The following is a 56958-nucleotide window of genomic DNA, read 5'->3' as shown; positions in this document are numbered from 1 at the left end:
ACATGACCATGGAAACACCTAGCTTTATTCATTTGTTATTTTTGTTTGCAAACATATATATAAATTCACATGTGGCACTATAGTAATCTGTGTTGTTTCTGTGTGAGAAACAATGACTAAAGTATTCGAGGCTCCTGCTACAGTAATCAATGGAACAACAACAACAACAGCATCAAACCCACACCAAACCCCGTAGAGAAAATCACTGATTTTAGCTCACAGGGACACAGGAGCTGCTGGTCTACTGCTGCCTCGTGTGGTCACTTTGCGTCACAGATTTACATCGTAATGAAGGATTTTCAATGCCGAATTTTACAAAATAAGACATTTGAAGTTAGTGATGGAGGCGGCAGTGGATCAACAACTCCTGCGTGCTGTCACTGCTGCGATATTAAAATCACTGGTTTTCTCTATGGGGTTTGGTGTGGGAGAGTGAGTGTTGATTACAAACTTCAGTTTCCTGCTCAGATAAAGACGTGTTCTTAAAGATATCGTAGACTTAAGCTGATGTAGATTTTGTGATGTGAGTCTTTTGTTGAGTGGGTAGAATCGCTTGTTTTTTCGCTGAACTCTCTGAACTTTTGAACTCGGAGGTTTTCGTTTTCTCTTTTCCTTCTTCTTTTACACCAGAACAAAAGCAGCTGTGTTGACAATAACGTGCGATTAAATCTGAGCTCAGCAAACGCACGCACACACACACACACGCGCGCACACACAGAATGTGTAAACACGCGTGTGCTGAATCCAGAAACTTCACCGTCTCGTCCTCTGCCGTGTTTACTGGTGTTTACTGGTGTTTACTCGTATGTAACGTCATGTTTTCTGAGCTGCAGGCTCCTCGTCACAGCACAGTGATGCTGACATGTGACTTGTTGTGCACCTGCACCGCCCGTCCTGCCTTTGTCCGAGGTTCGCAGGGAAGCCGACCTGCAGGGCAGGGTCTTGACTTCCTGTCCTGGCTGGATGTCTGTAGATGAGCAGCAGGAGGAGGAGGGAGGTGTTTGGTTGTATGTAGCCCTATGAAGAGACGGCTTTTCCTCCCTGTTTCCATGGCGACCGCTCTCCTACAGTATTCAGCCGTGGGACGGCCTCTGCATGTGAAAACAGTTCCCAGTGGTGTTTTCACAGGCTCTGGCTCTTTTTTTTCTCCCTCTCTCTTCTTCCCCTTCAGCTCCTCTCGTCTTCACTGACCGTCTCTGTGTGTTGTTTTTAAAGCAGAAGCTCTTCATCTTCATCTTCACTCACATGTCACCGATGCTCTTTAAAAACAACAACAACAACAACGTTCAACATCATTTGCATTTGAATCAGAGCTGAGTGTGTGCTGTGATCACCAAACCTCATAGAGAAAATCAGTGATTTTATCTGCTGGTCTACTGCTGCCTCGTGTGGTCACTTTGTGACACTGAGTTAAGTCTAAATGAAATATTTCAAATGCCGAATTCACAAAATAAGACTATAAATAAGATTTGAAGTTAGTGATGGAGGCAGCAGTGGATCAACAACTCCTGTGTGATGTTTAAAATCACTGATTTTCTCTATGGGGTTTGGTGCAGGGAGAGTGAGTGGTTTACAAACCAGTTTCCACAAGGAAAAGTCTGTCTAACAGTGAGATAAAGACGTCAATATGTGACCTAGATATCTTAGACTTATACTGAGGAATTTTTAGTAGGCAAGTCTTATTATTTTTATTATAATATAATATTTAAACCAGGGTTCTGTGATTTCTCAGCTTCTTAAATGTGAATATTTTCTTGTTTCTTTGCTCCATAAAACAAAGAAATCCTTCAAACTGAATCATTTAGCATTGAGAACATCATCATATCCAGGTTTGACAAACACTGATCCATATTTTCTGACATTTTATGGAATAAACAACAAATCGATGAATCCAGAAAAGAATCAACAGATGAATCAATCAGGAAATGAGCCGTTATTTGCAGCCCTAGTGTTGTTTAAACGTCTAAAAACGTCTATGGTGTCTTAGCCTGGTTCTCAGGACAGGGGGCGCTCACGGCTCAGTGTCTCACACAGTCTCACTCCAGCAGCAGCAGCAGCAGCTTGTGGTGAAGCGGTGAAATGTTAATATTAGATTGACATGTGGTTTCTTCGGAGTCTGCCTGTTGCTGCACGGAAAACGACACGGCGTCGAGTCTAGAGGAACAGAAACGCACTTTCATCGCGTCTGCACGTGTTCTTCAGCAGCAGCAGCAGCAGATTCAGACATCAGACAGAGGAGCAGCTTCATCCTGCTTCATCTTTAATGGGCTCACGCACAGCAGCGTCTCCTCCTCTCTCCTGATTAAATCTCTGCAGCGGAAAGCAGAGTCAGACGGGGACAGCGTGGACGCCGTGGATCTGCTGCTGCTGCTTCTGTGGCTCAGACCCTGCACTGGTGCTGCTGCTGCTGCTGCTGCTGGAACAGCTGAGGAACTCCTCAGTGAGGGAGGAAGAGGAGGAGGAAGAGGAGGAGGAGGAGGAGGGGAGTGGATGCAGGGTTGTTGTTGGGAAGAGGAGGAGGAAGAAGGAGGAGGTTCCTGGGGTTTTTTTTTGGTCTTGGAGAGCGAGCAGCTCGGGGAGTTCCTGCCTCCTTCAGGATATTTTTTCCTCTTTTATTTGTCTGTGTGTGTGTGTGTGTGTGTGTGTGTGTGTGTGTGTGGTAAAGCAGCAGCAGCAGCAGCAGCAGCAGCAGCATTGTGGTGCGTTGACCGTGCAGCATGGAAACCAAGTCTGTGTTCAGTCTGCACAGAGCTCTCGCTCAACCCGTCAAGATGTGCATGTTCGATTTCCCCGTCACAATCCTGGACGACCTGGTGAGACACACTCTGTGAGCGTGTGTGTGTGTGTGTGTGTGTGTGTGTGAGGACTTTAAAGAGCATTTTTGGTTGATTAAGACCTGGTTTTAGGGTCAGAATTGAGTTTCGGCAGTTAGTTGTGATGGTTAAGGGAATGCATGATTGTCTGTGAGTGTCCTCAGTAAGAAGGCTGTGTGAGGATGTGTGTGTGTGTGTGTGTTTGCATTTGTTGCCTCATTAGGACCAGTCGTCCTTATGGAGACCAAAACCTGGTCCTTATGAGGTATTAGGACCATGTTAACGACTCAGATTTGAATTCTGGTTAAGGTTAGTGATGAGACTTTGTTTAGTCTGTTTAAATCAACCTGTGTGTGTATTATATTTGTGCTTGAGCTATAAATTGGAATGAATTGGAATGAAATCATCTGTATTTGATCCATCGCTCAGTTATTACAAGTTCTTTATTGCCGCTCTGTGTCATGGACTTTAATATTTAAACAAGTGAACTGCAGTGCAGACACACACTGCAGAGTGAAGAACATGGAGGGGAAAAAAAAATATCAGTCCAAAAATATAAAGTCTACAATATAAGTTCTACTAAACTATTCGTCAACTATTTTGATTTTTCAGCTTCTTTCATGTGAATATTTTGTAGTTTCTTTGCTCCATAAAACAAATAAATCATTCAAACTGATATTATTTAACAGACCACATGATTACTCTATGAATTAGTAAAAAGTAAAGTAATAAAGTGTTACTGTTTGCACTCATTCTTCTCTGATGCAGAGACTTTGTTGTCGTTTACGTTCACACATTCCAACCAATCCTTTAACAGCCAGTTATTATTGGGTGTAAACAAAGGTCACATGACTCAGTGGAGTCTGTGAGCGTCGTCTTCTCTCAGGTGTTTTGTTTACGCGTTGTTGTGATGCTGCCTCTCAACATGGCCGACGTGATCGCCGTCTCCTCTCAGGCTCGAGTCCCTGCAGACGTTTTTTTACTCCGCAGACGATTTTACCCTGTGATGTTTCGGCGTGTTTGGTCGTGTTTGGTCGTGTTTGGTCGTGTTTGGTCGTGTTTGGTCGTGTTTGGTCGTGGTCCCTCGACGCCTGATGAGTGTTTCCTCGTGTTGATGTGTTAATGAATCCAAAACAGATTGATGATTAAACCTCACACTAACACTTTCTGTCTATACTTTTAATTCATTATTGTGCTTTTGACGTATAGTTTAGTGCCGCAACTAATGATTATTTTCATTAGTAATTTGTCGTTTGGCCCATGAAAATGTCAGAAAATGTCAGAAAATGTTGATCAGTGTTTCTCAAACCTTAATAGTTTTGTCCACAAACTGAAATTATTACATTATACTTATGTTTTTATTATATGGAAGCGAAGAAACCAGAAAATACTCACATTTATGTACATCCACATGTACATTTACAAACAGACTGACTGCTAAATAATGAGCTATTCTATATAATCACCAAGAGACTGCCAAATAATGAGCTATTCTATACATTCACTAAGAGATTGACTGCCAAATAATGAGCTATTCTACATAATCGAAGACTGACTGCCAAATAACATGCTATTCTATATATTTACCAACAGACTGACTGCTAAATAATGAGCTATTCTATATAGTCACCAACAGATTGACTGCGAAATAATGAGCTATTGTATATAATCACCAAGAGACTGACTGCCAAATAATGAGCTATTCTATACATCCACCAACAGAGTGACCGCCAAATAATGAGCTATTTTATACATCCACCAACAGAGAGACTGCCAAATAATGAGCTGCTGTATATAATCTGAAACATTAATACATAAACTTAATCACTTTCTACATATTATCACTTATTTTACATGTTATACAACTATTTATTGATTATTTTCACCATGTTTTTAATAAAGCATTACAGTGAAATGACATTTGTTGTGTAGAGACAGAGCTGTGACACAGGAAGTGAGGAGACGTGTGCAGCTTCAGTGATAACGCGCCACTGTCAGCGCTCACTAAGAGCTGACGCAGCGTTTACACGCAATACACACGAGTGAAAAACTATCCTGATCAAAACACACACATTCTGAGTAAAGGGACAGGTTCACATTTCAGTGTTAGCACCTGTGTGTGTGTGCAGCTGTCGTGAGAATCAGAATTCTGATTTTCGTCTCAGTCAGTAAACGCACCATCACAGTGCCTGCTTTAAAAACTCTCAGAAGAACGACACAAAAACCACAGATTAGACCAGATTATTTTCATATTCAATGAGCCTGTCTGATTATATAATTAATTTGGATTAATTGGGTTAGGGAATCTTAACTGTATATCTTACTTCAATTATTATTGATTAATGGAGTAAAAGAGAGACTAAAGAGTCTAATAACACACAGAGGATGAGAGGGCGATGAGCAGTGGCTGATGGGTAAATTAGTATTCAGATTAGAGAGCAGGTGACAGGACTGGACAGATCAGGCTGTTTGTTTCTTTATGTTCATATATGTGTGTGTGTGTGTGTGGACCGTCATTTACACTGCATGTGTCTGTAAACAGGGAAAAACAAGCGGTTACCATGGTAACAGCGGCCTCTGTCGCACTGTAATGGTAACGCACCGGGGACAAACACTGCATGAGGAGAGTAAGACGGAAAAAACATGATCAAGAAGATCAGAAAAGTTAGAAAAACGAACTTCACACAGAGACACAGAGTCCATTAAAGGGACAGTGCAGTTATATGAGGTCAGAGCATGGTCTGTAGCCATCTTACATACAGATGACGCTCAGTATTTGGCAGTCAGTCTGGTGGTGGATGTATAGAATAGCTCATAATTTGGCAGTCAGTATCTTGGTGACTTTATAGAATAGCTCATTATTTGGCAGTCAGTCTTGGTGACTTAATAGAATAGCTCATTATTTGGCAGTCAAGTCAGTCTTGTGGTGACTATAGAATAGCTCATTATTTGTCAGTCAAGTCATTCTCTTGGTTAATTTTTAGAATAGCTCATTATTTGGCAGTCAGTCTTGGTGACTTTATGGAATAGCTCATTATTTGGCAGTCAAGTCAGTCTCTTAATGACTTTACAGAATAGCTCATTATTTGGCAGTCAAGTCCATTGGCTTTTGTAAATATAAATATTAAATAAATGTTATTATGTAATATGTAGATTATATTGATTAACAATGTGTGTAATTAATAAATTATATTAAAAATCACTTAATAACACTTCTTTCATTTTAAAAGATAAGATCACAGATACTTTATCATGATATGACGATATCCAACATCTAAGACCACGTTCTGTCTCATGTCATTATATATAGATAGAATATCTATATACTGACCAGCTGTAGATGGAACCTGATTAAAGGTCAGTTTGTTTGTTTCTACTTTTTCACCTTTGACAGAAATCCTCAAACCTGCAGCGATAGTTAATTTTTTTCCAGCGTTGTTGTTGACACAGCTGGTAAAGTAAACACGTACGTCGCAGAACAACGACGGGGGGGGGGGGTGTTCTGACCAATCTGTGTCGAGGGGAGTGAGAGCCTGCTGGGTTTCTCTGGAGGTCTCTGGGTCTGGGTCTGGGTCTGGATCTGGTGGTCTGAGTAGGAGAACTGTGATGTGGCTCCGGACGCGGTGGAGCTGTGGACTGCTGCTCAGCACCAGAGTCTGCTGGGATGACGAGGATCGTTACCACAGAGTGAGGAGATCAGGCCAGAGCGGACAGGTTGGACACATCGTGTCAGATTATGAACTCTGAGACTCTGTTATTCTGTTATTTGATCACTTTAGAGCAATTTATTGTTTTTAAATTGAAATCGCAATTTCAGCAAAGGCTGCAGCTATATATATTTACATATATATATATATATATATATATATATATATATATATATATATATATATATATACAATAAGTACTAAATAAAAATTCAAAAAAGATTAAAATACTAGACAAAAAGGCAGGGGGTGCTAAGACAAAAACAATATCGGTTAAGAGAAATAAGTCAAAACAAAAAATAAAAAAGATTAATCAGAACAGCTCATTATTTTGCAGGTGGTTTCTTGGTGGATATAAAGAGCATCTCATTATTTGGCACTCAGTGTGTTATGGAACAGCTCGCTATTTGACAGGCAGTCTTTTTGGCAGATAATATGGAACAGTTCATTATTTGGCAGTCAGTCCGTTATTCCATGTATAGAATGGCTCATTATTTGGCAGTCGGTCTCTTGGTGACAATTCCCAGGTTTGGTAAACGCTGATCGACATTTCCTGATATTTGTCAAATTAACAGATTATGAAAATAATCGTTAGTTGTATCCGATTTTGTGCTTTTGCTCTTTCCGATATCCGATCTATCCGACATCTGATTTTGCTCAGTGTCACATAGATATTGATAGTGAGTTCAGTGTGGACTGGTCTTTAGTTAACATCAGTCTGCTGTTGTTCTTCTCTTGTGTAACTCTGCTCTCTGTCCACGTCTCTCTCTCTCTCCCCTCGGCCTTTATTTGTTCCAGATTTATTGTTTGTGTCTGGAGAACATTGTGCGTTTGGCAGCGGCTCAGGAACTACGTCCTCGCTGTCCTGACGTTTGACACATGGGACTCTGTCTTCCTGACGCTGCTGCACTTTCTTATTGTTTGGACATGTTAGTGTGGGCGTGGTCGACGGTCGACGCTGTTTCGCTGCCGTGTTTGTGTGTTTGTTGGTCATTTGTGAGAGAGTAGGAGAGTAAAAGGTGACAGTCGGAGCAGTAAAACATGGCGGAACGTCCTCCGTCCTTCAGAGACCACGTGTTTGTTGGACACAGATGACCAAACGCACTGTAGCTTACGGCCAGAATACAGATGTCGATATCTTTAAGGACATGTTCACGTCTTTATCTGCACCGTTAGACAGACTTTTCCAGCAGGAAACTGAAGTTTGGAAACCACTCACATAGAGAAAGTGACACAAAGTCACTGAGATAAATCTGTCTTTTCTTTTGTCTCCGGTTTTTATTTGAAGTTTTTCCCGTTTCTCCTGCAGCTGCAGACTCATCGCAGCTCAGTGGAGAGAAAATACCTACGAGGTCAAACGTATTAGATTCGCTCTCGGCCTCTGATGTTTGTTTTAATTTAATTTAATTTACTGAATCACTTTCACAAACTGTTCCTTCCTGCTTGTTCGGATCATTATTTCCTCCTTTCGGTGACGTTTAAGTGTTTTGAAGGTTTTTGAAGGAATTAAATTGTGCGTCTGAGGGAAAAAAAATGATTGATGATTGTGATTTGACGCGAGTGTTCCTGGTGTTTGGCCAGCAGGGGGCAGCATGAGCCTCCTGTCGGGGGTTTTGAGCAGTTCAGTTAGTGAAATAAAGAGTTTGTAAGTGTGTGTGTGTGAGAATGTGTGTTTAGAAATATGTGTGTGTCTGTATAAATGTGTGTATTACATGGACAGTAAGGACAGTGAAGTGTGTGTGTGTGTGCATGTGTGTAAGAATGTGTGTGTGTATAAATGTGTGCTTGTGTGTAAGAATGTGTGTGTATAAATGTGTGTATTAAGTGTGCAGTAAGGACAGTGAAGTGTGTTTTCTTGTCTCGCAGCAGCTGTCCGTCATAGTGAGAGCAGAAACACATCAGCCATCATTTCCCAAAAGGCATGACGTCATGTCAGGGGGATTTTAATGCTGCCTTCAGGGGCATCCCGTAAACGTCTCGTCTCATAAACACCAGCTCGCCACACAGTAACAGCAGTTTCTTTGACTTCGAGATAAATATATTTGTTTTTGAAATATCACATCAAAGAACATTAATGTTGATGAATCAGCCCCATGTCTCTGCTTTTTAACCTTTCATTTTTATTGAAAGATGCAATTAACAAAAAAATAACAGCACATATTATTATATTATGGTATTATATATACACATAAAATATGTATTTCTGCACATGTGTGTTGCTTCTGTTGTTTAATTAATAATATTTTTTTCACAAAACTCCGTTTCATCCTCGGAAGCTGATATTTCCGATATCCATGAAAGCAGCGTGGTTCTGGGGGCGGGGTTTAGAAAATCCTCGGTGTGTGTGTGTGTGTTTGAGTCATGACGCGTTCAGGAGCCTGAACAGCCTCAGCCGCAGCCGCAGCAGCAGCAGCGACGTCCTTCTTCAGCGGCCGGCGTCACTTCGCTCCGAGCTCGCACAGATAACAAACGCGTGGAAATGTCGGTACCGTGACTCAGCGACCGGGTTCCGCGGGCTCCATGGTCTTTTACCCGGGGACACGAACCGAGGCGCGCGGCGTCAAAGCGGGGCGGCCGGTCGAGATGTTCGACTCGTCGTGGAAGGTGCGGAGCATTTGGGACGGGGTGAGGCTGGAGGTGGTGGAGGACCGAAGCCCGGTGGTCCTGCACAGCTTCACCCACCTGGACCCGGACCTACCGCTGATGGAGGTGAGGAGGAGGAAGGGGTGCCGGGGGAAGGTGGCAGGGTAGGGCCGGGCCGGGGTGGGAGTCCGCTGAAGGTCCGTTAGCTCCGCGGTTTGTTGTGATGCTTTCAAGAGAATCTGAGGGTCAAGTCTTAACGACTTTTATAGTAAACTAAATTCGTTTTAATGTTATTTAAAATTATAAACCTTGTAATTATACATATATTGTTTGATGCCACAGCTTTAGACTGAAGAGTTTATTACAGTTAACACCTTAAGCAGCTTTATGTCTCCGCAATAATATTGACATTAAAGGTCAAGTGTGTGACATTTACAAGGGTATGTTTATATTTAAAAAAAAAAAAAAATGAATATACCACAAATAAGTATGTTTGTTTAAGTATAAACACATAAAAATGTAACGTAATTTGTTTTTCGTAGTCTTAAAATTTGAATTTTCCATGACCTTCATAAGGCCTCTTCATCGTGGGCGGAGTCATCGCAGCACATCTGCGTGGAAACTGCTGCCGTGACGCGGTTTTTCCTACGCAACGCAAACACACAAACTAGTGACTTGTAAAGCAGTTGTTTTGGGTGTAACTGGATCATTAGAATCAGTTGATTTAAAAGGATTTGTTCACAGAATCGTTCAGTACTTCCTGCGATGACCGGAACATGTCGTTTTTTAAAAAACTGATCTACAGTTGGACATCGTTGGCTTTGATTATTTTTGTCGGACGTCGCGCTCATGACTCTTCAGTGACGACACTCTCTGACCAATCAGGGGCCGGCAGTCTCTTGACGTCACATTTTAGTATTTATAGTTGCATTGTTTTGATAGTTGCATCTTTTCTGGTACGTTAAAACAAATGTAGTAGCCGTATCGCGTTGTACCGCCACCTAGTGTGGTGGAGGCAGACGCACTTCAGTCAATAAATGGATTCCACACGAGCGCTTGCTCACTGGGACGAGGAGTTCAGTTATTATTGGGTGTCACCGTGAATGAAAATGGACCAAATGAAAACATGGGACACAAGAAAAAAAAATCAATATAGTTTACTGTCACAGAGGAGAAAATAAACCATATTATGTTCACATTAAGAAGATGAAATCACAAAAAGACTCAAGGGCGGAGCCAGATTTTATCTAATTGACCTAAATCATTCAGAAAATATCTCCTGTGACCCATTTGTGCTAAACTATGATATTAATATTTCCCACTCAATGTTAAACTGTGTTTTTAGAAACAAAGATTTGAAAAAACGAATAATTCCAATAGATTTATCTCTAATTTAAACAGTCCTGAGTTGCTACATGATACGAGCTGTTCTTATAATAATCTAATAATCAATAAGAAATAACCTTTGGAGGAAAAAGCAAGTCATTCTGTAACAGAGGCAGCTGGTGTCCTGTGGGGAGTGTCACAACAGTCACTTTATGTTTCACTCTCACTTTAAAACCACTGTATAAATATGATTATATATAATCTCTGTGTATGACTCAGTCTGTCTGTGCCCGTTTCTGTGCTTTTTATCTGTTACGGCGTCTCCATGACGACAGCGTTACACGGAAAACTCCTCGTACTTTGTTACTCAGCACTTTTTTTTTTTTTGGAAAGATTATCTGTCCAAACGGCAGCTTTACGTTTAAGCACATACTTTTAAAAAAGCATTTTGGAGACATTTTCTTGCGTTTTATGGACCGATTTATGGACAGATTTATCAGTGCTGTGAAAAATAATCGTCATTTGCAGCCTTAGCTGCTTTAATAACAAGAAGTGTCGTTGGAACTGAAGATTAAAATCATTCTTTGTGTCATTTGTTTGTCCCGGTCACTAAATGTCCACGACGTCACTGCTGAACATTTAAAACAACATTTAAAGCATGTGTTCATGTGTGAAATGATCCACGTGTGTCGGTGTTCTGTGCATCGATCAGTTCAGGTGATCGTGCTCGTGTGAACATGATCGCTCTTATGTAAGACTCGGGATTGGACAACGTCTTAACTGTTACCACATGGGAGACGACCAGGTGTCCTCTGTCTGTCCCCCAACGAGACAAGACGACCCGGCGTCCTCCTCTTGACCATTTTCTGCTGCTCCTTTTCATCAATCAGTTCAGTCTCAGTTTAAATCATTAAAACCTTTACATTTGTCTCCTGGCACTCGTCTCCTGCCAGTGTGTGTGTGTGTGTGTGTGTGTGTGTGTGTGTGTGTGTGTGTGCGCACTCTGATGTAATCCTCCTCACTAACACAGTTACCTAACGCTTAATCCTCCTCCTGCAGACGTCGAGAGCTTTTCTTCCCGTCAGAGTCTGAGGCTCCGTCCACGCCGAGACGGAACAAAACCACACACCAATGATACGATATATCACGATATTTAAACCGCTGTACGATATTATCACGATATGTGATTCACTTGTAAGTGAAGTTAAGATAGTATAACAAAAAGTCAGGATACCACGACAGTTAAGGCGCGATACGATATATCACAGTGTTTAAGTCGCGATAGGATGCATCGCAATGTTTAAGGCACGATACACTATATCACGATATTTAAGTCATGAAGCGATATTATCACGCTATTTAAGTCACGATACCAAGATATTTAAGTCACAATACGATATATCACAATCGATACCAAGATATTTAAGTCACAATACGATATATCACAATATTAAGTCACAATACGATATATCACGATATTGAAGTCACAATACGATATATTGCGATATTGAAGTCACATTACGATATATCACGATATTAGTTCATAATACGATATATCACGATATTAAGTCATAATACGATATATCACAATATTAAGTCACAATACGATATATCACGATATTGAAGTCACAATACGTTATATCACGATATTAAGTCATAATACGATATATCACGATATTAAGTCACAATACAATATATCACGATATTGAAGTCACATTACGATAAATCACGATATTAGGTCATAATACGATATATCACGATATTAAGTCGCAATACGATATATCACGATATCAAGTCACAATACGATATATCGCGATATTGAAGTCACATTACGATATATCACGATAATAGGTCATAATACGATATATCACGATATTAAGTCATAATACGATATATCACAATATTAAGTCACAATACGACATATCACGATATTGAAGTCGTAATACGATATATCACGATATTTAAGTCATAATACGATATATCACGATATTTAAGTCATAATACGATATATCACAATATTTAAGTCATAATACGATATATCACAATATTTAAGTCACAATACGATATATCGCAATATTTAAGTCACAATACATATATCACAATATTTAAATCACAATACGCTATTTAAGTCACGATACGATACAATATATATTATCGTTTAAAGACCAACAACAAAACCCTTCAATTCAATGCTAAGACCAACAGCACAGATGTGATGATGTCACTGTGAGGTTCTGTTACAGTTTGTTTACATGACAACAGGAAAACTCGAACTGGACTTTTAAATCCAGTCCAGCTGTGTTTATATAACTTTTATATTTTAAACGTCAGTTTAACAAAAGTCCTGTACACAGAATTACAATACTTAAAATGAATAATATTACAAATTAACAAACAATATTAAAATAATCCATGTTAACATGTTACTGGCAATTAAACTAGACAGTTCTGGAAATGTACTGAGTGTGTGTGTGTGTGTACTGTAACTCAGAGGATCACATGACTTTGTCACTAGGTCATGTTTCTTCTTCTTTGACTTGGTGATAGTAAAGTGACACCGTGCTGCTCCACTTTACACTGACATTACTTTCATTACACATTCTTTTTTTTCTTTTTTTTTTCATGTTTGAAGTGAGCGCAGCCTCTGGGAAACTTTTTTGTGGCTGTGAATTGTGCAGAAATCTTCAGCTCTGGTGTCTCACAGTGTCGTGCAAAGGTTTGAAGATGTTCGTGTTCACGTTCATTCGTTGAAAGATAAAGCGAGGAACAGCGAGTTCTTCAACATTCTAAAACCATGTGTCCGTCAGTGAACACACTGACACACTGACAGTCTGCTGCTGTGACTCAGCCAGGATTACAGCCTGAATGACACCAGAACACAGCAACACGTCCACTTCCACCACATAATCTCACAGTCACAACTAAGCAAGAGTATTAGGGCCACATTTTTTTTGAAAGAAAGTAAAAAAAAAAAAAAAAAGTCTGAGATTAAATTTATAATTCTGAGATTAAAGTCAGAATTATTAGATTAAAGAAAAAGTCAGGGTTCTTAGATTAAAGTAAGAATTTGAGATTAAAGAAAAAGTCAGGGTTCTTAGATTAAAGTAAGTATTTGAGATTAAAGAAAAAGTCAGTATTCTGAGATTAATGTCAGAATACTTAGATTAAAGAAAAAGTCAGAGTTCTTAGATTAAAGTAAGAATTCTGAGATTAAAGAAAAAGTAAATTCTGAGATTAAAGTAGATTAAAGAAAAAGTCAGGGTTCTTAGATTAAAGTAAGAATTTGAGATTAAAGAAAAAGTCAGAAATCCTAGATTAAAGTCAGAATTCTTAGATTAAAGTCAGTATTCTGAGATTAATATCGGAGTTCTTAGATTAAAGTAAGAATTCTGAGATTAAAGAAAAAGTCAGAGTTCTTAGATTAAATTAAGAATTCTGAGATTAAAGAAAAAGTCAGAATTCTGAGATTAAAGTCAGAATTGTTAGATTAAAGAAAAAGTCAGAGTTCTTAGATTAAATTAAGAATTCTGAGATTAAAGAAAAAGTCAGAATTCTGAGATTAAAGTCAGAATTCTGAGATGAAAGGGTTAGGGTTCATGTTAATATTCCAGGTTTTCTTCTGGACAAATGTGAGTCCACTCCAGTGTCTCTTGTTCGACACCGAGGTCTGAGGCTGACGAGGGGGAGGAGTCATGTGAGGGCACGCTGACAGGAGCCTGATGAAGTGATGATGTTTGTTGAACTTTGACCTTTTACAGAGCGAGCGAGCAGCTTTGTCTCCACGGTTTTCCCTCAGAGGAAGAAAGTGGAGCAGCAGATGTGAGCGACAGAAACAGCAGCAGCAGCAGGAATGTGAACGCCCTGGAAAATACTGGAAAAAGACTTAACATACTCTTAGATCTTAATCTGGTTCCACTCTGCTCTGCTGTCTGTTTCTGCTGCAGGAAACTTTAACATCACAATTATAACAATAAGAAGTTTACTGCTGATATTTCTCTATCGGGACATGAGACAAGACATGGGCCTAGATTTTGGATGTGGTTGTATGTTACAATAGAAAGATCTTTACAGTTTCTAGACCTCTTTTTGCTGTCTTTTCACTGTCTCTGGACTCTTGCATGTGTCTCTGGACCCATGTATCTGTCTCTGGACTCTTGCATGTGTCTCTGGACCCATGTATCTGTCTCTGGACCCTTGTTTCTGTCTCTAGACTCTTGTATCCGTCTCTAGACCCTTGTATCTGTCTCTGGACTCTTGTATCTGTCTCTGGACTCTTGTGTCTGTCTCTGGACTCTTGAATCTGTCTCTGGATGCTTGTATCTGTCTCTGGACGCTTGTATCTGTCTCTGGACCCTTGTATCTATCTCTAGACCCTTGTATCTGGACGCTTGTATCTGTCTCTAGACACTTGTATCTGTCTCTAGACGCTTGTATCTGTCTCTGGACCCTTGCATCTGTCTCTGGACCCTTGTATCTATCTCTAGACCCTTGTATCTGTCTCTTGACCATTGTATCTGTCTCTAGACCCTTGTATCTATCTCTAGACCCTTGTATCTGGACGCTTGTATCTGTCTCTAGACACTTGTATCTGTCTCTAGACGCTTGTATCTATCTCTAGACTCTTGCATCTGTCTCTGGACCCTTGTATCTATCTCTAGACCCTTGTATCTGTCTCTGGACCCTTGTATCTATCTCTAGACCCTTGTATCTATCTCTAGACCCTTGTATCTGTCTCTAGACCCCTGTATCTATCTCAAGACCCTTGTATCTGTCTCTGGACCCTTGTATCTATCTCTGGACCCTTGTATCTGTCTCTGGACCCTTGTATCTATCTCTAGACCCTTGTATCTGTCTCTGGACGCTTGTATCTATCTCTAGACCCTTGTGTCTGGACGATTGTATCTGTCTCTGGACCCTTGCATCTGTCTCTGGACCCTTGTATCTATCTCTTGACCCTTGTATCTGTCTCTTGACCATTGTATCTGTCTCTAGACCCTTGTATCTGTCTCTAGAACCTTGTATTGGTCTCTAGACCCTAACATCTGTCTCTGGATGCTTGTGTCTGTGGTTTTTATGGGATTGTCTCTGCAGATAATAGCAGTGACGATCAATTTTCATTGATCAGATAAAAACCTTTAAATCCAGTTTGTGGAGACAAATGTTTGAGGACAGTGACGTCGACTCACTGAGGTCAGTGATGTCACTGTGTTTCATTGTCAGAGCTGTAACTGATGCCGTCTATTGTTGTCTTTGTTTAGCTGTTTTTGTTGTTGTGTGGGCTGTTTTCTGTCTTCACTGGGAGTTTCCCTGCTGCTCCACATTTAGACGTGAGCTCTGAGGGGTTTTTCTGCTCTGGATGCAGGTGTGTGTGTGTGTGTGTGTCTCTTTTAATCCCCATGTGTGTTTGTTCAAATAAAACCTAAAACAGTATCAGTCAGCACTTAAATCTTGGCTGTGAACGGTTTTTTTTTCTGATATTAATTTGCTTTCAGTTGACGACGTGTTCCAGAATCGACAGCTGTAGTCTTAAGATAAGGTGTTTTACAGTTCACTCCTGCTTTCTCTGGTACTGTCAGGTTTTTGGATGGACTTGGGAGAAGAATATTAGTTTGATAATTATGTGAATGTGTTGTTAACAGATTGACACAGTTTTAAAGATGTAAAGTGACTGATATCAGGCTGATATCAGTAGATCCTTGAGGTCGTGTTATCAGTGTGTGAATCAGTGATATGATTCCATCCCTGGAATATGTGATTGTGAGCAGATGCAGAGAGTTTCAGTCCAGCAGCTCCTTTTTAAACAATCAAAGATGTTTTCGCTTTATTGTGAAATCCAGGCTCTTTTTTTTTGTTGTTACTTTAACCACGAACATCTGATAATCACACGTACGACACGTAACATCACAGGAAATCAAAGGCAAACACTGACAGCAGGGTAAAGAAACTGGTGTTTGTAAACCACTCACTCTCCCGCACCAAACCCCACAGAGAAAATCAGTGATTTTAATATCACAGCACACAGGAGTTGTTGATCCACTGCTGAAAATATTTAATTTAGACTTAACTCAGTGACACAAAGTGACCACACGAGGCAGCAGTAGACCAGCAGCTCCTGTGTCCCCGCAAGCTAAATCACTGATTTTCTCTATGGACTTTGGTGTGGGAGAGTGAGTGGTTTACAAACTTCAGTTTCCTCTTAGAAAAGTCTCTTTAACAGCAATGTAAAGCAGCTTAAGCCCCTTTTCCACTTATGGTCCCAGCTAAATAAATACTTTGTGACCCAGTTTTTACAGATTTGGACTTTTTGTTATTTTCCCCCTGTTGAAGAAGTGAAATCAGACACTGTGGTGAAGCAGCTGTGATACACTTTTACTTCCACAGATAACGAGTTTGAAGTTGAAAGTTGACACGTGCCTCCTCCTCCTCCTCCTCCTCCTCCTCCTCCTCCTCCTCCTCCTCCTCCGCGCTGTCTCTTTTTATAGCTCGTCATATTAGACGCTGCCGAGTTACAGATCACTCACTTCCTCTCCGTTTGTAAGCAGCGTGCTGCGTTGATGTGGTCGCTGAGTCACGGTGAAGGAATGTGTGCTTCGAACCTAAATTGGAAAAGAAAAATACAAAAAAGAAACGGTGGACTTCGGCTTCGTCCACATGACGGAGGAATCCTCTCACGCTTCCACTGTACTTAGTCTTGAATTATTATTGAGCTTACAATGCAATTTAGTCTGCTAATAAAATGTGGAGCTGCAGCAGGTGACCCTTTACATCATCCTAATTTATGCAGCTAATTTAAGAAATGTCATTAAAAAAAAATCTGTGACATTAATGGAACATAATAAAGGTCACGTTTTTACCGCACTGTGGAGACGGCGCACGTTTAAAAACTAACTTTATCCACCTAATAAAAGACACACTTCATAAAAATGTATGTCAGTTTAAGTCTACGATATCTACGTCACATGTCTTTATCTCACTGTTAGACAGACTTTTCCAACAGGAAACTGAAGTTTGTAAACCACTCACTCTCCCACACCAAAGTCCATAGAGAAAATCAGTGATTTTAACATCACAGCACACAGGAGTTGTATCCACTGCTGCCTTCATCACTAAGTTCAAATCTTTTTCATAGTCTTATTTTGTGAATTCGGCATTTGAAGTATTTAGTTCAGACTTAACTTAGTGACACAAAGTGACCACACGAGGCAGCGGTACACCAGCAGCTCCTGTTTCCCCCGTGAGCTAAAATCACTGATTTTCTCTATGGGGTTTGGTGTGGGAGAGTGAGTGGTTTACAATCTTCAGTTTCCTGTTGGAAAAGAATGAATAACAGTGAGATGAAGACGTGAAATGAGCTTTTCCCTTGTTTTCCTTCTGACAGTCATGTTTTCACTGAGTCTCAGTCTGGTTGTCAGTGCAGGTGGCGCTCTCAGCACAGTCTGAACACAGTCACATGACCTCTCCATCTCCCGTCTCTTCAAAGCTTGTGCGTCTCTTGTCAGACGTGAGATCGTCTTTGTGTCCTCGCGTCTCTTTGTGTTTGTCGGGCTTTCTGACTTTGACTGGTTGTCATTTATTTGTTTGGCTGAGTCGTCGTTGTCGTTGTTGTTGTTGTTGTTGTTTTTTTAAACCTGACACTGATCCCTGTCGCTCTTTCTGTGTGTTTTTGTTCAAGTGGTAAGAGAGGAGCGTGGTTGTCATGGAGACGCTCGTCCTCACTGGACTGGGGGATGAATAGAGCCATTATATGGTGGGAAAAAAAGCAGTGACTCTGCTGAAGCGGATGAATGGAGTTCGCTGCTGTCCTTGAGCTTGTATTTTTTGTTTCGTAAAGTTTGAAGTGATGTCAGTCTGTGTGCTTTTACTGATAAGAAATATACTGTACACGATTTACACTTATCTGTGACTCACTCACATTCTTGTACAGCATTATTACTAAGGACACTCTACCTTATAAGCTATTTATCAAGCTTTTTTTATTTATCTAGCTAGCTTCAAGCTATCTGCCTTGCTATTTTGTTGTCTATCTATCTATCTATCTATCTATCTATCTATCTATCTATCTATCTATCTATCTATCTATCTATCTATCTATCTATCTATCTATCTATCTATCTATCTATCTATCTATCTATCTATCTAGCTTATTATTAAGATAAGCTTAATAATAGCTATCTTAGAAGCTATTATCAAGCTTATCTATCCAGCTATTTTGTAAGCTAACTAAATATCACATACGTCATCCGTTTATCTAGCTATTTTCCAGCTATCTTATATGCTATCTATCAAGCATTTTAGCTAGCTAGCCAGCTATCTACCTATCTTATAAGGTAACTCTCCCTCTATGTTTCTAGCTAGCTCACCAAGCTATCTATCTATCTTTGATATCTAGTTCACCTACATCTAGCTATCTAGCGATCTAATCTAGCTATTTTGTTTGTTTGCTGCTATCTTATATGCTATCTATCAAGCTTTTTAGCTAGCTAGCCAGCTATCTACCTATCTTATGAGGTATCTCTCCCTCTATGTTTCTAGCTAGCTCATCTATCTATCTATCTTTCTTAGATATCTAGTTCACCTACATAGTGTTTTCCTTTTGAAAGGTTTTATTTGAGACACAATGCTTCTTTATCACCTTTTTGAATCTTGCAACCTGGCAAATATTCCATATTACAAAAAAACTAGTAAAAGTAGCAAACCTGCTCTAAAAACTTACTAAAACGGACTCAGTGAGAGAATGTGCTGTAGGTTTTTCATCTGTTTTTGTTTCACAGTGGAACATTTTGACTCGACTTGTAGGAATGTGAGAGTGTGATGTTCACTGATGTTTTAAAAATGTTCCAGTTACGTCTAAATAGTTCTTAAATACATCTTCAGTGATGTAACCCGGTGAGTGTGACACTCTATCATGTTCGAGGCTGCAGCTCGACGTGTTTTGTCCTGTCGAGACCTTTTTTGAAACAACAGCCTATTGTTTTGGTCCTGACTCACAGACGCGAGAGACAGAAGAGAACTGGCTCATAATTAAAGGACTTTCGGCGTCTTCAGCTCCAAAAACACATATTTACAGAAAAATCTCTCCTCTCTCTCTTCTCTCTGCCACAGAGCTCGACGCAGGAGATCGGCGAGGAGGCCGAGGACGACGCCATCTTCACCATCACGCTCAGGAAGGTGCAGCTCCACCAGTCGGCCAGCAAAGGGCAGCGGTGGCTCGGCGTGGAGACGGACTCGGCCCTCAGCCTCTACGAGACCTGCAAGGTGCGGACGATCAAGGCGGGCACGCTGGAGCGGCTGGTGGAGTACATGGTGTCGGCGTTCAGGGGCAAGGACTCCACCTACGTCACCATCTTCCTCTGCACGTACCGCTCCTTCGCCTCCACCAGGCAGGTGCTGGATCTCCTGCTCAACAGGTACGCTGTGTGTGTGTGTGTGTGTGTGTCACTTTGTAAACCTCTCACTCGCCCACACCAAACCCCATAGAGAAAATCAGTGATTTTAGCTCACGGGGACACAGGAGCTGCTGGTCTACTGCTGCCTCGTGTGGTCACTTTGTGTCACTAAGTTAAGTCTAAATGAAATATTTCAAATGCCGAATTCACGCTGCAGTGACAAAATAAGACATTTCAACTTTGCGATGGACGCAGCAGTGGATCAACAACTCCTGTGTGCTGTGATGCTAAAATCACTGATTTTCTCTATGGGGTTTGGTGTGGGAGAGTGAGCGGTTTACAAACTTCAGTTTCCTGATGGAAAAACACAGGAAAACATGACAGTTCACGATATCTGAAGCTTTTTGTTGAGTGGCTCAGGGCTCGTTCACATGCAGCGTCCTTTGTGCAAACATTTTCACGTCTTTTCAGTGAAAGATATCGACGATTGCGCCAGACAGCTTCGCACAAAAACGCGAGCGATCCTGTTGCGATGCCTCGAGATGAAAATAGATACTCGGGGCCGAATAAGTGGGTCAAACTTTGTCTTTGTTGACTCAGAACCTCCGTGTTTCAGACAAAGCTCCTGAAGCGGTTGGGGAAGGAGAGGATTAACACACATTTACAGTATGGAACTGGGTTATTTCATTCTCAGCAGCTCCCAGGTTTGGTTGCTTGGTAACGACGGACATGACACCTTGGTTTAAAGACACGCTGCATGTAAACGGGCTCTGAAATCAGTGTTTTTTCCTGTCCCTGCTGGCAGCCACACTTCAAAAACGCCGAAATACTCCCTTTAAAGTGACGCTTTTAGCTTCATTTTTGCTCAAACATGATTGAAGTTTTTGTCTTTTTTTTTCCGCCTCCCTCAGGTATGCGAGGCTCCAGAATGTGCCTGCAGCCTCAGCACACAGACTTTCCCAGGACGACTGCACAGAGCTGAGGAAGTAAGTCCACCATGACCTTCACATGACCTGTGAGAGTTACAGGGAGTTTCAGCAGAGGTTAAAAGCTGCAGCGGGGTTGTTTTTCTCTCTCTCTCTCAGAGAAACACCTGTCAGGCTTGTTTGACAAAACACAGTTCATGAACTGATAAAAAAACACAGAGAAAAACATGCTCTCATTGATCTGTGTGGCTTCACTTTTACTGGAAAAGTAGGGTTCAAAGGTTAAAAAGGTTCAGGACAAAGTGTTGTGTTGAAAATTAAACACTTTTATTTTGAAAGTATATGAAATATCATGATGCCTCAGTTCTGCGATTCACTTTAATGTCTGTTTTTGATATGTATAGGTTTATTTTGCGTCATAAAGTTGGTTTTAATTGTCAACTATATGTAAACAAACACTTTTATTTTGAAATTTTGTGAAATATCGTTACAAATGTCATTATCCGTGATATAATTCTAACCCAATATCGGCCACTGCTTACAGGAAGGTTTATTCTCATGCAGTCGGATATTTTACACTTTAGCGCCCCCTACTGACCAGACTTGTGTCTGTGTGTGTTGCAGCACCGTGTCGTCCATCCTGGGCGCGTGGCTGGACCAGTACTCCGAGGACTTCTGGACTCCTCCCACCTACGACTGCCTGCACCAGCTGCTGTCCTACCTGCACATCCACTTCCCCGGCTCGGACCTGGAGCGCCGCGCCCGCAACCTGCTCGCCCACTTCCACCGCCGACAGCAGTGTGAGCCTGACCCTGACGGTACGAAGGCAGGACAGGAGAGGGACAGCGAACACAGAGACTAAAGTGTTTATTGTGAATGATTTAATTATCGTGTTGTGAGTTTTATCAATGATTAAGAGCAAAGAACGCCTGATAAGAACTTGTTGACGGTCGACAAACATGAGAAAACAGAGCGAGGTCACACACAGAGAGAGAGAGAGAGCGGATGATAATGACTGTGATGATGAAGCTCAGGATGTGTGGTTTCAGTGTTGTGACCTATGTTTTACAATCTCTTCAGGCGAAAACATCGGCTGTCCGTTCGCCACGCAGGAAGAGAGCGGCTTCGAGGACGAGCTTCCTGCTTTCAGTTTCCTGTGCTTTGACCCCATCATGGTCGCGGAGCAGTTCACGCTCATGGACGCGGTGAGGACGTTTTCTGTTTCCTGAGAGTAACACCAAGTGATGGTTGTTTCCATGAATTGTAATTGTAGTTAAATGGTATGGTATGTGTGTCACCTGACAGGACCTGTTTAAGAAGGTGGTGCCGTACCACTGTCTGGGCGGCATCTGGTCCCAGCGAGATAAGAAGGGGAAGGAGCACCTGGCTCCCACCATCAGAGCCACCGTGGCCCAGTTCAACTCCGTCACCAACTGCGTCATCACCACCTGCCTGAGTAACCCGGTGCTGAAGCCCAACCAGCGAGCGCGGCTGCTGGAGAGGTGGATCGACGTGGCGAGGGTGAGCAGCCGCGGACGACTGTTTACACATTTAATTTAACTTTTAAAAAGGATTTTTGTGCATTTATGACCTCGGTCCTGATATAAAAAACTGAATGTGACTGAATCTTCGCTGTCGGTTTGTTCAGGAATGTCGGATCCTGAAGAACTTCTCGTCGTTACGTGCCATCCTCTCCGCACTGCAGTGCAACGCCATCCACCGCCTGAAGAGGACGTGGGAGGAAGTGTCACGGTAAGAAGACAACAGTGTTTGTCCTGGTGCTGCTGTGTTTCACTCATGTTCCTTTCGTTTGTTCCTTCCTTCCTTCCTTCCTTCCTTCCTTCCTTCCTTCCTTCCTTCCTTCCTTCCTTCCTTCCTTCCTTCCTTTCTTCCTTCCTTCCTTCCTTCCTTCCTTCCTTCCTTCCTTCCTTCCGACCTTCCTACCTTCCTTCCTTCCTACCTACCTACCCAACCAACCATCCACCTACCTACAGACCTACTGGCTTGAAAGCCTACTAGATTGAAAGCTATCTTATAAGCTATTTATCAAGCTTTTTCTTTTAGCTAGCTAGCTATCTTTTAAGCTATCTGCCTAGCTATTATGTTAGCTATTTATTTATCTTATAAACACTCTCTCTTTCTTTCTAGCTATCTATCTCTTGCAATTTATTAAGGCTTTTAGCTATCGATCCATTTATTTGTTAGCTAACGAGTTATCTCATACGTTGTCTATTTATCTAGCTATTTTGTTTGTTTACTATCAAGCTTTTTAGCTCTGCTAGCCAGTTATCTATCTATCTTATAAGGTATCTCTCTCGCTATGTTCCTAGCTAGCTCACTAAGCTATCTCTCTATCTTTCTTAGATATCTGTTCACCAACATAGTGTTTTCCTGTCGTTGTAGCGTCCGTGTTTCTCCACATACAGCTGCTAAAATAGTTTCCAAAACACAATAATTATGTTTTTCATGTATTCAGATTCAGCCTAGACCCAAACCCTGCAGTGACAGGTGTCAGTTTTATATAATGTTGCTGATAAAAAAAGTCAATATCATTATTAATACGTCCTTTTCGACCCACCCTTTGTCCACTTTGACCAGCAGAAGGTCAGGTCTGTCGCGTTTATTCATGCTCCGATCTCCGTGTTTCTCCACAGCGAGAGCTTCCGCACATTCCGCGAACTTTCCGAGATCTTCTCCGACGACAACAACTACTCTCTGAGCCGGGAGCTGCTGGTGAAGGTGAGTCACGGACGAGCGTCTTCACACCTTCACAGAGGACAAATTGATTGACTGATTGTGATTTAGCTCAGGAAAAAAAACCAATCAATCAGTCAGTTTTCCAGGATCAGTGACCCGTCCTTGTGAGTTTGACTTCCTCACAGAAAAAAAACATCCTGCAGCTGCTCGGTTGTCTTTTTCTCTCGCAGCGTCCATAAATCGCTCACCACGTCCTTGGTGGACGCTGATTTATACATGAGTTTAACACAAAGAGGTGTTGACGCCGACGAGCTCGGTGCTGACGCGCAGAAAATCTGTCAGATGTTAATCTGTTCAGTTTTCACTGCGACGTAAATCCTGCCCGATCACATTTACATTCATTGAGTCATAACTCAAACAAACATTATTCTTGTATTTTTAGGTTCAGTGCGACTCCCACTGAATAATTAATAAAATCTCATGTAAATCCCTGAACCTCCAAATTGAAACATATTCTCAGTGTTTCCAGATGAAATTTGGCTCGTGTTGAAGATTTAATCACCTGCTGATGCAACGAACACAAGGTGGTTCCCCTCAAAGGGGGGAATCCCTGCTCACGTCACCCAGGGAGGGAACCTTTCTGTCAGGTGTAGATAACCAACACGTCGGGGCGTCGCCTCTCTCTCTCCGTGGCCGTATCTTCTCAGGCCAGGCCAGCGTTTACGTCAGATTAAGTTTCACTGCTCGACATTCGCCGGGGTTACATCACTCAGAGGAATGTGTCTGGAAACACTCAGAAGTGGTTTTCCTCACTCCCTCACAGAGCGTAAACACGCGTTCTCTGAGAGAATTCTGGCCGTGTTCATGTTTGTAATCACAAGAAAACACCTTTTTTTTTTTTTTTTACGCATCTAACGTTTGTTAGGAGCAATTTGGGTTGGGTAACTGTCTCAGAGGCAGCCTATCGGGAATTTACAATTCGTATTCCCTTTTTTAGCCAATAAACGTGTAATAAAGTCAGGTTTCTTTGAAATGTAACCAACACTTTTAACAGTTTTAACAGGGGAAAAAAGTGGTATAATTGTTATGTTTGTGTGTTTTTGGTGTTTGCAGGAACCTTTGAGCATGAATCAAGGAGCGTTGATGAAGTTTCTGTTTTTCTGTTTTTTCAGGAGGGAACGTCCAAGTTTGCCACTCTGGAAATTAACCCCAAACGAGCTCAGAGGAGACACCAGCAACAGAGAGACCTGGTGAGTCCACAAACGCCAAAATAAAACACTTTTTTGAATCAATCAACTTGCTGCTCAAACACAGCATTAAGGCCACATTATACTTCTCCGACTGCGTATGCGTTATCCGTCTGCGTCACCACGTAGACGCCTCGAGCATTTATACTTCTGCGTCGTGGTGACGGACACTCGCTGCAATTTCCCGCCCGATCAGTAGGGGTCGCTGCGCAAGGTTGTTGTGCTTCTGGCTACAGTGAGCAATGGCGTCCGAGAAAGAAAGAGAGCGAAAGACTGTTGTTGTTGAAACAGTGGACGTTTCTCACTTTTCTGTGTGACGGAACGCAGTTTTAAGATAATTTGAGGCGAGAAATTGGCCATTTAGAGTCTAAACATGTGCTGTGTGTGTTAAGATATGACGTATTTATAGTTCGGCAGCGGCGTTATCGGCGGGGATCAGCTCCGCCTCTGTCAGGACGCCCGGAGCGCAATGAGAGCCGGCACAGAGCAGCTTAGCTCGGTCTGTCCTGAGGACCAATCGCAGCTCTTGCCGTCTCCGTTGTCCCCTGACGGAGTGACAGACACTTAAAAAATATTTCGTGCAGACGGAGACTACGCAGAGGCTCTTCGACAGTCTCTGCGTCGACGCAGAGTCTCTACGTAGCCTACGCAGAGAACTTTACGCAGAAGTATAAATTGGGCTTTAGACTGTGGTGACAGCTCCATCTGCTGGTGGAGGAGGTCACTACAGTAACTACTAATAAACTAAATATAGTTAGTACGGGATTAGTTAGTACATTAGTTTTAGTCTCTCTACCTTGGTGTCTGGTGGCTCTGCCTCCATGTTGACCTCCTCTCACTCTGATCAGGGGGTGATGCAGGGCACCATTCCATATTTGGGGACTTTCCTGACGGACCTGGTGATGATGGACACGGCCATGAAGGACTACACTGAGGTCAGACTCCTGACACACAACGTCACACTTTAACCTTTTGCCACACTCTGACCTTTCTTATTCTTTCTTTCTTTTCTTTCATTCAGGGAGGACTCATCAACTTTGAGAAGAGAAGGAAGGTAAAGTAAACAAAGAGTCAAACAGACAAACAAACATCTTTTTGTGTTTTGTAAGAAGTTAAAAGTCATAACTATCTGTTGTCTCTCTGTGTGTGTCAGGAGTTTGAGGTGATTGCTCAGATCAAACTTCTTCAGTTGGCCTCCAACAACTACAGCTTCACTCAGGACAGTCACTTCAGAGAGTGGTTCGCCGGCGTGGAGAAGCTCAGCGAGGCAGAAAGGTCAGTCAGTCACATGACTTCATTCATGGATCAGGTGACAGGGTTAATGACTCAAAAACATCATTCATTCATTTTTTACTGTCTTTTTTTTTCCTTTTTGTGGGATGTTGAGAGGGAAAGTCTCAGCTGATATGTCACAGAATTTCAAAATAAACGTGTTTGTTTTGTACACAGTTTACAAAAGTGTAGTATTTAGTATAGTTTAGTATTATTTTGAAACCCCTGCATTCAGGGCTTATCCACACAGAAACAGAAGTTTCCCTACATCACATATCGAAATGTTCTTCTTCTTTTTTTGTTCTTAAAAAGAAATGACCAAACACGTCACAGCAATAAAGAGATAAACACAACAAAGCATAAAAAATATATAGTATTTCCATTTGGTTTTGAATGAAATAAAAAAAAAGTAAGAAAAAGTAGAAACTATCTACTATAACCAAAGATAACACGTATTTTATTTTTGAAAAATCTAAAACGAAACGAAAGCTAAAACATATATATCTCTGTACTAAAGAAAATAAAAATGTGAATTTATTTCAATAGTTTCTCACTTCCTGTCCCCGCAGTTACAACCTGTCGTGTGAGATCGAGCCTCTGTCGGAGTCTGCGAGCAACACGCTGCGAGCCAAGAAGAACGGCGGCATCATGAAACGCTGGAGCGAGTGAGTGACGCCGGGGGAAAACGCCGTCGCAGCGTTTAAATCGACGAAACTGACTCTAAACTCTTAACTCTTTGTTTTCCCCAGTCGTCAGCTGACGGAGGGCGGAGCCGGCGCAGGCTCTCACTCCAAGTCCTTCGACCACTCGCACTACAGATGCCAAGGAGGAGGAGGAGGAGGCGGGGGGGACAGCGGCGACGCTCTCAGCGTCACCTCGGTCAGCTCCAGTGGTTCAGACCTGGAGGACGTGAACGCCAGCTTCCTGTCCGACTCTCCTGAAGGACACGAGCGGAAGGTGAGGAGAGTTTGTGACGCCTTTTGGTAACGTGACCAGATTATCGCGTTTCAGATTGTCTTGTCGGAAGATGTAAAAGATGTCGGGTTAAAAAAATCGTTCAAAAACAGTTCAAAACAAACACTTTACGTGATCATTCTGCCTTAAATTTACGTCGGAACTTCCTGAATTTACCGAGTTCCAGTTAAGAATTCATGATAACGTATGAAAATGATGTTTTTACGACATCGGTGATAGAAACAGTAAAAGTATCAGTGTTTGTACGACGGCAGCCATTCCAGCTTCCAACTTCCGACCACAAATGGAACGCACCATTGATCGTCGAAGATCCATGTTTTTGTTTTCTTTGTCGTTTCTTCTGCAGACGTCGACTCCGTCAGTGAAACTCACCGTCTCTGCGTTAGGGAGAGAAGCTCCAGCTGCCGATTCAACCTCAACGGTAACGGTAAACACCTTTTTTTTTACTTTATATCAAAGTGTGACACAGATAATTATCAACAGAAGGTCAAAGGTCACGTGTACACTGCCCAGTACATTAATGAGGATTGAATTAAACCATTATTTTAACCAAGCACTTAGAATCTAGATTATTTTCGTAGTCCATGAAGTTAATGTAAAATGTTCTTCTCCCGTCCTTATACTGTCCCCCTTTGTCCTCTGCTGCCCTCTACTGTTCAGTTCTGGGAGTGCACGTCCTTGTCGTCCCTGGACACCTCGGGCACGGGCTCCAGCTCGGGCTCGGCCTCCGGCTCCAGCAGCGCCTCCTCGTCCTCCGTGTCCTCGTCCACGCCGCTGTCCGCGTCCCGCTCGCACAAGCGCTCGGTGTCGGCCGTGTCCAACTACTCCACGCTGTCGCTGCCGCTGTACAACCAGCAGGTGGACGACTGCTGCATCATCAGGGTCAGCCTGGACGTGGAGAACGGCAACCTGTACAAGAGCATCCTGGTGAGAAAATAAAAGTTTAAATGTGGGAAAGCTGCAAAAATAAATGTGGATCTTTAGTGACCCAGAATAAATAAATAAAAATAAATATTTGAACTAAACCTAATCTAAATCTAAATTTAGAGCGGCACCAATGCTTTTATGTGACGGTCTGAGGTGAAAGGGGACATGTGTACCTAACTAACCCTAACCCTTATAATGGGGCTTATGTCTATGTGGCTCCGTATATAAGAAATTACAGGTAAAAAACATGAAGACACAAATTCTGCTTTAATTTAAAACGGCGGTTAACGGCGCTAACATCGTCAACCTTAACGGACGCTAACACATGACAAGTTTCCATGATGACTGACCGGAAAAAGATACACCAGAGTCCAGGCACCGTTTACCAGTTAGCTCCATTAGCTCCTTTAGCGCCGTTAGCATGCCTTCAGTCGCTACAAATAACCATTGTACCTGTGTACTGAGTATGTGTGCCTCTTTTTTTTTTTTTAAGTTTAGCGTTACTTTAGAGACTCATTTTAACAATCATGTAGTCACGTAAAGATGACGTCACACGGGTCTTTTTGGAAATGCGCCATACGCTAACGTTGGCACCGTTAACCGCCGTTAACGTGCCCGGCACTCATTTTTTTTACTTAAATTTCCCAAATGAGATTTTATTTTCAGGCTCTTTTATTCTGAAAGTATTTTTAAAAACATGTTTCTGTGATTCGTCTCCAGGTGACGAGTCAGGACAAGACTCCGGCCGTCATCAGGAAGGCGATGATCAAACACAATCTGGAGCGAGAGAAGACGGAGGATTACGAGCTGATGCAGAAGATCTCTGAGGACAAAGGTAAACGAAACCTAAATGAACATGAAAGTCACGGGATATTTGAGCTCTCGTCTTTCATCCTCTTGACTCTTTTCTGTCTCGTCTCGTCTCGTCTCGCAGAGCTTCGAATCCCCGACAACGCCAACGTCTTCTACGCCATGAACTCCACTGCCAACTACGACTTTGTGCTGAAGAAGCGCGGCCTGGCGCGGCCGATGCGAGCCAAGAACGTGGCGAGCTCCACGCTGCCTCGCATGAAACAGAAGGGTCTGAAAATCGCCAAAGGGATTTTCTGAGTCGCACAGACGCACACACACACACACACGGCCGGGCCTCCTGCCTCACCCCCCCCCCCCCCACGCCTCACCCTTCACCCTCTCCGGTCTCCGCGCCTCAGAGGAAACGTTTCCTGTCGGACGGAAACAAAGGTTTCCGAGTTTTTTTCTGAGTTTTTGGTTTGGCCCGAAACGAGCCGCCGTCGCTCGTCGTGTCTTCAGGAACTCCCTGCGAGGATTTGAAGAGGCGGGGTCACTCGCGAGACACGCCTCCTCCCCCCCCCCCCCCCCCCCTCACAGAGAAGCTGTTTTGTGTAAGCAGAGCGACACGCCGCCGCCACCGCCCTGTGGCCGGACTCGTCAAACTCTCCGCCCACGTGTTGCCGTGGTTACGTGCTGGTTTTTTACGTCGCCGTGTCGGGAAACACTTTCACTTTTGTTAAACGTTTGTTTACATCGTCACGTGATCACCTTTTTTTTCTTCAAACGCACACGCGAGGATTTAAAGCACCTTCAGCGAAAAAACACTTTTTTTAATCCCTCCATCGTCTCCTCTGTCGTCCTCATGCTCGCCCCCCGCTGGCCTGGAGTGTACATACACGAACAACGCGACGCCCTACACTCAGTGTTCGGACGTGTTTCTAAATTTTTTCAGGGAACTTTTTGTCGTGAGCGTACTGCCGCCTTTACCGCCTCGCCACCGCGTTCCTGGACGTTTTTTTCTCTGTGATGCTAGGACGTGGGAAAAAAAAAAAAAAAAAAAAGTCAAGATGGCTGACAGGAAGACACGGAGTGGAAATCCAGTCCAGTCGTCGCAGCCATGGATTAAACGCCACTATTTCTTCTTTTTTTGTCTAACCACTACATTGTGTGTGATCACATGGGAGTTTGTGATCACATGGGAGTTTGTGAGCGGAGAACAAACAAACCAGTGTAAATATCATTAACTGTGCAGTAACTTTGTTTTTTAGATTCATTCACACGATATCAACACTTTCTTTTTTTACTCGTGTACGTGTTTTGTTTATTTTTCACTGCTCTGCTCTGATTGACTGCTGCCGTTTATCACGTTTTTTGAAAAGGTCGTAGGTCGTACGAGCAGCACTTCACTGCTATCTCTCTCTCTTCACTGACTCTGACTCCCGGCGGCCATGTTGGAAAACACGAGAAACGCAGCTGAAAACAAACAAACAAACAAACAAACAAATGTATGTCAGAAAAGAGGAAAAATAAATATTAAATACGTTTTGAAAGATATGAGAAATACATGGAAAAGTATTCACAAAAATGAATTTCCATTAAGGTCATATTTTAACATTTATTATATGTTACAGTAGAAAGGAAAAAAACTAAAATCTTTTATAACAGAATAAGTAAGTAAATAAAAAGATGATATTTGATCAGATTTTCACCTCAGCTTTTTCCAACATGGCCGCTCGTCCTTCACTTTCATCACTAAACACTTTTCTACATGTGCCATGTTGGGCCTGTGTGTGTGTGAGTGTGTGTGTGTGTTTTTCTGTTTTAAAATGTGACTGAAGTTTGTCAGAGGAACGATGATGATGATGATGATGATGATGATGATGCACAAAACTGAGAGAAACAACCACTCACTTGTTTTCTCATTGTTTCACGGCTGCAACAGTTCATCGGTGACTAATCGAATACTAAATTAATCGTCAACTTAAATGTGAATTTTTTTCACTTGATTTCACAATTTTTTTCAAAGGTGGAGCATCTGTGGATAGAGCAGGGTTAGGGGCAAAGAAACCAGGAAATATTCACTTTTAAGAAGCTGAAAAATCCCACTCACTTTGTTCGGTGATAAAAAAAAACAGTTGACGATTCATTTACTCATTGATTAATAACGGATTCACTGTCGCAGCCCTGGTTTGTTTTAAAGGAAAAATCCAACCTAACCCGTACAAGGCACTTATTGAACTCCAAATCACAAAACTGTTTCCATTGGTGGACTGAAAAAAAAGATTTAATTTAAAAGATAAAAGGTGAAAAATGTTTGATTGTCTCTGTGAGGACTATTAGCAGCTCTGCGCTAATAATGATGCTATAACCCACAGCTGAAGCCGCCTCAGGTTACCGTGGCAACAACACTTCCCGCTGTCGCACAGCATTCTGGGAAATGTGCGATTAAAGGGGCGGTTGGATTTTTCCCTGATTTTTGTTCCACATCGCAGAATCAAAACACAACGTCAGCCTGGAACTCAGTGGCGCCCCCTGCTGCCTTTGTCCATGTTCTTTTTTGTTTGTTATATTTTGCCTGCATGAAGAGTTCATAATCCTGTCAACGATCAAACGAATGAGAAAAAAAAAAAACAAATGTGCCCTGAAAAGCAATATGGCGGTGGATGTTGTCGTCGTTGCTGCTGTTGTTGTTGTCGTCGTCGTCGTTGTGGCGTGAAATCCTTCGCTGTTGAACACTGTGACCTTGTCATGTCGAGCACTGTGAACTCAAACAAACAAACAAACAAACAAACAAAAAAAATCATTCCCCACTAATCATGATGTCGCACTGAAGGAAACACGTGCCAAAAACCAGAGAAGAGGATTTTAACGTCCTCGGCCTTTTACAGCGAACGAAAAACTCAAATTTTGTTTGTTTACTGGAAAACAACAAAGGGGTAAGAACACTAAATATATATACATATATATGTATGTATGTATATATAAAAGATCTGGTCCTGTTTCCCTGTGGAGAATAATTTTGTCTGAGAAACTTGAAGACGTTCGTCACGCGGAAAAGACGCTCTCAAAGCTGTTCCATTTGTATTCGGAAGTCGCATTTTTTTCCCGAGGTCTGGACTTGGATTTCCAAATTCTAAAATGGCCGCCAACGTACTATCACTGCTACTTTTACCGTTAGTTTCACTTCTGTGTGGGGGGTCCGATGGGTCCTTGAAATCCTTGAAATTTTGGGGAATAGTTTGAAAAAAAAAAGTCAAGGCCCTGGAAAGTTTGTTTTTTGTTTGGAACAAAAACCCTCAGACGAGAGAACAACGTGATGTCGTGTGATCGCATAGACGTGACGTTTCTGTCGCACAGTTTGAGAACTTTCCGTTTGCGAACTTTCAACTTTTGATATACAGTTTATGAACATTCAGTTTGCGAATTTTTCGGTTTAGGGACGTACAGTTTAGGAACTTTCAGTTTATGTACGCACAGTTTGCGAACTTTCAGTTTTACGAATGTACAGATTGCGAACTTTCAGTTTATGATCGTACAGATCGTTGTGCGTGTGATTGGACCGTGAGTTGAACTTCGTGACCTTACGATCGTTTCTGTCCTGATGAGGTCACTGATGATGATGATGATGGTGGTGGTGGTGGTGATGATGATGTGGGCGCGGTCTGCGTGTCGTTGTGACGTACGTTTTGTGATTTGATCGGGTTCTTTGCGAGTTTGAACGTGAAAGAAAAAGACGAAGAAAAGAAGATCGGAAACAGTTGTCGTCGTGTGTCTGTTTTTGTTTCGTTGTTTTTGCTCGGGTGCCATTTTCCATTTGAACAAAGGGTTTGTGGACTTTTTTCTAACTGCAGTCTCTACTTTACTTTTCCAACACAAAACTGTCCTTGTTTATTTATTGATTTGTATATAGAGATTTTGTTTTTGCCTTGTACATTCTCTCCTTTCTTGTTTATAGATTAATATATTCATGTATATACGAATAAACATCAAGTTTCTAAAAGTTCAAATGTGTTTCTGCTGCGTCTCCATGTGAATCAAAGGAACTTTTTGATTGAAAGAAGCTCAGAATTACAAGAATAAAAGTCATAAAAAATAGGGAGCACAGCAACGTATTGTTATATTTTATTTTAGTGCAATATATTGTCACATAGCCTAATTATATATGTTTTATGAGTTAAGTTATTACATTTGTGTTAATAAACCCTCATTTATGGACATAAATTAACATCTATATCATTATTTAATCCTGCATGTACTCATTCCTGCATATAATATTTCAAATTTAAATAAATTATAGTTTTGTGGAGATTGAGGGTCTACAAACAGAAAGTTCTAGATTAATTACAGGCAAAAAAAAAAGTACTATACAATTTTTTCAAATTAGTTATTTGTCTTATAATATGTTGCGTGGGTAAATATTTATATATATATTTATATGTATTTTTTTAAATAACCAATAACCTAAAAATAAATGAATACATTATTTTTAGTATAATTCACATAATCCTGTGGGCGCTTTGCTGTGACGTCATATCTCTTCGACGAGACGTCCCTGCCTGTCAGTCGCGCATGCGCAGTGGCACACAGCTTTGTTATTTGATGTCATGATGGCGCTGAGCAAAACGTTTGGACAAAAACCGGTGAAATTCCAGCTGGAGGAGGATGGAGACTTTTACATGATCGGATCGGAGGTCAGTGTTCGATCCGTTTAACGCGTTTGTTCTGCACCGAGCGCACATTTTGTCCCTTTTCCGCGTCGTTTGTATCCCGGGAGACCGGGTTGTTAGCAGTTAGCAGGGGATGCTAACAGAGATGATGCACGAACACTCACTCATTCATTCATTCATGGTTTTTTCGAATGTGTCAGATTAACGCAGATTAAGCCTCGGTAATGAACACATTAAACCAGACTTGTTTGTTACGACGTGAGGTTTTATGTGAAAACGTTTGACCTTCTTCATGTTTTTAACCCGGGGTTCCCCCCGTCCTAGCTAAGCTAGCAGTTAGCTTAGCAGCTAGCGACGTTTTGACAGCGCTAATCATCACAACAGTATAATGTATTATTGTATCCATTATTAGAATGAATATATTATAGTATGTATTATATAATTTATATTGGTAACTTGTGAAATAATTGACCTTGGTGTACTCTCGTACGTTCCTATGTTTTTGCTCTTTAATTAGCTTCAGGCTAAAACCTGACATTTAGTCCCTTTTGTAAAATAAATAAATAATATACTACAACAATACGTACAAATGCTAATAATAATAACAATACATGTTGTCCTGGAAAAGTCAAACGGAATCAGTTTTAGTTTATCTTACATGGAACTCACTGTTGTATGTTTGTGCACAACAAACCAGAAAACACATTATTACACAAGAATTAGACAAATGAGACTCTACAATAAGATTAAAGCTGAAATGCTAACGTAAGGCAACGAAGAAAACGAGCTTTATTTTTAAAATAACATAAAAAAACTGCCATTAATTAGCTTTTCACAAGTTCAATGTGCACATTCATGTATCTTCACCTACTTTCACATGTATCTATCTGTCATTGGATGATTTTGTTTGTGTTCAGGTGGGAAACTACCTGCGTATGTTCAGAGGTTCTCTGTATAAAAGATACCCGTCATTATGGAGGAAGCTGGCCTCAGTAGAAGAACGAAAGAAAATCGTGGAGTCGTCACACGGTCGGTGGAGTTTCGTCCACAAACATTTTAACTTTTCTATAATTGAAGGAAGCTTTTGCGTTTTTCAAACATTTTAAACTGCTGAGGAGAGAACGGACTCCTGCTGATGTGATAACAGCGTCATGTTTTGTCGTTCAGATCACGGCTACACTCAGCTCGCCACGAGCGTGACTCTGCTGAAGGCGTCAGAGGTCGAGGAGATCCTCGAAGGAAACGATGAGAAATACAAAGCTGTTTCCATCAGCACTGAACCTCCAGCTTACCTCAGGTACGTCACTAACTTCTGTCTTTTTAAAGTCTAAATGATGATGATTTCCTAATTTTTATGACACTGGTGTGATGAAACAAAATGACGACGTGATGTCTGGGAAATGAAAATTCCAAGATCTTTCGCACCAAAGACAAAGACTGACTTTGTGTGTGTGTGTGTGTGTTCAGGGAACAGAAGGCAAAGAGGAACAGTCAGTGGGTTCCCACGCTGCCCAACAGTTCTCACCACCTGGACGCCGTTCCCTGCTCCACCACCATCAACCGCAGCCGACTGGGTCGAGACAAGAAGAGGACTTTCCCTCTGTGGTGAGCAGCTTCGACATCAAGATTCCATGAACCAATTCGAATCATCATATACAGAGTTTCTTCTCTTTACACATTATATATGCTAGAAAATATTATAAAGTATGTGAGAATTATGTAGTAAAGAGTGAAAACATGTCTTGATGACTCACTGCAGTCATATGGAGCTTTTTTTTTAACCTTTCCAACAGTGATGGTACCTGTTCTTTCTAGTACCTGCTTTGAAAAGACTTAAAAATCCACAAAAACATATTAGGCTAATGTGAGCCCAATCACAACCACGTTCAGTGACTGTGTCATACGGAGTCTGTGCTCCGATCATCGCAGGAAGTACTGAACGATTCTGTGAACAAATCTTTTTAATCCAGTGATTCTAACGATTCAGTTTCACCCAAAACAACTACTGTAGATAGTTGGTGGATGAGCCATATTTTGTTTATTTGTGTAATGGCTTGTCTATTCCACTAGGTGGCAGTATTGGTTTGTGTAAAAGGGGAGTAGCAGAGTTGGATTTGTTGTCCTGAAGCTAAAAACTAAACTGAAGAGTTAAGACTCTGCTGCTCAGAAACCACCTCAGGTGTTATGTTATGGTATTTAATTTTCCTGTGTATGTGTGCCTGCTTCAGCTTTGACGACCACGATCCGGCTGTGATCCACGAGAACGCCACGCAGTCCGAAGTCCTGGTTCCGATCCGCCTGGACATGGAGATCGAAGGGCAGAAGCTCAGAGACGCTTTCACCTGGAACATGAACGGTAACTTCTCACTGAGCTCTGAAAAACAACATTTTGAAGAAAAAAATTCACAGAGAACGAGATGTTCATTTCCCTTCCCCGTCACCTTTTGATTCTCCAGAGAAGCTCATGACGCCCGAGATGTTCGCCGAGATCCTCTGCGACGACCTGGACCTCAACCCTCTGACCTTCGTCCCCGCCATCGCCTCGGCCATCAGACAGCAGATCGAGTCTTATCCCACAGACAGTATCCTGGAGGAGCAGACGGACCAGAGGGTCATCATCAAGGTGACCGTCCTCGCCGTCCAACAGAGAGTGTCCATCCCTCTCCTCTCTGATGTCCTCTGAACGGTTTTCTCTGAACGTTGCAGCTCAACATCCACGTGGGGAACATCTCTCTGGTGGACCAGTTTGAGTGGGACATGTCGGAGAGGGAGAACTCTCCGGAGAAGTTTGCCCTGAAGCTCTGCTCCGAGCTCGGCCTGGGCGGAGAGTTCGTCACCACCATCGCCTACAGCATCCGCGGTCAGCTGAGCTGGCACCAGAGGACCTACGCCTTCAGGTACCAGTCACATGACGACACACGAAGTCACATGACCGTACACGACAACACATGACACAACACACACATGTTCCTGTTCTCCTGGAACAAAGTTAGTTTCCAACTATTTTGATTATCAAATAATCTGAGAGTTTTCTCTAATAATCCAATGTTTATTTTTTTTCATTTCCTCATTCTTCTTTTCTCCCACAATGCCTTGCATGAATTATGGGCGTGGCCATAACTGGTTGATAATCAAAGAGAGCGACGGTGAAATTTAACACGTGGGGAAAATTAAACTGTCACACCTCAAAAGAGACGATGTGATCGTTCTACGTTACACAGGATTCCCACGGGTCCTTGAAAGTTTTTGAATTAAAAAAAAACCACAGAAACAACCTCAAAGCCCTTGAAAGTTTTTGAAAACTGTCGTAAATAGACGTGGGTCATTGAAAGTGCTTGATTTTTGTGCAAGGAATACGTTCAGATGATATTTAGGTCAAATGTCTCCCACTGCTGTTCCCATGGGTCCTTGAAATCCTTGAAAGTTTGTGAATATGCAGAAAAAAACAACCTCAACTCCCTTGAAAGTTTTTAAAATATTCCTACATACACATGGGTCATTGAAAGTGCTTGAATTTGGTGTTTCAGGGTTCCCATGGGTCCTTGAAATCCTTACAAGTTTGTGAATTTCATGGAAAACCAAACTCTTGGCCCTTGAAGGTTCATGAAAATCGTCCTAAATAGACATGGGTCATTAAAAGTGCTTGAATTTCATTCCTCAGATTTCCCATGGGTCATTGAAACCCTTGAACGTTTTTGAAAATTGTCCTAAATAGACATGGGTCATTGAAAGTGCTTGAATTTGGTGCCTCAGGGTTCCCACGGGTCCTTGAAATCCTTGAAAGTTTGTGAATTTACTGTAAAAAACAACCTCATGGTCAAGGCATTTTATTTTCATCACATCAGAGACAAAAGTGTGCACTTTATTAAACTTTAAATGTTTAAATTGATTTAATGTGTGGAGCGTTGAAGGAAACTTTTCCACAACAATAAAGAAATAAATATGTTGTTATTATAAACAATGTGAACAAAACGTCACATTCATCACAGCTGAGCTTTTGTTTTCCTCTGTTTTTCTCTGTTCTCGTGTTTTTTGTTTTGTTTCCACTGAGCTCACATGTCCTTTGTGACGTAAAACTCTTCTTCTTCTTCAGTTTCAGTTTCATGTCATAATGTTTTAATCCTCAAACAGAAACAACGACGATTGTTTTTGAAGCTTCAGGCGAAAAAAGTGACTCGGCGTTTCTGAAGGATTTAAAAAGTGCTGACTCGTGTCTCTCTCTCCCTCTACCAGTGAAAACCCTCTGCCCACCGTGGAGATCGCCATCAGAAACACGGGCGACGCTGACCAGTGGTGCCCCCTGCTGGAGACGCTGACAGACGCAGAGATGGAGAAGAAGATCAGAGACCAGGACAGAAACACCAGGTCAGTGATCGTTCAATCGTTATCAGGACGCCGTCTTAGATATGAGGTCATGTGACGTCTGTCGTAACTAAAATATGACGATATTTATGTCATATAAAGACACGAAAACTGAGTTTTTAAATTTGAAGTCTAATTATTTGCGTTACGACAGAATTTAACCCTATTTATAGCTAATTTATTTGTTTCTTATTCATATTAAAATAACCTTTATTAAGCATTAAAAGCTTAAGAAATGTGTTAAATATCTTAAATTAGAGGCAACATTTATATTTAAGTATTAATAATCACAGATATATCTTAAATCTGGACATAAATGATGTCAAATATCAACATCTTCAGTTAGGGACCGTGGTAAAAGTGCAGAGTGTATTTTGCCGTTTTCCCCTCCGCAGGAGAATGAGGCGACTGGCGAACACGGCTCCCGCGTGGTAGACGAGGCGGCGTAAGCTCCGCCTCCTCCTCCTCCTCCTCTCACCTGTGTACGAGAACGCCGCTCGCCTGACTGAGGTATGGTTTTGTCACGGTTCACGTCTTCACCAACAAAGATTTTCCTCCATCGCGCTGGACGTCCTCAGGCCATCGTCATCATCACCGTCTGTTTTTATGATTACCGATATGTTGTCCCGTTTGGCCACGCCCCCCCGCCGGTAGAACATGTCCCGCCCTCCGTCGGTGTTTCCCTCAGCGCGGAGAAGCCGTTATCTCTCCCTCTCTCTCACCACTGACTCTCTTCACTCGACCACAGGAGGAAACGTCGTCTCAGATAATATATTGTTTTGTTGTCGTTGTCTTTTGTACATTTTAATAATTCTTACAAAATAAAGAAAAGTGAAAAACTTAATTCTCTCTTCGGTTTGTTTATTATTTATTATTCCGCTTGTGTTTCACCTCCGTTCATTGTGAAATTGATACCTAATACTTGATATTTCCAACAGGAAACTGAAGTTTGTAAACCACTCACTCTCCCGCACCAAACCCCATAGAGAAAACCGGTGATTTTAACACCACAGCACACAGGAGTTGTTGATCGACTGCTGCCTCCATCACTAACTTCAAATCTTATTTGTAGTTGAATTTTGTGATTTTCGGCATTTGAAATATTTAATTAAGACTTCAGCCCCGGGGACACAAAGTGACCACACGAGGCAGCAGTAGACCAGCAACTCCTGTGTCCCTGAGAGCTAAAATCACTGATTTTCTCTATGAGGTTTGGGATGAGAGAGAGATAATTTGACAATTAAATCAGCATTTTATTCAACAATAGATTTAGTTTTTTGTCTATTTCTGTTTTGGAGAAAGTGATGTTTGTAATAAATGAATGTAATCTTCTGACGTGTTTTTTGTGGAGTTTGGAAAATCCAAAAACAAAAACAAAAAGCTTTGAAATCTATATTAAAATATAATATATTTGATATGTTGTTTTTGTTTTCCTTCAGCAGGAGTCACAAAAAACTCATATTGTTTAAATACAAGTTATGAATTTTAAACTGGAAACAGGAGACACAGTGACAGGAGTCCAGCTGCTGCGAGGACACAATAATCCAGTTTAGATTCCCCGGATTAAAAATGTAAGTGTTTTTCATTTCATTGTCTTTTCATATTTGTCACAGGAGTTTGTGGATTTTGGTGAAATGTTTGATGTTTGCAGCAGGAGGACAAAAACCATGATGATGATGATGATGATGAAGAAGACGCCGCACGTGCTCAGGTTAAATCTACACGTCATTTTAATCCTGCGGTTTTGTGAGATTTATCAACCTTTATTCTGAATTTCACTCCCTTCGCCCGTGTCACGTCAGTCAAACTTTATTTATACAGCACTTTTCGTACACTTTTCGGGGCTTGGGCACCGCGTTGCATTCTGGGACGTGGCGGCCATGTTGATGGCTTCGCGAAAGTAAACGAACGGTAAATGAACGAGGAGAAGAATCATAGTTGGGACAAAGGAAAGGAATAAAGAAAGAAAAAGATGCTAAAATCCCGAAAAGGATGTGGAATTTATCGGGATACGTCAAATAGGGAAGCCAGCGACCGGTATGTGGACAAAATCGGCACTCTGAGCTTCCGTTGCCTAGCGCAGCTGTCAGTTATGGCGGTCAAATCTAACACTAAGTACTAAGTACTACATATATATATGTACATAATACATATATTATATATTGTATAGATACCCATTTATTCATAGTATTGAAAGAATTTATAAGATTGTGGGTATGGATGTGTGGAGAGTGAGACCCAGAGACTAACCCTAACCCTTTTCAAAACAAAAGTTTTTCTCACGGGATTAAAAACATAATCAAATCTACAATAGACGCAAAAAGAAGTGAGGAAACGCCAACATTTTACGCACTGGACATTTAAGTTAATATATATTTCTCAAAATTTCTAATCTGAGGAGCAAAGTTGTGAAAAAAACGGGAGGAAACAAGTCCTTATTTCGAAAATCTGTTAAAAGAAATGGAATAAACATTTTTTTTCTTTATTTTCTCAATAAGTAGAAATATAAAGGTTAAAATTTGTTTTTTGAGGAAATATTTTGGCACTAAATTCATAATTTGACTCCTATTTTCTTACTTTACGTGCTTTATTTTTATATATATTTATATGTAAGTCATCAGTTCCCGTCTTAAAAACACCCGAGGTCATGACCCACTTCACTAAAATATACAGTTTAAAACATTTACTCACGCTTAATGTCATTATTTACTGAACGCTGCACGAGCCCTTCACAATAAAAGCCCCCCCGGTCGTCTCACCCCCACATTAGCGTCTGTGTCACAGTTTAATGTGTCCTCCGTCGGCTGTAAACACAACACAAACACGCGCTCGTCACCGTGTTATTACCGCGGAATGTGGACGACAAAAGTGCTGAGCGACGTCATAAACAAATAAAAGGAGACACAGACTCAGAAAAACAACATGACGCATAATTATCAACAAAACAAGAGCTCCGTTTACTCTTTAAAGTGTCATTTCATCCAAAATATACACATTAAAGATAATAAAAAAAGACTTTGGTTTCAGTTTGGTAAAAAAAAGATTATGTTTTTTATTAAAAAGAAACAATATGACGTTCATACAGTAAAGGCTACAAACTAACAATCATTAACATGTTTGTACAAGCGTCGATTGATCGTGTATAAATATCTTCTCTCGGAGCAGAGATTCACTCTTAATGAAATGAGTCGTAGAAATGATTCAAACAACAACAACAACAACAACAACAAAAATCAACAGACTGAAGAAACAACAGAATCTGTGATGAATGAAATGATTCGTCAGCGTCCTGCACTGAAAAAAAACAACAAAAAAAAACAACAGAACTGAGCCTTTAAACACTTCACTGCAGCTGAGGACACAGTGGACGCAATGTCCCTTTAACAGGATCAGTGGTTCTCAACCTGCGGGTCGTGGCCCACAAAGAGTCGTTTTCAGGTCTTTTCGACTGTCAACGTAGATTTAATCATGTTTGATTTGTACGATGCAGTAGTTTAATAACTTCATAAACCACTCACTCTCCCTGCACCAAACCCCATAGAGAAAATCAGTGATTTTAACTGATTTTAACATCACAGCACGCAGGAGTCGTTGAGCCACTGCTGCCTCCATCACTAACTTCAAATAACTTATTTTGTCATTTCGGCTTTTAAAATCCTACGTTTGGATTGACTTCAGTAACACAAAGTGACCACACGAGGCAGCAGTAGTCCAGCAGCTCCTGTGCCCCCGTGAGCTAAAATCACTGATTTTCTCAATGAGGTTTGGTGCAGGAGAGTGAGTGGTTTACAAACAGAATAACATGTTTTAAAAATATCATGGGCTGTTTTATGGTAAAAAAAAAAAAAAAAAAGTACAATATTTATGAGCTCCATCGTTAAGTAGATTAATAGGAAATTAACATTTATGAACAAAATATGTTTATTAAAGTAACTCGAAAGATGAGGCAATAAAAACAGAAGAAGATGAATGCTGCGTTCGAATGTACCCTGTGATAATTTCACTTTAAATGTGTGTGTTTTTGACTGAGCAGGTGGAGAACCACTGATCCTCACCGCAGCTGCTGTCACCTGAACGCCACATGGAGTCACAGAGTCACCTGAACTTAACACGGAGTCACCTGAACGTCACACGGAGTCACCTGAACATCACACTGAGTCGCCTGAACGTTACGTGGAGTCACAGAGTCACCTGAACTTAACACGGAGTCACCTGAACGTTACATGGAGTCACCTGAACATCACACTGAGTCGCCTGAACGTTACATGGAGTTGCCTGAATGTTACGCAGGTTTCGCCTGAATGTTACATGGAGTCACAAGAGTTACCTGAACGTTACTCGGAGTCACAGAGTCACCTGAACGTTACACGGAGTCACCTGAACGTTACGCGGGTTTCGCCTGAATGTTACATGGAGTCAAAGAGTCACCTGAACGTTACACAGAGTCACCTGAACGTTACACAGAGTCACCTGAACGTTACACAGAGTCACCTGAAAGTTACATGGAGTCGCCTGAACGTTACACGGAGTCACCTGAATGTTACATGGAGTCACCTGAACGTTACACAGAGTCACCTGAACGTCACGCGGGTTTCGCCTGAATGTTACATGGAGTCATATGAGTTACCTGAACGTTACACAGAGTTACAGAGTCATCTGAACATTACAGAGTCACCTGAACGTCACATGGAGTCAGCTGAACGTTACACAAAGTTACAGAGTCACCTGAACGTTACACAGGGTAACAGAGACACCTGAACGTTACACAGATTTATGGAGTCACCTGAACGTTGCAGAGACACCTGAACGCTACACAGAGTTACAGAGACACCTGAACGTTACGGAAGACACCTGAACGCAGCACCATGTTAAAGATGAGCCGTGACGTCATCGAGGTCAAGAGAGAGAGACACAGAACATGAGGACGTTTGTCTGCTGTGAGCTGTAGGTGGCGCCCTGGAGCTTTTCCCGAAGGAGAAGCTGAGACTTGACGACTCAAACTCGCCGCTGTGCTAGAAAAGTGACATCATGATGTGACGCCTGGTTATTTTACATGCTTTTTGACGGCGGGATATAGTGTTCTTCATGTGGATGAAGAAGTTTATGAGGGTTTAGTGTGTGTGGACACGACCCGCCTACTTGTCGTGACGCCACTTTTCAAACACTTGACGCTCAGCAAGCGCGTGATGAGAAACAGAAAACGGCTAAAATGCATAAAAAGGTCCACTGCAGAAACAGTGAAACACGAGGCTCAGAGAAGAAGTGAGAACAGTTCACATCAGTGTGGTAACACAGGGCCCAGAGCTCAGCCTAACGGTGGCAAAAATGTGCAAAAATAAATATGAGTATAGCTGCACAGGAGGTGCCGAGTCTGAGGAGAAGTCACGCGGTTTTTCCTGAGAAGAAGGTGAAGTTGATCTGAGTGACAATAACTGCGGTGAAGCGGCGGAGATCGCCTCGTTCCCGTCCGATCCGAACATTACAAGCATTGTCTCTCTTCATTGTTAAAAAAACGAAAAAGGAAAAAAGAAAAAAAACTGTCCTCGTTGACCGTGACTCTCACACGTTTCTGCAGCCGAAGAAGTCCATGCCGACGTAGCGAGGGTAGCCCTCCAACGAGTTCATGGCGACGGGGTCAAACTTCCAGTACTGTCGTCCTCGGATGAAGTGAGCGTATCCTGGAAAAACAGAGGATTCAGCGTGAGATCTGTGAGTGTGAACACTTTTTAACTTCAGAGACTCACTCACTCTCCCACACCAAACCTCATAGAGAAAATCAGTGATTTTAGCTGACGGGGACACAGGATTTGCTGGTCAGCTGCTGCCTCGTGTGGTCACTTTGTGTCACTGAGTTAAGTCTAAGTGAAATATTTCAAATGCCGAATTCATTAAAATAAGACATTTGAACTTAGTGATGGTGGCAGCAGTGGATCAACAACTCCTGTGTGCTGTGATGTTAAAATCAGTTAAAATCATTGATTTTCTCTATGGGGTTTGGTGTAGGAGAGTGAGTGGTATAATGAAATGTCCTAAACTTTACTTTTCTGTTGGAAAAGTCTGTCTAACAGCTAAATAAGTCAAAAAACAGTTTTATTAAAGGCAGTTGTGGTCCTGCCTGGATCTCGGCAGCAGGGGGCGCTCACAGCAGTCAACATACCCCTGTATAAGTAAAAAAAATGACATAAAACGTCTTTGTTCCTGTGTTGGTTTTTTACCGTAGATGTCCCTGAAGGCGGCGTCCACGTCCTCGGGGATGCCGATCCAGTCCTGCATGCTGCGCGGGTAGATTGAGTCCACGCGGTTCTCGCGCGGGCTGAACTTCCAGTAGCTCCCGGCCTTGAAGAAGTAGGTGTTGTAGTTGGAGTCGTGGCCCCAGCGAAGAGCCGCCTGGATCCCGGACACCGGCAGACCCAGACTCCTGATGGACTCCGGGGCTTGGATCTGCATCTCGGCGTCAAAGACCCAGTAGTTGTCACCTGCAGGGACACAGGGACATGTGAGACATGTTGCTAAGTGTTAGCTTTGATTTGTCTTTGTCAAAAGTCGACAAACACAACAGAGATCTTTCTCTCATGTCCTCACAGATGTTGAAGACGTCCACATGCGTCTCACAGTGAGCAGGTCAGTTCATGTCCAACCAGCATGTTCATGTCTCACTGACAAAAGTACCTGGATTCTCCACAGTCTAATGATCATAATCCCCACCAGGGATTACAACTGTTTAAAACCAAAATCCCAAATGAAAACACTGTTTAAGTTCTCATCGTTTGCAGAGAACATGAAGGAGTTCATGTTTTCATGGTGACGTGGTGAATCTCCATCACACTTAAAGACATTTTCTGTGCGCGTGTCTTGTTTTGAATGTATCTCTGAAGCTTTGATCTGACTCTGCAGTTTCTTTGAACCTCCATGTTGGCAGGCAAAAAGATGCCTGCCGAGACTGAATATATCTGATCCTTAGAACGCCCCCTGGTGGAGAGGACCTTATCCCTGACCTGCAGTGTCCTAACACATCTTCGACTTCCTGAAGAGTCTGGAGGGAAACAAGTGGACGCAATCATTCACCACTGTCCCTGGAAGGGTAAGTGTCACTTTTAGTTCTTGGTAAATCTGGTCCGAGTCCGTGATTTGCCTCTTATGACCATCGTGAGGATTTATGGCTGTAAAATTGTCAGAAAATTAATTATTTCTGCTCCTTTTTCCAAGATAACTTTCACTTTCATCTGGCAGTTATTATTCAACCGTTCTAAGCTAACGGCACAAATTACGGTAGTCCTGAGGTTCTACCGTAATGACAAGTATATGGGAGCAAAGCCGTGATATCTGCAGTGATTCACCTCCACTATCTCCCTGAATCTGTAGGGATCTAGTCCGTTAGCCTGTTTTGGCACAACATCTGTCCACCATCTTCACATTTATGATTAAATCAGCCATAAAGAGATGAGTTTTCTGACTCATTGTCTGATTTTTGGGTCGTTACCTTGGTTGTGTGACGTCTCTACACCGGTTTACACCTGAAACTGTGTGGTTAAGGGGTTCGGTTACGCTTTAATCATTTAAAATGTGGTGACATTTGTCTCTGTGGTGAACACCAGTGTCTGCGTTAAGTTCAGAAAGTTGAAACTGAATCTGTTTGCAGCTCATCCACAGCCACGTCTTCTTCTCGTCTAATTGAAAGTCTCATTACAGATTTAATGACACCTTTACCCTCCTGAAAAACCTCAAACCACATGACAGCGGCTCAAAAAACACACGAGCCACTCTCACCTTGAAAGAACCAAATGTTCCCCGACTTGTCTTCAAAGGCGGCGTCGACGTTGTCGGGAATCCCCCTCCAGTGCCGGGACGCCAGAGCCGGGTAACCGCTCTCCAGATGTCCGTCCCTGATCCGCCACACGTATCCCGACTTAAAGAAGAACAGCTCGCCGCGGATCATCGACACGGCATCGAAGTCCGTGTGGCAGGCGTCGGGCTGGAAAAACATCGGCAGGAATTTTTTAGCTTTTACAAGAGAAACTGATCGAAAAACCTTTCACCGGTTTACGCTTTGGTTGCGTTTTTTTTACAACGCGTTAGCCAAGATTTATTAGAACTGAGATTAGATCGTGTCTCTCTTTGAAATCTGCAAGTGATTTTTAATTCAGCCCAGATTCAAAGGCTGAGGTTTCAGAATCTACCTCAGATGAGTTTTGAAAACTTTGTTAAAATCTGCGATATATTTTAACGTAAACTTAAAACAGACTTTGGCCTCTTAACAAAAGGTTCTCTTCAGAGAATTTATGCCAGTTTATGTCTACGATATCTTAAGGATCTTTATCTCCAGACTTCTCACTCTCCCACACCTCTATGAGGTTTGGTGTGGGAGAGTGAGTGGTTTACAAACTTCATTTTTCCTGTTGGAAAAGTCTGTCTAACAGTGAGATAAAGACGTGAACGTGTTCTTAAAGATATCGTAGACTTAAAATGTCGGCCGCTCTTTCATCATTTGAACTCACAATAGTCGGGATCTCATTGGTCTCTGGGTTGTATGGAGGAGGTGGAGGAGGAGGTGGTGGTGGAGGAGGAGGAGGAGGAGGTGGTGGAGGAGGTGGAGGCGGCGGCGGCGGCGGTGGTGGTGGTGGTGGTGGAGAGGGCAGGACTTGAGGATGACCTCCGTACAGGAACTGGATGCCTCGCCTGTCGTCCTCGCTCAGCTTCAGCGGGTAGGAGAAGGTGTAGTACGCCGACATGACGGCTCCCGGCTCGCGGGAGTGCTGCAGGCCCAGGATGTGTCCGAACTCATGGGCGGCGACCTGGAGGAGGTCTGTGCCTGCAGGAGGAGGAGGAGGAGGAGGAGGAGGAGGAGGAGGAGGAGGAGGAGGAGCAAAAACACGCATCAGGTCATGAGGTCAACGTCCCCAGGTCAAGGGTCACGTGGAAGTTTTAAAAGTAAACTTCAAAACATATTTATTTTCCTTCTGTTCTTCACTGAACAGTTTCTAATTTTACTGATTCTTATTCTTATTTTTTTTTCCTATTCCCAATATTTTATTGTGTGTTTTTTGATTAATTGATTTTAGGCCCAAAAAAAAATAATTCCTTGGGTTTAAAACTTTGTTTACTTTGCATTGGATTTCACCAGAAAAGACGGTTACGGTTCAATGTTGTGGTATTTTTGTTTGTCAGACAACTAGAAAATGTTGTTTATTTTTGATTTGTTTGAATGTTTATTCATCCGCGAACCCCTGGTATAAAAAAATGCAATTTTGCAGTGTGAAATTGTAGCATCGTGACAACGTTAAAAGGAGTTAAAAACACAAAACTCTCACCCATGTGGTTTCCCAGCGTCCACGACTCGTCGTAGTCGAAGTGAACGTCTCCCTGTCGGTGCGTCCTGGGGAAGAAGGCGTGCGCGAGGATCCCACCCGGGCCGTCGAAGGGCAGGTCGTCTCCGTGCCAGTACCTGCAGGTCCGTAAAACAAACGCACACTGTTTAATTTTTGACTTCTTCTCATACGACAGTGATGTGAGATCATCTGTGAAATTTCTCCTTCTTTTGTGTAAAAAGAAAAAAAGTGACATTTTCCTTTGTTTCTTTGTTTACAAAAACAAACAAACAAATCAAAAACAGCGGTCAGAAATGATGAAAACCTGCAGGACCAAAGAAAACAGATGAGATTCTATAACCATACGAAGCTTTATTGTATTATCTCTCTCTGCTGCTGTTTGCTGCTCCGCTGTCTCTGTGAAAAGCTGCCAAACAAAGACCTTTGTGTCCAAATCTGATTAAATCTGATCCGATTGCGACGGGCCGCGCTCACAGATGCTGCACGTTTACAGAGATCGACTCATCATGAGGGTCGGGGGGGAAAAAAACCCACAAAAAACAGCGACATTCTCTTTCAGTGATGTCATTCAGGATCCTAATCATTGTCCTGTGTTTAGTACAAAACACTGAGAGAAGTGAAAAACTCAACCTGGCACCGAGAACAAAGGACAAAACGGCAACTTTGGACTAATGACTGATGTAAATAACACGAAATGTCAGATTAGATCATCTTTATTGACACTGAACCCAAACCCATACAATTGAATTAGTGGGGGCTACAACTGAAGGTGTATTTACAGTAAATAAACATTAATTAATTGATTAAATTTTATTTTTTTTAGAATAATATTAAATAATTTAGGATTTTTTTTTTAGGAAATTGACATTTGTAAACCACTCACTCTCTCACACGAGATTGCAACTTAGTGATGGTGGCAGCAGTGCTAGCTAGCCTCGTTAGCTGAGTTGCCGATAAAATATATTGCAGATTTTAACCAAATTTTGAAAACTTATCTAGAAGACAGCTCTGTCTAACAACGATGAACACTTTCTTAAGATACCATAGACTTAAGGGGATGTAGATTTTATTTGGCGAGTCTTTTGTTACGTGGCTAAAATCTGTTTTTCCCTTGTGTCCCTGCCGGCAGCCATTTTGTCAGTGAGAGCTAGCCTCATTCGCGGAGTTTTTTTAAAACTTTTAATTTGCTTCTGTACAAGAAAACTATGTCTGACAACAATAACCTTTTTCTTAAGATAGTCGAAATTATCTCAAGAGAATGCAGAATTTATTTGGCGAGTCTTTTGCTAGGTAGCTAAAAATCAGTTTTTCTTGCTAGCAGCCACGTTGTCAGTGAGAGCTAGCCAAAGAAGCTGGGTTTTTATCTAAATACAAACCAAATGTTCTAACGTTCAGGAAAAGATAATGCACATTTATATGCGTTTTCCATGTTTTTACGCTCAAATCAAAACAAACAGGCTGTTTGAAACACACCTATTGTCTCAGACTGGTTCTCCACAGTTAGGGGGCGCTCACAACCCAGTCATTATGTGTCAGAACCTCATACATCCACACATAATAACTTTAAACATGTTTTTACGTTTCCTCTCTCTCTCACCTCGTGAAGTCGACGCGGATATCGGCCTTCTCGCTCTGGACCTCGGTGAAGGTCAGCGGGGTCACGTCGCTCCAGATTTTCAGCGCTTGCTGGAAGACGCGTCGCACTTTCTCCTCGCCCATCTGCCAGGGGAAGCGGACGATCCTGCAGGTGTGAAACACACACACACAACACAACACAGAGACACACACACAGACACACACACACAGGATGTAGAGCATCAGTGTCAGAGTGAGACCACCGACCTCGAACGCCTCCCTCTAATCTGATATCTGCAGCCTCTGATGCCCTGAGGCTCCCTAACAAAACACACTGTCTCCGCCCTTTTCCTCTGAGATCAAACCACCCAGTGTGATAACTGAAACAAGAACGGGGGGGGGGGGGGGAAAAGACCTCCTCGTTTCATAAATCATATTTAATGCACAGGATCGGATGAGTTCACGGTGCAGTAACGTGACAATTAAATCCTCACGTTTCCGTGTGGATTCAGTAAATCAGCGACGCGTCGGGGGAAACATGATGATCATCTGTTAATTACGGAGGAATCTGACGTCGTAAAATGAGACGGATAATTAACGTACAGACGGAAACGCGTTTGGACCTGCGGCTGATATGATTCTCTGCTCAGACTCCAGCTACAGGCTGCAGCCAGTTAGCTTAGCATCGGTTGACTACCAGACAAAACAAAAATAAAAGAATATTTGCAAAAAAAAGGGCCTTGCGTTACTGAGGCCGCCATCTTGTGCCTCCGTGTTTCTACGGCAACCTGAATGGACAAACGAGTCAGAACATCAAGTTTAACTTCTAAGCAGCTTTGTTAGCTAGCTTTAGCGATACCAATCGATAACTACGCTCTACCCAACTTAGCAACATGTCCACGAATAAAAGATTGATCGGTGTACGCCAGATTTAATGCTAAAGAAATAAGAAGGAAGTGGAATTAACGGTAAAAGTAGAAGAGTGTTGATAATGATGCAAGTGGCAGCCATTTTGTAATACTTTGTCGGGGTTAGCCATAGTTAGCAATACCAGTCGATTACAGTGATCTACGTTGTATTTTGATGTATTTTGCAACATGTTTACAGATAAATATCGAACAGTACTTTACCATATAAAACGGAGGTGAAATTAACGGTAAACGTAGCAAAGTGTTTTTACTATTGACACAAGTGGCGGCCATCTTGGAATCCTAAGTTGGGGTTTATGAGGTTTCTCCAACTTTAAGCGAGCGTTGACTGAAATTCCGACTTCTGATTAAAACTGGAACTTACAGCTAGCTTCTTTTAAACCACAAACAGCAGAGAACTGTGGGTAATGTGGTCTTAATTCAGAGAAATGTTATAAAAGTTGCTGGATTCATCAGTTTCAGCAGAAACAACTGAGGAGAAAAGAGTGAAGGAGTAAATATTTGTGGAGTTGAACACAAAGGGACTTTCCTCCTCAGAGCAAAGTTCACGTGGCTTCAAATCCACCAGCTTTATCACTTTTTAGCGCAAATACCGCACAGATTACACGTGAAATACTTCGTCAAACACATGAGTCACGAAATCATGACTCATCAGAATAACATGACCCACATTTTTAAATAAGTAAACACACCAGGTATTATTGAAGGATTAATTCCTCTACATGCAGATTCCTGTTCCATGCAGCGGCAGCAGCATCACGTCTCGACCAGTTTGTGGTTTTCATTGTTTACGTGTTTTTCTTTAAACTCACATTCGTCAGTGATGGTCACATAATTTCACGTGGATATTTATTTTCCTTTCACATAAATCAAATTCCTCATGTTACTCATGATTTATTTGGACTTACTCAATTTTCTGAAGGTGTTGCAACTTACAAATTCCAAGTTTGGGGCAAAGATTTATCGATGATTAATCGCCAACTATTTTAATCATCAATTGTTTTTCATTACAATTGATGCAGATTTTTCAGCTTCTTTAAATGTGAATATTTTCTGGTTTCTTTGCTTAGTTTAGTTTTAGTTTTAGTTTAGTTTGATGACAAAAACAACATTTTTCAGTTTTTCATTTGTCCTTTCACCACAACCTGTCTTGGCAGATGCTGCACATGTTTGAGTCTGGTTCTGTCACTGATTTCTTCTTCTGTTAAAAGGGAGTTTTTTTTCCCTCTCTACTGACCCCTAGTGTTTCGCGATACAAATAAAATTTAAATTGAACTGAATTGAATCTGGAACTGACAAATGTAGTATTTCACCGGATTTTCACATTAAAAATCTGTCGCTAAAATTGCATTATTATTATAACTATTTGAAGTTTCCCTTTAAAAACAACTCACCAGCATAAATTAAGTTGTTATTATCTTATGAAAATGCTTCTGTGGATATATCATGACTTTTTAGTTGTTGGTATTTGTCGAAAATAATGAATAATCATCAGACTTTTCCTCACGAATATTAAAACTATGCATAATGTAAAGCGTAAAATCATATAAAATCAGTAAAACAGGAAAACAAACCTCAAAACGCTTTACATTGTTGTTCCTTTTCACTTTTGTGAGATCAGTCACAACAACGCTGCGCTGACCCGGCCTGACTCCAGGCGTCGTGTCTGAGCCTGCAGCTGAAAACACAGTCTGCTGCTCAACAATATAAAGTGTAAACAGAGGAAAACGTTCGTGTGGTCAAATCTGTCGACGCTCCGCTGCCTCTGTTTTTCTGCTGAAGACGCTTAAGTCTGACTGTGTCAGGAGTCGCCGCGCTTACTGCTGCTGCAGGAGATTCTTATTCGCCTGTAGCCGTCTAAAATCCACTGATTTTCTCTATGGACTTTGGTGTGGGAGAGTGAGTGGTTTACAAACTTCCGTTTCCTGTTGGAAAAGTCTGTCTAACAGTGAAATAAAGACTTTTGTTAAAAATAGGTCCGTACCTGTAGGTGAGGTCCATCTTGTTCAGGCGTCCGCCGTAGAGCACGAAGCGCCTCTGGCGGTGTCGCGCGCGATAGTGCACCCCCTTCTGGCTGGGGAAGTCCGGTACGCCGCAGCGAGGTCGGTTCCACGCGTTCCTGGTGTTGTTGGACGAAGTCGCCTCCTTCACGGCAGCGACGTCCTGAGCGCGGGACACTTTTCCTCTCTTCTTCAGGTCGGAGAACTTTTCCGAGACCTTGGGGAACGACAACAGAGACGTGATTTTACGATTTGTCTCGTGTTTGACAAGTCCAGTGTCTTGTAAAGGGTGGACACTGTGTGGACATGGAGACATAAGTTTAAGACAAGAAGACAAAGAAGAAGACATTGGTGGTCCTCAGGATTCATCTTCTGAGGACCATCAATGTCCAGAACTACATGAACATACAGAGACCGAGCAGCGCTGCCACCATGAGGTCAGAGGTGGAACAACAACAACAACAACAACGACGGTGACGAGAAAGTCCTGAGGCAGATTTGATCTGAGCTGGAATCCACATCCTCCTGGACTTAATGACAGCCCTGACTCATCATCAGGTCAACAAACCATAAAGTTTGTCCCAGTTTAGGAGACGCTCGGTCCCACAGTGTCTCATTATCGTGATAACCCCGCCCCCTTTTCTCCTCCGAGGAAATGGCCCTGCTCATTTCCACAAAAGTAAATTACAGAGGAGCGTCGTCCCTACGTCCTCCTCCTCCTCCTCCTCGTCTGACCTGGATCTGATCATCAGATCGTTCCGAGTCTTCCCACAGCTTCATCTCTGCGGCGTCTGCACACAGTGTTTACTTTTTAATACGACGTTCGCGTAACTCTTCACCAGCTTCTGCCAAGTCCCGTTGACGGCCACTGATTGGTCATGAGCGCGACGTCCGACACAAGAATCAAAGGCGAACGATGTCCAACTGTAGATTCAAGTTAAAAAGGCTTAAAAATCCCTGGAAACGTGCGCTAATCTCCAACATTTAGCAAACGAAATGACAAAATGGCAATCCGGCGATCGTGAGCCCAATCACGACCACGTTCGGCGGTGTTTCAGTTCAGCGACTCATCTCGCAGGAAGTATTGAACGATTCTGTGAACAAATCTTTTTTAAATCCACTGTTTCTAATGATTCAGCTACACCCAAAACAACTGCTTTACAAGTCACTAGTTTGTTGTGTTTGTGTCGCGTAGAAAAAACACATCGGAGTCGACACCAATGGTGACCGTCCACTCTCGCACTCACGCCTACGGTCAATTTAGAGTGAGTTAAATTGACCTAATCCCCAAATCTGCATGTTTTTGCACTGTGGGAGGAAACCGGAGAACCTGGAGGAACACAAGACCTTTGTTCTGACCAGATAATCATCTATCAGGTGTTTGAGCGTCAGAGAGATGAAGCTCATGCTTGTTGAAAATAGTTGGAAGTAAGACGATGTTTCTGTTTTGTTTTTAAAAGCATCTCATTCTCTCACCCCTCCCCCCCCCCCCACCTCACTCCTTCACTCTCTGGGCTCCTGCAGGACTCAAAGCGTGTCGTCGTTGCAGGTTATGAGGAACAAAACGCAGCAGGGTTTGAGGAATGTGCTCCAGACTGTGGAAACGCCGTGACTGATGGGTCTGGATCACGGAACAAACAGTACACACACACACACACACACACACACACACACACACACACATTCTTGTACTTGCTGCATACTGAGGACTGGGTTGCTGACAAAGTGAGGACCAGCATTTCCACTTTATAAATCAACACAATTACAAATATCTACTTCATGAATGACATCTATAAAGAACTACTGGGTGCAGTACCATAAAATGTCTGCAGGTGGAGCCCCAGAGCAAAAAGGGCTGGAAAACTTTTCAGATTTTTTTTTTATTTTTGGTCCAAAATTTTTGGTCCAAAATTTGATAAAACGTCATCCTATACTATGTCATCCAAATTTTGAAAAAGTGTTTGACCAAAAAAATTTGACCCAAAATAATAAAAAAAAATGTGACCCAAAATTAAAAAATAATAATAATTTGACCCAAAATTTGAAAAAAAAAAATTTGACCCAAAATTTGAAAAACAAAAATGGACCCAAAATCTGAAAAAAAAATTGACCCAAAATGTTTGGTCCAAAATTCGACAAAAACGTCATACTATACTTTATCATCCAAAAATTGAACAAAAAATAGTTTGGTCCAAAATTTGACCAAAAAAATTTGACCCAACATTTTTGGTCCAAAATTTGACAAAAACATCATACTATACTGTCGTCCAAATGTGATTTTTCTTTTTTAACACATTGAGTATAGCATGTTATAGCAACCTAAGGAAGTGATTTCAATGAAAACAAAGTGAGGACCGGCCAAAATGTCCTCACTCCGTAAAAATGACCCCACTTTGTTGGTTAAAAACCCTCACTGGTCCTCAGTATGCCGCAAGCACAAGAACACACACACACACATGCATCTCCTGCGTTTCCCTCTGTCTAAAGCAGACCTCAGCTGCTTATTATTACGACACACAAAGCTCTTATTCATGTGAAAGTCGGCGGCGGAGTCTGAGCATCCGAGTCTGAAGGTGTCGACAGAAACTGCTGCTACTTTGTGCGATGTCTGTTATCTGCACTCGCTCACAGTTCGGAGATAAACAACACAAACCCTTATCGAGGCGCCGCAGATATCACGCGTCAGACATATCAGCGATATGTAACCGGGGCAAATCACAACCAGCGTAAGAGTTTCCTCTTTTATACATTTATTTACACTGAATAAATACACAAGCCCACACAGAACTGAGGACACCGAGTTCACGTTCCTCGCTGTGTTTAAAGGGATAATTCAGGTTCAGCAGAGCCTGAGACACAGAGGCTCAGGCTTTTTTACACACTCAATAAAAGACTCTCTGATTAAAATCTATGTCAATGTAAGTCTACGATGTCTACGTCACGTGTTCACGTCTTTATCTCACTGTGAGACAGACTTTTCCAACAGGAAACTGAAGTTTGTAAACCACTCACTCTCAGTAAATCAGTGATTTTAGCTTGCGGGGACACAGGAGCTGCTGGTCTACTGCTGCCTCGTGTGGTCACTTTGTGTCACTAAGTCTAAATTAAATATATCAAATGCCGAATTCACAAAAAAAGACTATAAATAAGATTTGAACTTAGTGATGGAGGCAGCAGTGGATCAACAACTCCTGTGTGCTGTGATGTTAAAATCACTGATTTTCTCTATGGGGTTTGGTGTGGGGGAGTGAGTGGTTTACAAACTTCAGTTTCTCATCAGAAAACCCTGTTTTGTTCATTTAATCTGTTTCTGAAGTTGATTTCATTTAATCTGTGATTGCAGGGCAGATAATCCCACCTTTGCCGTGTCTATAAATGACCCGGTTTTGTCGACGGTGACTTCCTGCCCTGTCCTGTTTGATCTGTCAATCACCCGGTCGCCATGGTAACCTCTGTCTCGACAGGAGTGAAGCTGCCCGCTGCCTGATCCCAATCAGGTGAGGGGGTATGGGTGTGTGTGGGGGGGGGGGGGGGGGGGGTTGGTGTTGGCTTACAGACCCTTAAATGTTGAGCTAATTCTGAGGGGTGGTGGGTGGGGGGTGCAAATCTGTCATTTCAAAGGCTGAGATGGAGACAAAAAATGGTGGAAAAAAAAGCTTTAACTGTGAGTTAAAGACTAAACCCCGCCCTCCTGCCCCGCCTCTGCCCCGCCCCCCCGCCTGTGTGTCAAATGGATTGTCTGACCTGTCTGACCCCTGCACTCAGTAAAACCCACAAATGTTTCTGACTCCCAACAGGTTTCACTTCAAAGTTCAAGGTTAAAGTCAAACAAAGGAATCAGCTCTGTGCTTTTATTTTGGTTCCAATGAACACATGAACATGTGAAACCTGTTAAAAAAAAACTGTCTGTGGCAATGACTTTAAATCAAGGCTGTTGGATTGATAATCATCATATTTATTAGATTGAAAACACGTAATATTGATGATTATATATAAATATAGAATGATATAAAAAAGTATATTGTGATAGGACTTTTTTCCCATATCACACGGCCTTAATTCAACTGTTAAGACACATACTATATACATATTTCCACCAATGGACTAACTGCCAAATAATGAGCTATTCTATATTTCCACCAATGGACTGACCACCAAATAATGGGCTATTCCTTATTTCCGCCTATAGACTAACTGCCAAATACTGAGCTATTTCATATTTCCACCAATGGACTGACTGCCAAATAATGAGCTATTCTATATTTCCACCAATGGACTGACCACCAACTAATGAGCTATTCCTTATTTCCACCTATAGACTAACTGCCAAATAATGAGCTATTCCATATTTCTACCAATTGACTGACCACCAAATAATGAGCTATTCCTTATTTCCACCTATAGACTAACTGCCAAATAATGAGCTATTCCATATTTCTACCAATTGACTGCCTGCCAAATACTGAGCTATTTCATGTTTCCACCAATGGACTGACTGCCAAATAATGAGCTATTCTATTATTTCCAAAAGAGGACACAAGGGAGAGGACAAGATGGAGGCAGATGATTGTTGTTGCCCCCCCCCCCCCATGAAGGGAGAATCTGAAAGAAGAAGATGATGATGATAATGATGATGACGAAGAAGATCACACGGCCTTAATTCACCTTTTAAGACATGTACTATATACATATTTCCACCAATAGACTAACTGCCAAATAATGAGCTATTCCATATTACCACCAACTGACTGACTGCCAAATAATGAGCTATTCCATATTACCATCTATGGACTTCCTGCCAAATAATGAGCTTTTCTATATTTCTACCAATGGACTGACTGCCAAATAATGAGCTATTCTGTATTTCCAGAAGAGGACACGAGGGAGAGGACAAGATGGAGGCAGATGATTCGCTGTGGCGCCCCCTGAAGGGAGAATCTGATTTATGTCCCTAACCCTATAACCCGAGGTCAGTCGAGGTTAGGGCTGTTGTTCCACTCGGGGCAGACGTTACCATGACAGTGACTCAGTTGCTGAGACATCAGTCTTGTGGCCGCGTTTGCGTGTTCACGTGCAATTTCAGAGCAGACAATGGGAATCCTGTGAGGAGACGCTGTGACGACGATCGAGGAAGGAAAAAAAAAAAAAAAAAAAAGCCTCGGGGTAATTACTCTGATACTTTCTGCTGAGTGTGCGAGATGTAGGTGATGAGATACGACACCCTCACCCTCTCACTGGGATTATTCTTCATGCTGTGAACATGTGAAGGAGTTGGTGATGGTGGTGTAGGAGGACAAAGGCGGGGGAGTGTGGGGAGGAGGAGGGGGGGAGTGGGGGGGGGCGTCCATTACAAGTATGGACACATCCAGCTTCTGGTTACAGCGATGACAAGAGCAGCAGGGGATCTGACACAGGTATTCAGCAAAGCGTGTCCGTACACGGAGCGTC

At 42.0% G+C, this 56958-nt stretch overlaps 3 protein-coding genes across 5 annotated transcripts; 2 read left to right on the top strand and 1 right to left on the bottom strand.

The window, feature by feature from the left end:
• Nucleotides 1–8992: 8992 nt before the first annotated feature.
• LOC310939923 (ral guanine nucleotide dissociation stimulator-like) lies at nt 8993–32642 on the top strand. Of its 3 annotated transcripts, XR_014593058.1 has the most exons (19): nt 8993–9229; nt 19532–19836; nt 20727–20801; nt 21366–21559; nt 21822–21946; nt 22047–22262; nt 22390–22493; nt 23396–23480; nt 24611–24688; nt 25534–25620; nt 25707–25739; nt 25839–25960; nt 26527–26622; nt 26707–26914; nt 27279–27359; nt 27593–27859; nt 28580–28694; nt 28794–32082; nt 32114–32642. XR_014593058.1 is itself a non-coding variant. In XM_083904806.1 (18 exons), the coding sequence occupies exons 1-18, from the start codon at nt 9041–9043 to the stop codon at nt 28967–28969; spliced, it is 2550 nt and encodes an 849-aa protein (XP_083760932.1). In that variant the 5' UTR covers nt 8993–9040; the 3' UTR covers nt 28970–32642. The 3 variants fall into 3 exon arrangements, 2 of the variants coding, with proteins under 2 accessions (XP_083760932.1, XP_083760931.1); XM_083904806.1 differs by having other exon boundaries at nt 27279–27353; nt 28794–32642; XM_083904805.1 differs by having other exon boundaries at nt 28794–32642.
• Nucleotides 32643–33253: 611 nt separating this feature from the next.
• Nucleotides 33254–38434, top strand: smarcb1a (SWI/SNF related BAF chromatin remodeling complex subunit B1a). The gene is made up of 9 exons (XM_083904976.1): nt 33254–33342; nt 34236–34347; nt 34486–34615; nt 34786–34923; nt 35547–35674; nt 35775–35941; nt 36025–36215; nt 37552–37683; nt 38076–38434. Exons 1-9 carry the CDS (start codon nt 33256–33258, stop codon nt 38113–38115), a joined length of 1125 nt encoding a protein of 374 aa, XP_083761102.1. The 5' UTR covers nt 33254–33255; the 3' UTR covers nt 38116–38434.
• A 3662-nt stretch (nt 38435–42096) lies between these two features.
• On the bottom strand, nt 42097–52290 carry mmp11a (matrix metallopeptidase 11a; the record flags this gene model as incomplete). Its single annotated transcript, XM_083905080.1, has 10 exons — nt 42097–42277; nt 43244–43358; nt 43896–44156; nt 45448–45652; nt 46176–46238; nt 46281–46489; nt 46989–47122; nt 48604–48747; nt 51495–51806; nt 52199–52290. The coding sequence occupies 10 exons, from the start codon at nt 52288–52290 to the stop codon at nt 42097–42099; spliced, it is 1716 nt and encodes a 571-aa protein (XP_083761206.1).
• Nucleotides 52291–56958: the final 4668 nt, after the last annotated feature.

The sequence above is a fragment of the Microchirus variegatus genome, assembly GCF_963457635.1.
Source record: "Microchirus variegatus genome assembly, chromosome: 18".
Taxonomy (NCBI): domain Eukaryota; kingdom Metazoa; phylum Chordata; class Actinopteri; order Pleuronectiformes; family Soleidae; genus Microchirus; species Microchirus variegatus.
This window is presented reverse-complemented; position numbering and strand designations above follow the sequence as displayed.

Coding starts and splice junctions, on each gene's coding strand:
- LOC310939923 (XM_083904805.1), top strand. CDS start 9,041: ATGGTCTTTTACCCGGGGACACGAACCGAGGCGCGCGGCGTCAAAGCG. Junction 27,360..27,592: donor ATTCAACCTCAACGGTAACG/GTAAACACCTTT, acceptor TCTACTGTTCAG/TTCTGGGAGTGCACGTCCTT. Junction 28,695..28,793: donor GAAGATCTCTGAGGACAAAG/GTAAACGAAACC, acceptor CTCGTCTCGCAG/AGCTTCGAATCCCCGACAAC.
- smarcb1a (XM_083904976.1), top strand. CDS start 33,256: ATGATGGCGCTGAGCAAAACGTTTGGACAAAAACCGGTGAAATTCCAG. Junction 34,348..34,485: donor AATCGTGGAGTCGTCACACG/GTCGGTGGAGTT, acceptor TTTGTCGTTCAG/ATCACGGCTACACTCAGCTC. Junction 34,924..35,546: donor AAGAGGACTTTCCCTCTGTG/GTGAGCAGCTTC, acceptor TGCCTGCTTCAG/CTTTGACGACCACGATCCGG.